Genomic DNA, 72,089 nt, shown 5'->3' with positions numbered 1-72,089 from the left:
AGCATGAGGAAACCTGTGATTCGCAGTTGGTACAAATGGGTGCAATAACATTCATTTCTGCTGTGAACTCACAAAAAAACCCAGCTGTCCAGAAAACATGAAGGTGATCTCATTGTCTCTCTTTAATCCAGAGAGAATGATTGGTAGACTGGATCCTACATCCAGCTGTCTTCAGCTACAATGTCTCCAGCAATACATTGGGCATCTGTTTGCCCACCATACCGGAAGAGTTCAGTGAATGAAGCAAGCAGCCTGCCTTGATGCTTTGCTTTGTTTCATACTGGAACACCTATGCCAGTGATGACTAACCTTTTTACCAGCGCGTGCCAAAAGTGGGGGGAGTGTGGGGGGACATGTGCGTGCGTGCCCACACCCATAATTCTATGCGCCCCGCCCCCTGCACATGCACGTGCAACCCCCCATGACCCCCCCCCACTTTTGGCCCCGCGATGGCACTGTGGGCCTGGAAGGCCTGTTTTTTGCTCTCCCCAGGCTCCAGAGCCTCTCTAGGAGCCTGGAGAGGGTGAAAATGGTCTTCCTCAACCCTCCGGAGGCTGGAAACGGCCCATTTGCAGATTTTGGAAGTTGGCAAATGGGCCATTTCCGGACTCTGGAGGGCCTCAGGGGGGGTGAGGAAGGCGGTTTTTACCCTCCCCAGGCTCCTAAAAAGACTCTGGAGCCTGGGGAGAGTGAAAAACAGGCTTTCCCCACACACACCCAGGCCCTCTGGAGGCAGGAAACAGCCTGTTTCCCTATTTCCGGTGGGCCGAGAAGGCCTGAAAATCAGCTGGTGGAGCTGAGCTCATGTGCCCACCAATATGTCACCTGTGATATGTGTGCTATAGATTCGCCATCATGGACCTATGCCCAGTGATGGGATTCCGCCAGTTCACACCACTTCAGGAGAACCGGTTGTTAACTTTCTGAGCAGTTTGGCAAACTGGTTGTTGGAAGAAATTATTAGGGCAGAGAACCGGTTGTTAAATTATTTGAATCCCACCACTGCCTATGCCATTACAATCAAATTTAACTGGCTTATAGCAAAGTGTATATTTAATATTGCATGTATTAACAGCAGCGAGGATTGTATTTGCACAGCATTGGAAAAATGAAGAAATACCACTAGATGAAGAGATAATTAAGAAGATATTGGACTTTGCAGAAATGGACAGACTTACATTGAAGATTAAACAGAAAGAAGATACAGAATGCTACCAAACTTGGAATTTATTTGTCAATGGCTGGAAAAAAGGGGTAAAGATTAGGAATATAATTTGTTTTTTAAGCAAACAAAACAACCTAGAAAATGATGTTTATTAAGCACTAATTAAATGTAATAGTAGAAAATTAATAAAACTTTATAAAAAAAAGTAAGTGGCTTATAAAGCATAAACATATAGACCTCGAATCCTTAAATCAAAACCATTTGTCTGAAATGGTATAGGGTTTCCTGCTTGAGCAGGGGGTTGGACTAGAAGACCTCCAAAGTCCCTTCCAATTCTGTTTTTCTGTTAAAACAAATAACCAAGGCAGCTCTTAATTTTTGCAAGAATTCATCTAATTCAAAAATTTAAGGCACTGCAAATTGCTTTTCGGTTGTCAGGATTCCGCTCTGAATGGGATCATTGCCTTGAATCCGATTCAAAAAGTCCATTCAAGACCCTGCACTGCAGGGTCATTTCCTTTAGCCCTAGTCATATAGTCTAGTTAGAACGCCTTACTTTCTTGCAAATGTGAAGTCTTTTTTTTTCTATATTTGGGGGAGAGGGATGGATGGGAAAGAGCAAGATAGCTCTTTTTATCTCCTCATTTGTTAGGGCATTTAAAAGTCCATTCACATTCTCCAAGTTGGAACTCTTCTAGTTTAATTTCAATCAGAGTTTTTTGCTTCAATATTATACTGCAATTGAATCCTCTTTCCAAATTAACATTTTATATTTCAGTAGTGAAAGAGGTATTGGGCAAATAAGACCAGGTTGAGTACCAGTATAATTTATTGTGTGCCATGTACTCTTAGTATTTAGGATTCTGATTGCTTGAGCTATCAGCTGTCAGGTAGAAAGGAAAGTCTGCAAAATTTAAATTATGAAATGTCAAAATATAGCATACAAGATAGGAACAAAAAAGTATTCCGTGAATGCATTAAGTACTTCCTTTAATTATATTATCTCCATTAGTCTGAGGAACTGTGCATGAAATAGAGTTGTTAGATTTTAAAATGCTGCGCTCAAACTGGGTAATTGTAATTTCTAACATTTAGATTTAATAGTTTCGTAGCACAAGACTTCACTGAAGTAACGGGGAAAATGGGAGTGATGTGAAGATAGTAAAAAAAGAAAGCCACATTCCATATTAATAATGTGGAATAATCTAAATGATAGTAATGAGAAATGGAAAGAATTCCAAACATGAGCAAATAAGCCTGAAGTTTGCACAGAATTAATATGTAATCTTCATTTATCTGAAGATATTCTACATATATGTATAAAACTGTGAGGACTGCAATAGAATTAAGAAATCAGTTAAAACGACTTTGTGGAACCTGACAGGAGTTGTTGTGAAGAAGTAGAAAGTTAGCATTGGTAGTAAGGAACTGGTTGCACAGATAATGGTAACTGAAAGGAAATAGAAGCAGCAGAAATAGGATCCTCAGAGATGCTAACATAAAGGAAGCTACGACAAGAAGCTTCTTGTTAACTTGTAGACAACGAAAGAACTTAGAATTAGGAGACCTCTGGCAAGATTTCTCAAAAAGCAGACAAGCAGGAAACAGATCAGGAAAGATGTAGAAAAGGGAATAAGAGGTAAAGTCTCAAAGCAAGGCACAGACAGATCATTCATGAGTATGGGAAAGTAACAAGAGAAAAATTATGAAGTTTTGTCCAGCTGAGATTCCACTACCTCCCAAAGGGAGAAAGGGCATTTGGGGATAGGGGAGAAGGACTCATGGGTATTGTTAGGCAGTTCAGCCAAAAGAGGGGGAGAGTGAGTCACACACAGAGAGAGAGAGAGAGAGAGAGAGAGAGAGATCTCAACAGGAGAGAAATTACCCAATAATCACAGCCTGTAAAGCTGAGAGGAGCATTGGACTAGATCCAGATTGTCCAGGATAAAGGAGATCTTTTCCCAAAGGAAGGTGAAGAGAAACTGTTACATGAGGCCTTTGCACATGAACCTATTGCTGGGGGTATTTCACCAGGGAGAGGAATATAGGTGCTTTTGGTACTGAACCTTAGAAAAGTCACTGCAGGTTTATCAATGCAGCTCATTTGATATCAGTAAGCAAGCTTCTCTTTGTGATGCAGGGAAATTTCTCCTATTGGATTCCACAACTTACTTCTATTTATGTTTAATACTGTCTATATCTCTCTACTTTTGAATATTTCTAATTTTCTTGGATGCATATCTAGGTTCTCTATTAAGTTTCCAAGGTGACAGCAGCAATCCAAATGCCAGGTCCGTTTGATTGTTGACAGGTTAAACATGAATATGTTCCCCCATGTGAGAGGTTTATGTAAGATTTTGGAATCATTCCTCCATCTATTGGCATGAATTATGTGTCATTATCTTCTAATTAACAATACCTGCTTTTGTTCTTCTTGCCTTAGGTCTCAAAATTTAAATAAAAACACCGCAAAGAATGTTCAGCTTCATCCTATGTTAAGTTAGATAGGGCCAACCTCCTTACAAGTCAATGTCTTCAATTTTAGGTAAGTGAAGATTTGCCTATTGCATACTCCTGATGAATAATTCGAATAATACCTACGGTCTCATAAAAGTGGTATCAGCATTGCAAGTAACACATCCATAAAAAGCAGAACTCTGAGGCAGGTAAATTCCTCAAAAAACATGTTTATTGGCTATATCATACCAGCACCAGGGTTTCAGTGGTTCTGACCAGTTCTGGAGAACCGGTAGCGGAAATTTTGAGTAGTTCGGAGAACCGGTAGTACAAATTCTGACTGGCCCCGCCTCCATCTATTATCTGCCTCCTGAGTCCCAGATGATTGGGAGGAAATGGGGATTTTGCAGTAACCTTCCCCTGGATTGGGGAGGGAATGGAGATTTTACAGTACCCTTCCCTTGCCACGCCCACCAAGCCACGCTCACAGAACCGGTAGTAAAAAAAATTGAAACCCACCATTGACCAGCACGGCTAGTGAAAACCAATTCTAAAAATTCCCGCAGTTTTCCCCTAATTAAAAGAGCAAATAATTCCTTCCCCATATGTCTCCAGTCACATTGTCCAATGGAAATAGCTGGCAAGCTGCTAGGTCACTCTTCTCCTCCTTCAACTGCTAGTTGTTGGGATGATCTTGGTTCCCACAAGAAAACTTTTTTGTTTTGACTGTTAGCTGGTCTATCTACTTCCTCCTCCCTTCCCCCTCTCACAGTTTGAGGCAACTATGAGGCACCAAAATATGGCTTCAGCCAGGCTTGCTCCAAAGTTGACAGGTGGAGCTACTGAGCTACTAAATTTAAATAGCATGAGGTTCAAAATTCTTTATTTCAAGGAAGACAGGTGGGAAAGACAGAAGGACCAGCATCTGTTAGGAGTTGTCACCTAAGACAGATTTAGAGATGGAGTAAAAGTGCAAAAGGATCAAGAATTCTTCCTGGGTCAGAAGATAATTTCCCACTGAGTGGAAAAAGCAAGAAGACTAATTACTCCAGAACAGGTTCTATCTTTAGGTGAATAGATTAGATTATATACTTGGTTAAGTGCCTATAATTCATTTTGTAAGTTATACTGGTGATTATTAGCATTCTTCAGGCATTCATCTATCTTTTTCTTGCATTTCAGACCAAACTATTCATTCACGTTAAATCTGTTAGATACTATAAAGCAGCAAAGCCCAACCAATTAGAATTTATCACTGGAGCTCCAAAGCTGCAAATATATAAAGGAATTTTCTATTATGGTCAAAGAGGCAGGGGTTCTGTTACTAAAATAGCTGAAGGATAATATACAATACTGCGGCACAGGAGGGCACCCATGAGTGTTTTATGGGTTTTGGTTTTTTTTAAATTGAGGGTTGTTGTTATTTTTGTTTTGAGCCCTCATAGTTTTGTTTTGATGGCGGCCATACAACTATTTTAAATAAATAAGGAAAGGAAATAAATATTCTTGGTTGGTACTTTGATTAGAAAAGGACTACAAGTGCCAAGAAACCAAGAAATGAGGTGTGACCTGGGAAAGACAAGCTTCAGTGTGCCTTTAAAACATTCCACTGAAGGGAGATTACTTAATGCTCCATTTCACATATGAAGCTAAGCCAAAACTTTTAACCATATTTGAATCAGCTGCAATGGTTTAGTTTATATATAGTGTTGAGTCATAATGAGTAGGCTGAACTACTGTCTCAAGCAACATTTTGGTGGGGGAGGATGGTGTTGAATCATTTTTTTTTTATTCTGCACAAACCCTTCAGGTTTTTAGCAAGGTTTTTTTTCCCCCAGAAGTGCCATTGCTTCCTTCCTACAGCAGAAAGTGACAGAGAGAGAGAGAGAAAGAGAAAGCAAAATCATTCAGATGACTTTATGCATCAGGCAGGCTTATGGTCTCCTGGTTTACTAGTATAACACCTTAACCACTACACCAAACTGGCCATAACTTGATAAATTAGGCAAACTAGTATATAGGCTGTTATGTATCTTTAAATATTTTGGCGGGAAACAAGCACGTTGCTGATTGGTTGAAGCCGCCGGTTAAACAGTATATAAGGAGATGTTTTTCCCCAGCCAGGTTGCTGGGTTCACCCTATATTAAAGAGCTGTTGTCACTACCCTGGTCTCCAGCCTCGTTACTTCCCGAACTTAACATTGGCGACGAAGGTGGGATTTCGAGGCTAAGGAGCACCAGAACCGAGCTGAAGCACGGAAGAACCGAACCCAGCAAACCCAGGGCAGAAACGCGGAGATGGCCAGCTACACTCCGCCCGCGCCGTTTGACCCAGCCAGAGAGAAATGGGGAACGTACATGACCCGCTTCAAAGCTTCCTAGAAGCAAACGAACTGCAAGGAGTTCCAGACAACCGCAAAAGGGCATTTCTTGAGCCACTGCGGTCCCGAGGTCATCGACATCGCGGAAGCCCTGGCAGAGCCAACGCCGGTACAATCGGTATCGTGGCAAACTCTGCAAACCCTGCTAAAAACCATTTCGCCAACGCCGTCCAAATACGCGGGCGCTTTGAATTTGGAGAGCGAGGCAGCTAGAGGGCGAATCCATCAGCGACTACATGGCCGCCCTGAGGAAAGCCTCCAAGGACTGTGGGTACCGAGACCTGGACGAGGCGCTGCTGAGCAACTCATCCGTGGGGTCAGAGACATCCGTTTGCGGCGGCTGCTATCAAAGAGCAACCTAACGCTGGCAAACGCCTGGACGAAGCCAGAGCCCATGAGATGTCCACCCAAGCGGCGGAGACCCTGCAAAAGCCACTCACACCGGGCGAGCACGAAACCAACCCCAGTACACACGTCGTGAGGAGGCCCAGACCGATTCAGATGGTGAGGATGAGGAAGGGTTTGTCACCGAGAGAAGGGCAAAGAAGACCGGGAGGAATGCGGAAGTTGCGGAGGGCAACACCAGCGCCAACATTGCAAGTTCAAGGACGCTACATGTCGGCGGTGCGAGAAGAAGGGCACCTGGCTCAAGTCTGTCGAGCACCCCAACCTTCCCGCCGAAATTCAAACCGACCAATCAGAGCGGGATCGGCAAGGCGACCCGTGATTGGCTCAAACAAAAAGGCGCGAATTTGAATCAACGACTGTGATAATAGGCCGCGCAAAACCAAGGTGGAGAAGAAAATCTTCACCAAACCCAAAATAGAAGGAGTGCCGTGCCGACTAGAAGTGGACACAGGGTCAGCGATCACAATCATGTCCTGGGACACTGGGAATCGCCAAACGCAAACCTGCAAACACAACGGCTACGAGTCCACGACTACCAAGGGAATCGCATCCCTGTTCGAGGACCACCTCCGTCCGAGTCGAGTCACGGACCACACAAGAAGACCCTGCCCATCACGATCGTCAAGGGGACCCTGCCAAGTTTGTTGGGACTAGACTGGTTCCGTGCATTGGGCATGGGAGTGACTGGCATCTACAGAAGTGACGTTAACCTTAAAGATGCACTCATGAACGAGTTCAAGATGTTCAAGGACTGCCTGGGCAAGTACAAGGGGACCCCTATTTCCTTCAATCTAGACCCCAGGTAGCCCCTATTAGGTTAAAAGCAAGGAGGGTCCCTTTGCCCTTAAACCCAAGATTGATAGGAGATAGACAAGCTCATAATAAGGCAGGGATATTGGTGCCAGTCGATCACGCAAAGTGGGAGACGCCTATCGTCACCCCAGTGAAACCAGATGGGTCAGTGAGAATCTGCGCTGATTACAAGGCAACGTTAAACAAAGCCTTGCAAAAGAGCGCTTACCCAGTTCCCGTGGTGCAACATTTGCTGCACTCGTTGGGACAAGGGCAAATTTTTGCTAAATTAGATTTAGCACAAGCATACCAACAATTACCCGTTGACGCAGCCACCACCGAAGCTCAAACGATAGTGACCCATAGGGGGGCATTCAAGTGTACCCGGTTGCAGTTTGGAGTGAGTGTGGCACCAGGTCTGTTCCAGAATTTAATGGAACGACTCCTGCAAGGGCTCCCCGGGGTAGTTCCCTATTTTGATGACGTGTTAGTGTCAGCAGAAAATCTAGAGGAACTGGGGGAGCGGTTAAGAAAAGTTCTGAGCATTTTCCGGTCAGCCGGTCTAAAGCTTAAAGTAAACAAATGCCAAATAGGGGTAGAATCCGTAGAATTCTTGGGCTACAGAATTGACAAAGAGGGAATTCACCCCACCGAGAGCAAGGTTAAGGCAATAAGAAAGGCTCCAGCGCCCAAAAACAAATCAGAGCTTCAGGCTTTCCTGGGGTTGGTTAACTTTTACGCGGTTTTTTTTAAAAATAAGGCAACGATTGCCGAACCGCTACACAAGTTGCTAGGGAAGAATACTGTTTGGTCTTGGGGGAAGGCGGAAGCCAAGGCTTTCAAGCAGTAAAAACCTACTCTCGAGCGATAGCTTGCTAATTCAGTACCACAGCAAATTGCCACTGGTTCTGGTTTGCGATGCCTCCCTTACGGAGTGGGGGCTGTGCTCAGCCACAGGCTCCCAAATGGCACAGAAGCCCCAATAGCATTCTATTCCAGAACGATGTCCTCAACCGAGAGGAACTATAGCCAGTTGGATAAGGAAGCTCTGGCTATAGTGACAGGGGTAAAGAATTTCATGAATATGTTTTTGGCCGGGACTTTGAAATTGTTACGGACCACAGACCACTATTGGGGTTATTGGCTGGCGACCGCCCAACGCCTGTGGCACTTTCGCCCGATTGACCAGATGGACTATCTTTAGCTGCTTACTCCTACAAGCTGCAGCATCGACCAGGAAAAGAAGGGCACCTGGCTCAAGTCTGTCGAGCACCCCAACCTTCCCGCCGAAAATTCAAACCGACCAATCAGAGCGCTGGATCGCAAGGCGACCCGTGATTGGCTCAAACAAAAAGGCGCGAATTTGAATCAAACGACTGTGATAATAGGTCCAGAAACCAAGGTGGAGAAGAAAATCTTCACCAAACCCAAAATAGAAGGAGTGCTGTGCCGACTAGAAGTAGACACCGGTCAGCGATCACAATCATGTCCTGGGACACTTTGAAAGCTTTGCCAACAGTCGCAGCGCCACCTGCAAACACAACGGCTACGAGTCCACGACTACCAAGGGAATCGCATCCCTGTTCGAGGGACCACCTCCGTCCGAGTCGAGTACGGACCACATAAGAAGACCCTGCCCATCACAATCGTCGAAGGAACCCTGCCCAGTTTGTTGGGACTAGACTGGTTCGTGCATTGGGCATGGGAGTGACTGGCATCTACAGAAGTGACGTTAACCTAAAGACACACTCATGAGTGAATAAGATGTGTTCAAGGACTGCCTGGGCAAGTACAAGGGGACCCCTATTTCCTTTAATCTAGACCCCAGGTAGCCCCCATTAGGTTAAAAGCAAGGAGGGTCCCTTTGCCCTTAAACCCAAGATTGATCAGGAGTTAGACAAATTAATAAGGCAGGGGATATGGTTCCAGTAGACCACGCTAAATGGGAGACGCCAATCGTCACCCCTGTAAAACAAGACGGGTCAATTAGAATCTGCGCTGATTACAAGGCAACGTTAAACAAAGCCTTGCAAAAAAGCGCATACCCAGTTCCTGTGGTGCAACACTTGCTACACTCGTTGGGACAAGGGCAGGTTTTCGCTAAATTAGATTTAGCACAAGCCTATCAGCAGCTACCCGTAGACGCAGCCACAGCAGAAGCTCAAACGATTGTGACGCATAGAGGGGCTTTCAAGTGCACCCGTTTACAGTTTGGGGTGAGTGTGGCACCAGGTCTGTTCCAAAACTTAATGGAGCGACTCCTGCAAGGGCTCCCCGGGGTAGTTCCCTATTTTGATGATGTGTTGGTGTCAGCAGAAAATTTAGAGGAACTTGGGGAGCGGTTGAAAAAAGTTCTGAGCATTTTCCGGTCAGCCGGTCTAAAGCTTAAAGTAAACAAATGCCAAATAGGGGTAGAATCCGTAGAATTCTTGGGCTACAGAATTGACAAAGAGGGAATTCACCCCACCGAGAGCAAGGTCAAGGCAATAAGAAAGGCTCCAGCGCCCAAAAACAAATCAGAGCTTCAGGCTTTCCTGGGTCTAGTAAACTTTACGTCTTTTTAAAAAATAAGGCAACTGCTTGAGCCGCTACATAAGTTGCTGGGAAAGAAGGCTGCTTGGTCTTGGGGAAGACAGAAGCCAGGGCTTCAAGCAGTAAAAACCTACTCGGGCGATAGCTTGCTAATTCAGTACCACAGCAAATTGCCACTGGTTCTGGTTTGCGATGCCTCCCTTACGGAGTGGGGCTGTGCTCAGCCACAGGCTCCCAAATGGCACAGAAGCCCCAATAGCATTCTATTCCAGAACGATGTCCTCAACCGAGAGAAACTATAGTCAGTTAGATAAGGAAGCTCTAGCTATAGTGTCAGGGTAAAAATTTCATGAATATGTTTTTGGTAGAGACTTTGAAATTGTCACAGACCATAGACCACTGTTAGGATTATTGGCGGGCGACCGCCCAACGCCGGTGGCACTTTCACCCCGACTGACCAGGTGGACTATCTTTCTGGCTGCCTACTCCTACAAGCTGCAGCATCGTCCAGGAAAAGACTTGGGGCATGCGGACGCATTAAGCAGATGCCCACTACCAGGGGCAATCGAGGACCCCACGCCGGGGGCACCCGTACTATTAATTGACTCTCTGGACTCTGGCCCGGTCACGTCTAAGGAGGTGGCTAGGGCATCTTACCGGGACGTTACCCTAAGAACTGTACTTGGTTGGGTACAAAGGGGGTGGCCCGCTGCGCCGGGCGAGCGTTTTAAGGAATTTGTGAAGAAGCGGGGGGAACTCTCGGCTCAAGGGGGGTGCCTGCTATGGGGCGATCGAGTGGTGATTCCGGAGAAATTGAGGGAAAAGGTATTGGACCTTCTCCACGAGGGTCACCCAGGGATCGTAAGGATGAAGGAGCTAGCGAGAAGCTATGTGTGGTGGCCATTAATGGACGCAGAAATTGCTGAGAGGGTAGGGAAATGCCTGGCCTGCCAGGAATCCAGACCACTACCCCCAACGGCCCCAGTCAGGGAATGGGAAAAACCCCAAGGGCCCTGGTCAAGAATCCACATCGACTTTGCCGGCCCCTTCCACGGCCAAACATTCCTAGTGGTAGTCGACGCTTTCTCTAAATGGTTGGAAATCATTCTCATGAGATCCATGACAGCCGAGGCAGTAATCGCAGCCCTGCGGCACCTGTTTGCAACCCACGGGTTGCCCGACACACTAGTATCCGATAACGGCCGCAATTTCACGCCAACACAGTTTGAGGAATACTTGGCAGATGAGGGCATCCGGCATGCCCTCTCTGCGCCCTTCCACCCTGCGTCGAATGGCCTTGCAGAGCGTTCCGTACGGAGCGCTAAAGAGGCATTGTCACGACTCAAGCCAGGTGACTGGCAAACAAAGATAGACTTCTTTCTGGCCGTCCAGCATAGAACCCCCAGTACCGCAACAGGCAGAAGCCCGGCCGAGTTATTGATGGGACGGAAACTCCGGTGCCCACTCGACCGTCTAAACCCCCACTACACACCAGAGAGTTACCAGGGGGAACTTGGAAAAACGAGAGAAATGGGCATAGGCGACCGAGTGTGGGCCCGCAACTATGGGGACGGCCCCAGTTGGATAGAAGGGCAAATCATAAAAGCAACCGGGCCCAAGTCATACTTGGTTGAGTTAAAGGACAACCGAGTATGGAGGCGCCACATAGACCAAGTCAGGAGGAGAATAGCCGACAAATCAGAGCTAAATGAAATAGACCCTGACCACACATTATTTGAACCCACAGCTGATCTCAACACGGGAGAGACGCAAGACCTACCGGAGTCCCCGGAGGTCCAGCGACGCCATCAGGTTACCTCAGAGTACAGCAGGGACAACTCTGCAAGTAATCCAAGGCCGGATGGCCAAGAAAAAAAGTCTGCCAGTAATCCAGGGCCGGAGGGCCTAGAGGAAGAGCTGGGAGGAGCAAACAGCCCCTCCGACCAGCTCAACCCACTCCCAAGAACTGAACCGCGCAGGTCAGAAAGAATCAGGAGACGCCCAGGTTATTTGCGTGACTACGTCGAAAAATAACATGTAAATAATATGTAAATAGAGATAAAGTGTTTTCTGGGAGGGGAGGAGTGTTATGTATCTTTAAATATTTTGGCGGGAAACAAGCACGTTGCTGATTGGTTGAAGCCGCCGGTTAAACAGTATATAAGGAGATGTTTTTCCCCAGCCAGGTTGCTGGGTTCACCCTATATTAAAGAGCTGTTGTCACTACCCTGGTCTCCAGCCTCGTTACTTCCCGAACTTAACATAGGCCATTGATAGCATTTTCTTCAGGCTGATGTATGCACTTCCCTTTGAGTAACTTGCTGAAGTGTACATTCAAATGTAGGTGAACCAGGAGAAAAATTAAATTTGATTTGTTTACAATTTTAATTGCTTACAAAAAGATATATTCATACAAAAGAATGAATTGGGAATTGCTGGAATTGGGACGTCTAGTTTAATGAAAAGAAGGACTAGGGGTGACATGATAGCAGTGTTCCAATATCTGAGGGGTTTCTGCAAAAAAGAGGGAATGAAGCTATTCTCCAAAGCACCTGAAGGTGGGACAAGGAGCAATGGATGGAAACAAATCAAAGAGAAAAGCAACCTAGAACTAAGGAGAAATTTCCTGACAGTTAGAACAATTAATCAGTGGAACAATTTGCCTCCAGAAGTTGTGAATGCTCCAACAATGGAAGTTTTTAAGAAGAGATTGGACAACCATTTGTCTGAAATGGTATAGGGTTTCCTGCTGGAGCAGAGAGTTGGACTAGAAGACCTCCAAGGTCTTTTCTGTTATTCTGTTAAACCCAGTACACTGTTCTCTTTTCAAATATGCACTGTTAGTCAATAAAAGAGTTAGAAGCAGTAAGCAGAAGAAATTAAGGGAAGAATAGGAGAAAGAGTTTTAAAAAAGAAAAATTTAACTAAATCTAATTTACACCAGTGTCATTCATTGTACTTTGCCATACCTTTCTATCCTTGAAAATTGTTTTTGCTTCCAGAGGTCCATTCACCATTCATTGTTTCTTGTTCTTAAGCTTTTCACTTTTTGCTTTTGTGGATATGAACAACTCCACGGTCTTACCTTTCTTTTTCAGTTCCTCACTCCCTCTTCCCTTCCTTCCTTCCTTCCTTCCTTCCTTCCTTCCTTCCTTCCTTCCTTCCTTCCTTCCTTCCTTCCTCAGTTTGGATCTCATTCATTCTAGCTATACAACTAAGCCATCTTAATGGACTTCTTTCATAGGGGTGGATAACTTCTGCCTTTTAGAATCAACCATCAACAGTAAAGGATCAAGCAGTGAAGAACAACACTGCCAACAGCCATAAAGACACTGGAAAAAATTTGATTGCCATGATGTCTCTAGACCAACAAAATCATGCAAGCCATGATATTCCTGGTAACTTTCTATGAAAGTGAAAGTTGGACTTTGAAAAAGCAGGAGAGGAAGAGCATTGATATCTTTGAATTTTGTTGTTTCAGAAGTCTCTTGAGTATATTTGTTCTCTCTTGAGAACAAATTCAAGAGAACAAACCAAGGGTTGAACAAATCAAGCCAGAGTTCTCACTCAAGGCAGAAATAAACATCAAATTATCCTATTATGAATACCCTAAAAAGGATTAAGAAAAGAGAAGAAGATGATGACCAGCAGCAAAGCGGATGGACTCAATTACAGTGGTGGTGTGTATACCATTAGCAGACCTAAAAGACCAGATTAGAGATAGATCATCATGGAGAAAATAGATCTATGTGGTTTCCTGGTGACAGTGACCTGATGGCACGTAATCAATCAATCAATCAATCACTCATTTACTTTTCATTCCCAACCCAACTCTTCCCAACTCTTGATTTACTTCATACACTTCTGAAAAAAACTATTCCCACTGCATTCAATTTCTGCTTACTCAACTTGCATTTCCATATAAAAATAGTCACAATCACACTTTTGTACAAAATCATTTGAGCTTATTCTTGATGAATGTATCTTTTCTTTTTATGTACACTGAGAACATATGCACCAAGACAAATTCCTTGTGTGTCTAATCACACTTGGACAATAAAAAAATCTATTCTTTCTATTCTATTTTAACAGCCTTTCACTCATCATAGCAGGATAAATGTAATGATTTTCCCTTCTCACAATAAAACTACAATTTATCTGCAAAATTTAAGGGCTGTAGTTGATGCTCTGCAGGGCTCATGTTGTATACTCCCTATGGTAAGGATTTCTTCCAGTGGAGAAGCAGTTTGTTGGTTTATCTACTGAAATTTAATTCTCTATTTTGATGAATCTCTACCTATTATTTCAGTTGTTCACTAAAATAATACAAGAACATTCAATAGTACCATGTTCAATTTTCAAATACAGAATATTGTAGCAAGTTGATTAGAAAACTATTTTGCTCATGAAATGTTCTGTTGGGAAAGTCCATTTTAAAAAAACTTTCTTTATTGAAGCAATCATATATGGTTACAGTACTATATAAAAGTGCTGAATGTCTTTTACACACAAAAAATATCCCTACATTCCCTACATTTTCTAATGAAGCTTTAGTGACTAATAGAATCATCTTTTCTGATTAACAGTGTATTAAAAAAAACCAGCAATGTCTTAACTGTAGGCATCTTTTATTAATATTCTATCTATATAATTCTGGCTTCAAAATCACTATGAACTGCACTGGGATACAAATTGAATTACTAAATTAATTATTGTACAGATGTATTTTACCCAGCTCAGCTAATCAGAAATTTGTCATAGAACAGACTTGTATGAATTTCTCACTGGACACAATTTCTCAAAGTACGCTACAGTATTCCAAAAGTGGATTCAGATGAAGGGGGAAAAAAATAAAGCAAACATGGCAATATGTGAAACTTTAAAAGATATTCTAAAGCTGTAAGTTAGCCAGCTACCATTCTAAAATGCAGATCCAGCATTAAACTCAACAAGGCATCCAAGATACGAACAGAACAGAATAACAGAGTTGGAAGAGACCTTGTAGGTCATCTAGTAAATGTTTTTTGTTTAATGTACTATTTATGTATTTTTATTCTCAGGATAAAGAATATCTACTTGAACATTTTTTTCTGCCTCAGCTGAAAGAATAAGCTGGCTTGCCAGGAATAATAAGCATTTCTTTGATATCATACCATAGCTACTGACATTTGCTAATCCATTTCAACATGTTTTCAAGTAGAATCTGAATAGAGGTAAGGGTGGAAAAAATCTCTTCTTGTTTATTTAGTTTATCCCCCCTTTTTTTTGCTCAGAGGCTCAAAGTGGTGTCTGAACTATTGCTATGCCCATTTTTCCCCACAACATTAAGATAGATTAGGCTGAAAGTGATTAGTTTAAAGTCATTCTATGAGCTTCTCTGGCTAAAAGAAACTGGAACGTGGAACTCCCTATTCATACGCCATTGCTCTTTGACAAGATTCTGCACTCCAATTCTTTGGACTGCAAATTCCATCAGTCCCAATCAGTATATCCAATGGTAAGGAAATAAGACAATTTGTGAGTTACATCATATTCCCTGTCTTCAGACTGGATGGACACATAGTTTTTTCCTTATAAACTACTTCTAACCTTCCCACTTACAAGTTGAAGCTCATATCATATCTGTACGCTGATGATACTCAGCTGTACATTTCCACTCCAAACCACCCCAACGAAGCTGTCGAGGTGATGGCCTGGTGTCTTGAGGCCGTGCAGGTCTGGATGGGGAGGAACAGGCTCCAGCTCAACCCCACCAAGACAGAGTGGCTGTGGGTTCCGGCGTCCCGGTACAGCCAGCTTTCGCCTTCACTGACTGTTGGGGGTGAAGTATTGGCCCCCAGGGGAAGGGTGCGCAACTTGGGCGTTCTTCTGGACGATCGGCTATCTTTAGAAGAACACCTGATGGCCGTCGCCAGGGGAGCATTTTATCAGGTTCACCTGATTCGCCAGTTGCGCCCCTTCCTTGACCGGGACTCCTTGCGCACGGTCACTCACGCCCTCGTTACTTCTCGCCTGGACTATTGCAATGCTCTCTACATGGGGCTCCCCTTGAAAAACACCAGGAGGCTCCAGCTAGTCCAGAATGCGGCTGCACAGGTAATAGAGGGAGCACCATGTTGCTCCCATATAACACCTATCCTGCGTGGCCTGCACTGGCTGCCGGTAGCCTTCCGGATGCAATTCAAGGTGCTAGTGACCACCTTCAAAGCGGTCCATGGCTTAGGACCAGGTTATCGACGAGACCGCCTTCTACCACTGATAGCCTACCAATGACCTGTACGCTCCCAAAGAGTGGGCCTGCTCAGGGTGCCGTCGACCAAACAATGTCGGTTGGTGGCCCCCAGAGGGAGAGCCTTCTCTCTGGCAGCACCGGCCCTTTGGAACGAGTTACCTCCGGGGTTACGCCAACTCCCTGACCTCCGAACCTTCAAGCAGGAATTGAAAAACTTTATTATTTAATCGTGCGGGACTAGCCTAAATGCATTTTAATTATAGTTTTTAAATTTTAAAGGGTTTTATGTCGGTCTTGACCGTTTTAGTAAATTGGCCAATTAAATATTCGTTTTAAATGTGTTTTAAATTTGTTATTTATATTATGTGTACTCTTGTGTTTTTAATACGGCTGTAAACCGCCCTGAGTCCTTCGGGAGAAGGGCGGTATAGAAATTGGATTATAAATAAATAAATAAATAAATAAATAAATAAATAAATATTTTACTTTAATATAGCTTTCCCATTCTGATGCCCCTCTTGTGGCAGATGATACTGGAATTTTGTGAGTTACATCAGGTGATAGTAGTTCTGGAAGTCTGTTCAAGCAAAAAGACTGAGCTTGTTCTTGTGACAATCTTCGGTTTACCATCTGCCAGTCCTGGTTCTCTATCTTATAAGCTTGTTGACATTAAAGAAGTTATTACAGCTATTAGAACCATTCTAAGGATCACCTGCTTGCTTAATGGTCAGAACAGATCAACATATTGTGTTCTGTTAAGCTGGCAATCCTAGTAAAGGCAAAGTAGATAGTGAGCAGAAGATAAACCAGTGAAATTATAATTCCTTATATAGAAATCATATAATTCTTCAAGTGGACCTCATGTTTGTTTGGTAGTTTCCATTCTTTCATCTACTTTCATAGGCATAATCATACCTCCACAATGTGTGCCTCTCCTACAGACTTGATATGTATTGCTTATTTCAGAAAGCAGCAATATTAAAAATTTGAAGCAGTCGGATTTGTAACTACAAGTTATTTATGAAAACGTTTCAGTCCAATTAGAAATGCTACTACAAATTTATCAATGGAGAGACTGCAATGGACCAGCCAATACCTGACAAAGAAGAAACAGTTATGTCTCTATGGTACTTAGATCTTAAGTAGGTCTCATTCAAAGGTGGCAAAATGGCTCAGAGGTTAGAGACACTGAGCTTGTCAGCTGGAAAGCTGACAGCCTATGTTCAAGACCTGAGTGCTATGCGACAGGATGAGATCCTGCCCCAGCTCCTGTCCACCTAGCAATTTTAAAGGATGCAAATACAAGTAGATAAATAGGTACCACCTCAGTGAGTAGGTAGCAGTGTTCTGTTCACCTCAAAGTATACTCATGCTGGCCACATGACCATGGAAGTGTCTTTGGACAGCACTGGCTCCCTTTGCTGAGAAACGGACACGAGCATCGCTCCCTAGAGTGAGACACAAACCTTTACTTCTGCATAGATCTCACTCATGGTAGTATTATTATTTGGAGATGCATAAGAAAATTAAGAAATGTCCAATACGGTCTTCTTATGAAGATAATATTCAACTCCTGTTGATTGCATGGGTATGTGCAGTTTGCTTTTGGGCAACATAGAAGTCCATAGATTTGGGTTTTCTGTTGATCTCCCACCCAAATAATAATTAGGACCAGCTTTGCATAGCTTGCTGTTTCTTTTGATCACCTGCTAGGATCAAATGGGATGCTTTTTTTTTTTCCCTTATGTTCAGTTGTGTCAGATTCTCAGAGACTGCCTGGATCAGTCCTTGCAATATTTTGTCATGGTTTTTTTTTCCAGAAGTGGTTTCCTCTTCAAGGGCTGAGAAAGAGTGACTGGCCCAAGTTCATCCAACTGGCTTTGTGCCTAAGGCAGGACTAGAATTCACAGCCTCCCTGTTTCTAGCCTGGTGGCTTAAACCACTACACTAAACTTGCTTTTGGGTTTCCTATACATAGGATCAAATTTGTCTTTTATCTAAAGGTAAAGGTTCCCCTTGCACATATGTGTTAGTTGTTCCCGACTCTAGGGGGAGGTGCTCATCTCCGTTTCAAAGCCGAAGAGCCAGTGCTGTCCGAAGACATCTCTGTGGTCTTGTGGCCAACATGACTAGATGCCAAAGGCACACAGAATGCTGTTACCTTCCCACCAAAGGTGGTCCCTATTTTCCTACTTGCATTTTTATGTGCTTTTGAACTGCTAGATTGTCAGAAGCTGGGACAAGTAACAAGAGCTCACCCCATTTTGCAGCCCTAGGGATTCGAACCGCTGAATTGCTGACCTTTCGATCGACAAGCTCAGTGTCTTAGCCACTGAGCCACCATATCCCTTCTATAGGAATATATAAATTCTCATTTTTGATTAATTACTCAGTGTTAGAAGAGGGTGGAAATATCACTGCATTGAGTGGGAGTTAAATACTTTCAGCAAAAACACTTTTGGGGAGAATAAATTGCATATGTACCGTACATTTAGCAGCTTCAACCTGTTACAGTAGATTGATGAAAATTGCCAAATATGTTTCTAGATGAATGAATCATAACATTATTTGAGGAAAAATCAGTTGCATCAGACATATTGCTTTTAGAAGCCTTCATATAATAATTAAGGGGACCTTTTATTCAACTAATGAAGATTTAATAAAGACTTACAGAGTCATTATTAAGAAAATAGGTGAATAGGAGACTATGAGGAACTTCATGAATCTAATTCCAAAATGATTATAATTTATAATTATAAATTTATAAATTTATAATTTATTACTAGATTCTAATCTAATAGAAATCCCAACTTCATGATATCCAATAGAAAAATTTGCTGTAAGAATACATCTGCATTCAGATGTAATAGGCAGGTTCGTGTCTAGCAAATATAGAGAATTTATTTTTTTAAAATTAACACCATTAGGTGACTTTGTCAAAATCGGTCAAGCCATTGTTGTGTATACAATTTCAATATAAGCAAGAGCTAATATTTTCCTTTGCTTGATCAATACCATTCAAAGCTGATATTTGCTGACATCCAAAAGTAAATCCAGGCTACCAGAGGACACCTTGAAGAGCTCTGAACTGCCATGAAAAATCACGCACATCAATGCTGGTGCCTTCTCTAAATTATACACAGTGATTATAGGAGATTAGAAATAATTAAGTGGCAAGATCAGAAGAGAAAAAGTATATTCCATGGAGGAAATGTGGCAGGCTTTGAAGTTATCATATACAAGTATCTTTTTGGTCACCTATCTCCAACTTACCACATATAAATTCAATCTTTGATACAAATCTACAGTCAGCACAGGCTTTGGAAGTGTCACCTGGTATGACTTTATCTCACCTCCTGCATCCTCAGCAAAGGAGACCAGAACGAGATAGAAGGGGGAAAATTCAGAAACAGTAACGCTCATTTTTTTTTAAAAAAAAATTGGAAGTAAGAAAAAACAGATTTAATTTTTGGCATGAAATTGAGGGACAGGATGAGGTACTCCATTACTGCCTTGTAGTTTAGCAGATTGGGCAGATTTTCACATTTCTCTAACCACCATGCAAACTTGCCCTCCTAATCATTTGTAAATGACATACCTTCATAAGATTGCTCTTATCTCATTCCTCATCCCAAAGCTTACATTCACATTTAATCCAGTTGTGAAATAGTGCTTTCCTACGTCTTCCAACACAGTATTTGTCAGAGATGGGATCTAGGGTGTTTTATTGAAGGTGTTATTTATTTCAGTAATAGAGCCTGCAATGTGTCTCCCATTGCCACTTCAAGTTGCTTTGGTCATTATCCTCCCCTCCAGTCAGTAGCCATGGCGCTCAATGGGCATTTTAGTTTGGGTTGTAGGAGACTAAACCCCCAGCTTCTGCTAAGGTAGATGTCCACATAAAGCCTTATCAATGCTTTCTAAAAGCTTGTTAGACCTTACATATGTGCCTGATACAGATAGTCATTGACTTAGCACAATTGAGCCCAAAATTTCTGTTTCTAAGTGAGAAATTTGTTAAGTGAGCTTTGTCCCATTTTATGACCTTCCTTGTCACAGTTAGAATAGAATAGAATAGAATAGAATAGAATTTTTATTGACCAAGTGTGATTGGACACACAAGGAATTTGTCTTGGTGCATATGCTCTCAGTGTACATAAAAGAAAAGATACATTCATCAAGGTACAACATTTACAACACAATTGATGGTCAATGTATCAATATAAATCATAAGGATTGCCAGCAACAAGTTATAGTCATACAGTCATAAGTGGAAAGAGATTGGTGATGGGAACTATGAGAAGATTAATAGTAGTGCAGATTCAGTAAATAGTTTGACAGTGTTGATGGAATTATTTGTTTAGCAGAGTGATGGCCTTCGGGAAAAAACTGTTCTTGTGTCTAGTTGTTCTGTTGTGCAGTGCTCTATAGCGTCGTTTTGAGGGGTAGGAGTTGAAACAGTTTATGTCCAGGATGCGAGGAGTCTGTAAATATTTTCACGGCCCTCTTCTTGATTCGTGCAGTATACAGGTCCTCAATGGAAGGCAGGTTGGTAGCTAAGTGATGGTAGTTAAGTGAATCATTGCAGTTGTGAAATTAGTAACATGATTTGTTAAGTGAATTTGGCTTCCTCGTTGACTTTGTTTGTCTGAAAGTTACAAAAGGTGGTCACATGATCCCGGGATGCTGCAACTATCATAAATGCAAGTCAGATGCCAAGTGTCTGAATTTTGATGCTTTTGATCACATGAATTGAATTTTTTGAATTTTGATCACCTGATGGGGATCATGTGATGGGGGATCAGATTTTGAATTTTGATCACATGGTAGGAATACTGCAATGGTCGTAAAAATGTGAAAAACAGTCATAAGTCACTTTATTTCAGTGGCATTGCAACTTCAAACGGTCACTAAACGAACTGCTGTAAGTGAAGGACTACCTCTATGCACAAATGGGCACTCTCCTCAAAGACCTGAAAAAGTGTACAGGCTCTGTATATAGCAAAAAATAGAACCTAGCTTTTTCATAAGTGACATGAGAGATTAGGAACAGAAATAGAATAAGAGGCAGAATGAGAGAGAGCTAAAGATAGTGAAAGAGTAGGCAAGAAGCAAATTTAAGAGAGAAGAAAATGTGCTATGTGAGCTCCCTCCCTCCCTTCATTCTATGCTCCTCCTCCTCTGTGTGACATCCTGTCACTTGGCAACTTGAAAAGCCTCTGAGCCTTCCTTTACACAGGCACCCACATATACATCCAATTTGCCCTCCCATATTGTTATTCCTCCTGGTACCTCATCGAAAGGAAACAAAACCAGGAGAATCTGCATTAACTTGTTTTAACTTGTCAGATGTAAGGACAACATCACCCTGGGCTTGGCTGTCAGGGCAATGCAATTGGGGACAACATACTTTGTGACAGCTAGATAGCACATTCTGTGAGAAAAGCCCATTGACTGAGACAGCTCACTTACGAACCACCAAAAGCACATTCTGCCTGACTTCCAATTTTCTGCAAACACTCCAGATTCAGAATACAGAAAGTCTACAATGTCCTAATATAATAACAATTGTGATCAACTTAACCCCTCTTGCATTTTAAAAGTGAAATTAGAAGACTTGGAAAGGCTGGCTATCCAAAAGTGACCTCTATTTCCAAATGTAGAGTAATTTTTAATCATCTTGTGTATTAAAACCAACCTCTGGAACAAAAATGTGTTGTCATGCTATGACACCTAACTCTCTTTTAAAAATGTTAATCTTTCTTGAAGTCTAAAGTATGCTATAAATTAGCATGGCACTTAGATTCAGCACTTTTTCCCGGTGGAAAATAGAATTTTTTTAATTTCCATTTTTGTTCAATTATAGGCCTAGGGAAAAAATGCAATCTGATCAAAAATCTGCAGTTAGGATTACTGCTAAACTTCCTTGAAGGCTCTTCTTTTTTTTATTATAGAACGTTTTTTATTTTTTAAAAAACATACAAACATAAAAGCATCTTCCATTCAAATTTCAAATGTGCCGGTGTGTGTTTTACATTTTTGTGCATACAATTACCCATCACTAATTTGTTTAAACATTCATTTTATCATCCAATTATAATCAAATATTTTGGTTAATCAATCTCTAATGTTCCTTCTGGAACAATATTTTATCTTATTACCCTATTTTGTCCATCATTTTGAGACAATTATATCGTTCAATAATTTTTAACCTATTAAAAACTGTGCCTTTCTTTATCATAATTTCCCTTCTAACCATTGGTAAAATAAGTCCCATACTTTATAAAATTGCTTGTCTTCCTGTTCTCTAACTTCATATGTCAATTTACTCATTTCTGCACAGTCCATAATTTTCTTTATAATTTCATCCTGCAATGGCAGTTTCTCATTTTTCCAATTCCTTGTAAATACAATTCTAGCTGCTGTTATTACATTCAAAATCAAATACCTCAGTTCTCTACTATAGGTTTCAGGTATAATTCCCAATAAAAAGACTTCTGGTTTAAAATCTATATGTTTCTTTATCATTTTCTCCAACCATGTATGTATTTTAGTCCAATATCTTTTAGGTCCTTGAAGCCTCTTCTAAAGACAAGTGTGATGGCTAAATTCAGTGTGGTTTTCATTTTTATGGAACTCTTACACTTTTGGCTTTGTTCAGTTTTATTCCTGGGGAGAAAATATGGGGGAAATTCACTCACATTTTATTTTTGGTTGAGAAATCATGTCTGGTCATATAATCGGTATCAAGTAGGGGATTTAAAGCTGTTTTTTTGTTTTGTTTTGTTTTTTGTTATTGTTGTTTTGCAGCCATCCTTTGGTGTTAGAACATTACAGTTCCTTTTCACTCTTTATTTAAAGGGGGATTTCTATGGTTGGATATAAAATTATCAGTGGGAACATTTCAACACTTTGGAACTGTTGAAAGTAAAAAAAAGGAGTAAACAATTGAAAGTTTTAAAAAAGGAGTAAACAGAATGTTCTGCAGAGGAGGAAGACAGAGGGGCTCTAAAGGTAAGAAGGAGAATGGGAGTAAATAGTTTCCATTTGCGCCTTTAAAAAGTACTGAGTAAATCTTTTCACAATTCTGTCATCGCTCCTCTTCCTTCTGGTGTAGTTAAACAGAGGAATCTGGTCTGCAGTAAATTCTTGAAGACTGACCTCCTGGTTAAAGCTGTCTTTAGACCAGAGGAGTGAATTAATAAATGAAATGAAATAAAGGAAAAATTAAGTTTTGAAAAATACTATTAAAATTTCATGAAAATAATCTGCTAAATAAAATTAAAATGGTGTCTAACTCTGGAATGGAGATAAGCTTATAAGGGCGTTAAACGATTCAGTCAGTCACAAAGCCCTGCAACAAGAGGAAAGTTGATCTTTGTGCTTCTTAAACAGCAGAAAATTCACACCTATCCTAATATGATAGGGTGATTACCATATGAAAAATGGTAGCATCCCTCCAAATTTTCCTCAGCCTCTTACTTTCACAGATAAGAATATCAAGTGTTTTTGCTTGTTATTGGTGGCTCAGCAAAGCATGCATCATGTTTGCACTGGGCGACTGGACTTGTTTTGCTGGAAAGCACAAACTGAGCAAGGATGGTGGGCTTGTTGATTGTCTAGGGCAGGGGTCAGCAGCCTTAAACCCTCAAAGAGCCACAAAGGTCCTAATCAGAAGCTTCCATTCAATTCTGGAGCCGACCAGAAGTCTGATTCCCCCACCATAGAGTCTCCTTCTAGTGCAGTGTCCTTTTTCCTTTACTTGTCCTAACCAAAAGCCCTATCAATTGTGGAGCCAACCAGAAAACCCACCCCTTGCCATAGAGTCTCCTCCTGGGACACCATGCTTTCCTCCCCTTAACCAGAAGCTCCTCTCCAATTGTGGTGCCGACCAGCAACAGGGAGCCTCAACAGAGGGATGAAAGAGTCACATGCGGCTCCAGATCCGTGGGTTGCTGACCCCTGGTCTAGGGATAGGACTGCCTGTAATGCTCTGAGACCTTCAGTCTCCTTCTCTACTTGTTCTATCTTTTGCTCTCTCTCTTTTTCAGGATCTCATCAATCCTCCTAACCACAATTTTCCCCGTTTTCTTTCTCACACTATGCAGGTTCATATTTCTTTCTCCTGTGGGTTTCTTATTGCACAACAATCTTTCCCCCCATCTTCACTGCATTCAGCTTTTGTATTTCTCATGTCATACTCCATTTTTTTTACTCCCACATACGAAGATGGATAGATAAACAATCTTATAGGAAGTCATTTCCCATTTTTCAGGCCACAGACTTCCCACTACTTTATACTAGCATATGTATGTCTCAAAGTTTTTCCACCTATTTTCCTATAATATCTTTAGTAAACATTTTATTCTAAGTTTTTGCTAGTCATGCACAACTTTCACTCCGTATTCCCTGTCAGTTCCTTGATCTCTAATATATTGATTTTAGATCCAAGATGCTCATCCATTCATACAATCTCACGTTTGCTACAAACCTTTCAGATTCTCAGTTGACAAAACAGCATCATCAGCATTCAGAAACATATAACATGTATGTCCTGATTAATACAACTCTAAAAGTTTCAGAAGAGACAGTGAGATAAATCATTCTCTTAATTTTAGAATTAAAATTAATTCCTTTTTCCTTACCTATGCTTAAACAGCATAAGACCTTTTTCTAAGCAGATAGTTGCAGTCACTATTTTTAGTCCTTTCTGGGTCTTCAACTGGCTCCCTTAATTTTGTAAAACTTTTTCATCTCCTTCCTTCCCTTTCATTCATGTCATTAGGCAGAAACAATTTCCCCTGGATCATGTGGCTTGAGAGTGTTGCACATTTTTCCAAGAACATGCCTCTAAGTCTTTTGTTATCATTTATTGGAGTATAATATGCAATTATTATTAAGGTATGGAGTCCTGTACACCTATTACAACCTAAATAACATCAAGTCTTATTTTCTGACATACATTTTAACTTGTCCTTTCATAATTATACTATACCTTAACTTCCCCGCAGGTATAAATCAACTCACTCTAATAGGTTTTTTTTTTTCTTAATTTCACAGTGACAAGTTCTATTTTTCCTTTCATTCATTCCAGGTGTCAATTTATTCTTTTTACCACTTAGTATCCTAACCTTTCAAGTCACAATCTTCCATATGTTGTGGCCTTTGACAGATTGGCTAATAGGCAATTTAGACCAACAGACACTATTCATCACATCGTCTTTTACTTCTTTGTGCTTCATATCAGGGACATATGCTTGAGATTCTGACATTCAAGAAGGATGGTGAAATGAAAACTGAATTCAGTTTTTAGGACTTCCATGATGTAAGGTTTTTTTTTTTTCCCTTTCTGTTTCTCGAGTGTGTGACTCAAAAACTTTGGTGCCTGAATGCACAGACTAAAGACAAATTTCACTGAAGCCAAGTTTGAAAAATATGTTAATCATAACAAACGTAGAAAGGCAAAGAATGACTTCAGGACTAGAAACATCTGTCTCATCAGATTATTTTGACATCATCAAAATAATGTCATCCCGCATGTTCTGCTGTGAAAAAAAACAACTTTTTGAATACAATTTTCAAAAATGTATATTACTGCTTCAGCTGCTTGGTTCAGACTGTGTAGATAGACAAATGGTAAAAAGTAAAATTCAAAAGACAACTGTGGCCTTGACTTAAAGCATTCATCCTCCTCTGCTTTAGAGTTACTGGCTATGTGTTCCTGAAATGGCATTTTAGTTGTTAGGTGTAATTGAAGTATATTAGATTTTGGGGTACTACTGCTATAGAAGGCAAACAATAGTAACACCATTATTTAATACTTGTGCTTATAAAAATCCAGAAGCACTGACCAAACTGTAACTGGAAACAAGATATTAAACTGGTAGGTTTAACCTGATTTAGCAACGTGCCAGCTATAATTTCAGGACTAAGAAATCTGTCATCTAGTATTATAAATAGCAAGGAATGACACTTGAATGACTCTTGAAGGAAAGATACCTCATTTCTTCAGGTGCTTTAGTGTGTGCCAGTCGATAGAGTTCCCGTAAGCCTTATTAACCTTTGTGAAAACCATTATCCTCCAACAGGGGCTCTTAAAAATATTGTGTGCAATATTTTTGAAGCACATACCATTGATCGAAGAAGAATGCCAAGATATCTGTTACCTTGGAACATGGGTAAAAAGATTATTGCCCTCAAAAGATTTTAGATTATTATCTAAGATTTGCTTTGAGAACCAAGGCACAGTCCTGAAAACTTTCTGAAATGTTCATTCCACTTTTCTGGAAATGGAAGAATAGGCACAAATGGTGAAAAAGCCACCAACCGTGGTGGCTCAGACTGTAAGATAGCCTGTTATTAAAACACAGCAGCCTGCAATTACTGCAGGCTCGAATCCCACCAGGTCCAAGGTTGACTCAGCCTTCCATCCTTTATAAGGTAGGTAAAATGAGGACCCAGATTGTTGGGGCGGGGGGGCAATAAGTTGACTTTGTAAATATACAAATAGAATGAGACTATTGCCTTACACACTATAAGCCGCCCTGAGTCTTCGGAGAAGGGCGGGATATAAATGTAAATAAAAAAAAAAAATAATAAAAATTTAATAAAAAGTACTTACTAAACCCTTTGGACAATATGCTAAATTTTAAAGCTAGATTTACAAAGCACAACTTTCATATGGCAGGCTGCATCCTCAAAACTGAAACATATTATGAGTTATCTTCACCTTGTGTGACGCAAAAACTGGAACTGACCACAGCTCTTGGGGATGGGTGCAGAAGTCAATATCTATGGGCCCAATTGGTGATGACTCTGACAGTCGGTAATACAAGAGGAGCAAATAAATAAAATAACACATTAACACATGAATGACACATTAACACATGAAATGACACATTAACACATGAAATGAAAGAAAACAAAATAGATATGTTATGTACCTGTGAAGTGAACAGATAACAAAAGGTGGTTCAGTCTTGTGTAATGGACTATTTATGCAGGATCCAATCTGGGTCAGTCACAGGACCAGAAGTTTAGTCTTCCAAACTTGCAGGCTCATGATGGAGTCCATCCTCAGGGAACCTCTTTGTCACCACAACGTTCTCTTTCAAATGTTCCTTGAGGATCAGTTCTAGTACAAGTCTAAAAGCTCAGAAGACCAGGGGTGGAATGCTCCCGGTTTGCACCAGCTCGCCCAATTAGGTAGCGATGGCAGTTGCTGGTTCGGAGGACCGGTAGCAAAATCCATGGCCCCGCCTGCCCTGCCTCTGCTGAGCTACACCATCAGCAGAGGTTTTTTTTTTACTTTTAAAAGTTTTTCTTCAGTTGAAACATGCCTTTAAAAGTAAAAAAAACAAAAAAACAAACAAAAAACCTCTGATGATTGCAGGGCTGAGCAGAGATCATCAAAACCCTTTCAAAGTTTTTTTTTAAAAAAACCCTCTTCAGCCGAAAGGGAAAAAAACAAGAAAAAAACCAAGGTTTTAAAAGCCTCCTCTGGTGATCCCAGAGGAGTTTCCTGATCCTCACAGGCTTTTAAACTCACTTTTTTAACAGCCCCCATTTACAAGAGCCCCCAGCCATGCCTAGCCAATTCCCCCTCCTCACTTACCTATAATTACTGCTCTTTCGGGCTGGTAACGCCATGCTTTCTTCAGCTACTGAAGAAAAAAAAAGCTTGCTTTGACTTCCTGCTTTGCTGGCTGAGGAACTCTGGGATTTGAAGTCCACAATAAAATAAAATAAAATAAAATAAAATAAAATAAAATAAAATAAAATAAAATAAAATAAAATAAAATAAAATAAAATAAAATAAAATAAAATAAAATAAAATAAAATATTTGTGCAGCTTTCTGAGATTTGGTGTGCTTCTGTAGTATTTCACTCTAACTACACAAACACACAAAATCTCATAAAGCTGTATGTGGCATTTTGTGTGTGTGTGTGTGTGTGTGTGTTGTGTGTATGTAAAGTGTGAAAGTTAGTTTTTGAGCTTTTTGTGGCTGTGTGAAGTGTGAAGTGCAGCTGCTTTTACATTGTGTGTGAGTCAGTTGTGTTGTGTTGTGTGTGTGTAAAGTGTGAAAGTTGGTTCTTAATACCTCATATTGTTTTTTATACTTTGTTTATTATTTTTATTATTTATTGTTATTGGCCACGCCCACCCAGTCATCTGACCACCAAGCCATGCCCATCAATTAAGCCACGCCCACAGAACCGGTAGGGAAAATTTTTAGATTTCATCCCTGCAGAAGACTAAACCTCTGGTCCTACCAGATAGGATCCTGAATAAATACTCAGTGGTGGGATTAAAATAATTTAACAACCAGTTGTCTGCCCTAATGACCAGGTGGGGTAGGCGTGGCTTGGTGGTCATGTGACCGTGTGGGCATGGCCAGCTCAACCTCACTCACGTCAATGGGTGCTTCGCCTTAGCTTTTACAATGTAATAAGGATTAACCAGAGAGGCAGTTTCTGTAAGCAGGGCAATAAAGATTAGGCTAGAAACAACACCAGAATGTTTCCTTCCTGCCTTCCTTACAGGATTAGCCCTGAAAAGTGGATAAAGATAAAATAAGATTTCTTCCAACAACAGGTTCTCGGACCTGCTTAGAAAGTTAACAACTGGTTCTCCCAAATAGGTGCAAACTGGCTGAATCTCACCACTGTAAATACTCATTTACACAAGACTGGACCACCTGCTTTCAGATCTGTTATGAGCTTCTTCATTTCACAGATGCACAACTTGTCTACTTCGTTTTCTTTAATTTCATTTGTTAATGTATTATTTTATTTATTTGCTCCTCTTGTATTCCAAGCCACAGACCATAATATGTCAGAGTCATCATCAGTTGGGCCCACAGATAATGACTGCTGCGCCCTTCCCCACATTATCCTGGGACACGTATATTTGCCTTCATTCATAATGGAGTATTTATGAACAAACATATAAGAAATACTTATGGTGGCATGAAAGCTATGTTAATTGGGAACTTTAATGTATTTCTGTGTGCAAACTAATCTGTGTAGCTGGTTGGGAAGTCAAAAGATGTGCTGTAAATGTTATATACTGAACATTTCCACTGAACAAGTTTCTGTGTTGCAAGGAGCAATACGGATTTGAAGAAAGGCCAAAGACTGCCAAAGGAAATAAACTGAATCACTGCAAAATAAAATGATGGAAAACATAAATGATAAAGCACTTGATTTAATAGATACATATCTTAATGGAAGTGACTATTTGCTATGACAGTACATCATAACACAATGTAACATTTAATACAACAACATGATAGAAACATTGCCAGAAGATATTATCTAATATTTATAATTGGTACTATCAGATAATTATTTCCAGTTCATTTAATCTGAAGTGATACTACAGAAATTAGTTTTACAACATTACAGAGACAAATGTGACAATAACTGTTGGAATTATTTATTTAGAAAAAATAGACAAAATCTAGATAATGTCATGTAAAACAAGACACAGTAATAAAATTGCTTCAGTTCTCAACTAATCACTCTTTTTCTATATAAAAATGAAAAATATCTGGAGGCACAGACAAAACTTTTCTAAAAAAAAGACAATTTAAAGTCATATATCTCTCGAAGGAGGTAATTCTATACAAAATCTTATCCATAGAGAGATCTTGCCTTCTGTTCATTTTAAACAATTCCATTTCAAATAAAAACATTATTGATTAATAATTATAGCATTTATTTCTGGCTTGTAATTATAACTAAAGTATCCTGATAACATAAATGTGCAAAATACCATTAAGTCATAAAACTGAACTATTTTGAAACCAGAATAACAGTAAAAACAGTTTTATCGAAATGGTTCTACATATCAAAGCCAGTCAACTACGTGGCTTCTCATCTATTCATTGTATCTTGATGGAAAATATTAGATAACTTCACAACTGGTTTTTTTTCCACTAACAAAGCTAGGAAACAAAAAAAAAAGTATTAACCCTAATTCCAAAACCTTTGCAGTGGAAATATCAGTTAATTCATAATTCATGGTTTTGATGATTAAAGAAAACCTTGAATAATAGAAAAGGTTTTTGTTGTAATCAGAGAATGAGATAATGTTGTAATTATACCTGTAGTTCCATAAAGAAAATTGAAAACTTGTTTGTTTCTTTTTATTCTTTCTTTCCATGATTTTTTATCTTTCTTTGTCCTTTCTTTCCTTCTTCTCCTCTCTATAATATTTTAGTTCTTTGTAAAAATCTTAAAGTGTGGTGGTGGTGGTGGTAGTGGTGGTGTGTGTGTGTGTGTGTGTGTGTGTGTGGTGTGTGTGTGTGTGTGTTTCATCCAGTGGCGGGTTTCAACTTTTTTCACTACCGGTTCTGTGGGCATGGCTTGGTGGGCATGGCAGGGGAAGAATACTGTAAAATCTCCATTCTTTCTCCATTCCAGGGCAAGGTTATGGCAAAATCCCCGTTTCTTCCCGATCAGCTGGGACTCAGGAGGCAGAGAATAGATGGGGGTGGGGCCAGTCAGAATTTTTACTACCGGTTCTCTGAAATATTCAAATTTCTGCTACCAGTTCTCCAGAACTGGTCAGAACCTGCTGCAACCCACCTCTGGTTTCATCTAAACTAAATTGATCAAAAGTAATGATTCCAAAATATCTGATTTATCAAGAACATGATCAACAAAAACAGATTCAGTAGCTATTTAAAACTAACATTATCCCAAATGTAATCTTTTCATGGTGAAAAGAATCCAAATTATCTTTGTCACCCAGTATTTTCCATATATAACTTATGGCATTAAATTTTTGAACCTGATAACTAAATGAGTAAAGCTTCTAATATTTGTCAGGATTCTCAGCTAATCTTAAAGAGGGGTTAATATCTAAAGTTTCTTATTCCAACTAATAGCCAAGTACAATGAGCACTCAGTGATAAGACAGAAAATTTGACTGTAAATCCAACCTTCTTTAAAGGTCATTGTTATTTATATAGAGAAAATATTAAGGTGCCCCTGCCTGAGCAAATTATTTCATATACCATAAAATATAGAAAATAAGAAAGATGACCTTGATGGAGACATGCAGGAGATTATTATTATAACAAATTTAATTTAAATGCCATCTGAATCCCAGCCTAAGCAAAGGGGGATAAAGCTTTCCTTAAATCTAAAACATGCAGATAGCATTTGTATGCTGCTCAGACATCTCCCCAAAAGCATGGATTTTGTAGTATTTATCAGAAGTTTAAACTACTAAGTTTGCATCCAAATATTCAGAGAAATGCAAAACCTTCGAGGCAACTTTTTTTATCACTAGACAACAAAATTTTGTGTCATTATTAGGTGCTGGTAAGGTGCTGATCCTCACACTCCCCAAGAAATCAGCCATGAATCCAATAAAAATGAACAATTTCCATCCTGACTCCAATTTACCCTTTTCGGGGAACTTGGTGGAGAAAGTGGTGAGGTTATAATAAGAGAAGTCTCGGGGGGGGGGTGCTATATCATCTTCAATTCTCAATGAGGTTGTGCATCCCTAGACAGAGCAGCTTCCAATTTGAAAATACTTTTGGTTCATGACTTAAATTAGAGGAATAGGTAGAGGCCATGGCTGGAGGGCGGGCCATTACAGTAGCTTTTCCAGCTGTACCAGTTATGGCCTTAACTGGAACAGTGCAACAGCATGTATTGAGGTCAATCCAGAGGTGGGTTTCAGCAGGTTTTGACCAGTGCTGGAGAACCAGTAGCGGAAATTTTGAGTAGTTCAGAGAACCGGTAGTAAAAATTCTGACTGACCCTGCCCCCATCTATTCTCTGCCTCCCAAATCCTAGCTGATCAGGAGGAAATGGGGATTTTGCAATAACCTTCCCTTGGATTGGGAAGGGAATGGTGATTTTGCAGTATCCTTCCCCTGGAGTGGGGTTGGAATGGAAATTTTACAGTATCATTCCCCTGCCACACCCACCAAGCTATGCCATGCCCACCAAGCCACACCCACAGAACCGGTAATAAAAAAAATTTGTAACCCACCATTGGGTCAGTCAACCTAGAAACTTCAACTAGGCCATAAGACAGCATGTTTACTGACCAATTTCAATATTGCCATACAGTATTACACAGTTGCTGCAGTAACTGCCCTGGTTATCAGTAGGTTTATAAGTGCAGGCCATAGGATTGGTTTCTATCTTTAAAGCTCTTAATTGCTCCAGGCTGTTTCCTCATAAAATCTGCCTACCTAACTTGAATAGTCTGAGAAAACCTAGGAAGAGCATGACAGGAAAGGACTGGTAAAAGAAATTAGTTCCCCTCAGAGACAACAGCTTATGTCTGGAATAAATATACCTCCTCCCCATTGTGTATCCTTACACAAAATAATAAAGATCTGACTTTTATGGATTGATTCTGGTGCCATAAATATAATTTAATTATATTTATGCGCTCTCTCTCTCTCTCTCTCTGTGTGTGTGTGTGTGTGTGTGTGTGTGTGTGTACATTATTATTATTGTATGATATACCCTGTTTCCCCGAAAATAAGACATCCCCTGATAATAAGCCCAATCGGGCTTTTAAGCGCATGCGCTAAAATAAGCCTCCCCCTGAAAATAAGCCCTCCCTGAAATATTTAAACACAGAGCTGGAAATCAGGGAAGACAGCAAGAGGAGTCCCATCTTGCTCCACATGCCCCAAAATAATAAGATCTCCTCGAAAATAAGGCCAAGAGCTTATTTCAGGGTTCAAAAAAATATAAAACAGGGTCTTATTTTTGGGAAAACATGGTATACTATAAACTACCTAATGCTTCTCTTCTGCGCATGTGCGTAATGGCGGTGATATTTTGAGCTCATGAAGACGGCGGCCGGTGCTTCCCGGCCGAGATGCTGTTCGGCCGCTCGCCGGGCTGCACGGACTTCGGCCCCAGAGGGGTCAGCATGCCGGCAGCCGGGAGTGAGGTCTTTGGACCTCAGTGGTCTCCCGGTTGCTGAGTTCTGGGCTGGAGTCTCGGGAGAGCAGCGGATGGCGGCGGCCATTTTGGGGCAGGGCCTACCGCCCCAGACCGGCTTTGGGATCTTCGGCTGTGAGCCGGGCTGCGTGGATTTTGCAGACGTCGGCTTTTGAGATCTTTGGCCGTGAGCCGGGCCGCACAGGTAGCACAGACTGCAGGGCCACGGACTGGTTTGGAGATCGGTGGCCGCTCGCCGGGCTGCGTGGACTTCGGCCCCAGGTGGGTCATCGTATTGGCAGCCGAGAGTGAGGTCCTTGGGCCTCAGCGGTCTCTCGGCTGCTGAATTTGGGGCCGGAGCCTTGGGAAAGCAGCGGATAGCGGCGGCCATTTTAGGGTTGGGGGTTACCGTCCCGGACTGGCCTTTAAGATCCCCGGCCGTGAGCTAATGCTGGCGGCAGTGTGGTGGACCGTTCGGGCCGGAGTTTTGGAGGGCTTGAATATCGGCTGTCCTCCCCCCTCCCAGCTGACTTTTCGGGGTATGCTTAGCCTCGGCCGCGACTTCCATCAGCGGCAGGACTTTGGAACCGCACTCTTACCAACTGAGGGACAGCGGATGGCGGCGATTATCTCGGGGTGGGGTAGTCATCCCGGGCGGGCCTTAGTTCGATCCCCTGGCCGCTTACAAAGTTGGCGGCAGGGTGGTGGGCCGCTCGGGCTGGACTTTTGGAGGGCCCGAAGATCGGCTGTTCTCCCCCCCCCCAGTGGTTTTTTTTCTATCAGGCCTGGCCTTCGCTGAAATGCTCCTCAGCGGCATGATTTTGTGCCGCATTTTTCATCAGCGGCACATCGGCGGGGCGTCCTCGACTTCTATCTGCGGCGTGCTGGGACATGTCTTTAACATGGATCCGGCACTATTAATGGCGGCCTCTGGAACGGCGGTGATTCTGGCGGCAATTGCGGTACTGGTGGCACTAGAACGTGCGGCATTCCATCAGACTACGGAGCGGCAGGAGTCCCTCCCCCAGGATGGAGAAATGCCGAGTTTCCGAGGGCCACTATTCCACCTTAGTGGCCGGCAACCGAGGAAGATATTATGGTACCAGCTGCCGGGGGGGAGACCATTAGATTTGGTCAGACCCCTGGACCCCTTGGTTGTTTCCTGGATCATCTGGACTTGGCCGGTTTTGGGTTCATTTGGACTTGAGCGGAACAGTCAACTCGGTTGGACTAGAAGCCGGTTAACATCTATGCCGGCTTGGGTTTTACATTTTCGCTGTCGTAAACTATTATTCTTTCATGAGATACTCATCCACCGAACTATTACGGCTGCGAGGTTCCCCCGCCTCGCAGGAATGGCCCTCTAGGTTATCAAGAGCTTACCTCAACGAAGGGTCTTGGGACCCAGAGAGGTGGCATGCAGCTAAGAAGAGTTTCTGGGGATTTTTAAATAGGTTTTTTAAAAGGGGTCTTTTAAGGGGAGGGAGGGATACGACGGGTGGGGGGAATAACCCGTCGGGGAGGGATTTAGCCCCTGTGCTTGTTCGCGGCATTGTACCATCTGGTCCGAAGGCAGAGGGGGATGGGTTCGTTCCAGGAGTGGAGAATCGTTCCATCTGTACGGTAAGTGGGAGAGGCAGATATGGCGGAAGCGGGGGGCCATATCAAGTGTTGGGAGCACGTGCTCGGTGTCTCAAAACGATCACGTGCTCCGGTCCCTCAGTCTTCACCCGTTCCCCGGGGGGCCATGGTCCTCAGAGCCTTGGTCTCCGGTTGATGTTATGTAATGCCCGGTCCGTGGTCAATAAGGCCCCCCTGATTGGTGATCTTATTCAGGGGGAAGCCGCGGACCTTATGGGCATTACGGAGACCTGGTTGGGCCCGGAGGGGGGGGTTCCCCTTGTGGAGCTATGCCCACCAGGTTTCCGAGCATTTCATCAGCCGAGAGCCCAAGGTAGGGGTGGGGGGGTAGCGGTTGTCATTAGAGAAAGTCTAGAGCCGAGGGAGGCCACTGTTCCTCAGATTGCCGGTTGTGAATCCCTCTTTGTGAAGTGGGGCCATCGCGATCAGATGGGCTTGTTGATCACGTACCTGGCTCCTTGCTGCGTGACCACAGCCCTACCCGAGCTGTTGGAGGTACTCGCCGGGGTGGCGGTGGAGACCCCCAGACTGATAGTCATGGGGGACTTTAACCTGCCATCGACGGGCTTGTCATCGACAGCGGCTCGGGAGTTCCAGGCTTCCATGACGGCCTTGGACCTGATCCAGGTAATTGATGGCCCCACGCACACAGGGGGTGGCACACTGGACCTGATTTATATCTCTGGTCAGTGGCGAAATGATCTGGTATTAGACAACTTAGAAACAGAACCGGTGTCATGGTCAGATCATTTTCTCCTTCGCCTAGACTTTCGGACCGCTATCCACCACTGCAGGGAGACGGAGCCAATGCGTTGGTTCCGTCCCAGGCGCCTGATGGACCCGGAGAGGTTCCTGACGGAGCTTGGGCCGTTTCCTGAGGACCTGGCCCACGGCACGGCTGAAGAGCTAGTTGCGGCCTGGGAACGGGCCGCGGCTGGAGCTTTGGACCGTGTCGTGCCCTTGCGGCCTCTGACCCGGCCCCTTGGTTCTCCGAGGGGCTGAGAGAGATGAAACGCCGGAGAAGACGCCTAGAGAGTGTCTGGAGGTCCAGCCGCTCAGAAGCTGACCGAACACTAGTTAGATCCTATTCTAGGACCTACCTAGTGGCAATGAGGGAGGCGAGGCGTTCCTATGCTTCCACCCTCATTGCGTCGGCAGATAACCGCCCGGCCGCCCTGTTTCGGGTGACCCGCTCCCTCCTTCATCAGGAGGTGCGGGATGACCCGTTGCAGGGCCGTGCCGAGGAGTTTAGTGGTTATCTATACGACAAAATCGTTCAGCTCCGGGACGGCTTGGACCGAAATTGGGATGATCCAGGTGGGAGGGCGGAGTCGCGTCTTGTGGAGGTTATTTGGGATGAGTTTGACCCTGTGACTCTCGAGGACGTGGACAGGTTGCTGGGGAGGCTGCATACTACGACATGTTTACTGGACCCGTGCCCTTCCTGGCTGGTGCTGGCCTCCCGGGAAGTGACACGAGGCTGGCTGCAGGGATTACCAACGCTTCTTTGTTGGAGGGAGTTTTCCCTGCTGCCTTGAAGGAGGCAGTGGTGAGACCCCTCCTCAAGAAGCCTTCCCTGGACCCAGCTATTTTAGGTAATTACCGTCCGGTCTCCAACCTTCGCTTCACTGCGAAGGTTGTAGAGAGTGCTGTGGCACGGCAGCTACCCCAGTACCTGGATGAAGCCGTCTATCTAGACCCGTTCCAGTCCGGTTTCCGACCCGGATACAGCACGGAGACAGCTTTGGTCGCGTTGGTGGATGATCTCTGGAGGGCCAGAGACAGGGGTTATTCCTCTGCTCTGGTCCTATTAGACCTCTCAGCGGCTTTCGATACCATCGACCATGGTATCCTGCTGCACCGGTTGGAGGGATTGGGAGTGGGAGGCACCGTTTATCGGTGGTTCTCCTCCTATCTCTCCGACCGGTCGCAGACGGTGTTGACGGGGGCAGAGGTCGACCGCGAGACACCTCACTTGTGGGGTGCCGCGGGGTCGATTCTCTCACCCTCCTGTTCAACATCTATATGAAGCCGCTGGGTGAGATCATCAGTGGCTTTGGGGTGAGATATCAACTGTACGCTGATGATACTCAGCTGTACTTTTCCACCCCGGGCCACCCCAACGAAGCTGTCGAAGTGCTGTCCCGGTGTTTGGAGGCCAGACGGGTCTGGATGGGGAGGAACAGGCTCCAGCTCAATCCTCCAAGACGGAGTGGCTGTGGATGCCGGCACCCCGATACAGTCAGCTGCAGCCGCAGCTGACTGTTGGGGGCGAGTTATTGGCCCCAAAGGAGGGAGTGCGCAGCTTGGGTGTTCTCCTGGATGCACGGCTGTCGTTTGAAGATCATTTGGCGGCCGTCTCCAGGAGAGCCTTTCACCAGGTTCGCCTGGTGCGCCAGTTGCGCCCCTTCCTTGATCGGGATGCCCTATGCACAGTCACTCACGCTCTGGTTACCTCCCGCCTGGATTATTGCAATGCTCTCTACATGGGGCTCCCCTTGAGATGCACTCGGAGGCTTCAGTTGGTCCAGAATGCAGCTGCGCGGGTGATAGAGGGAGTCACGCGTAGCTCACATGTGACACCTCTCCTGCGCAGACTGCACTGGCTTCCTGTTGCCTTTCGGGTGCATTTCAAGGTCTTGGTAACCACCTTTAAAGCGCTCCATGGCTTGGGACCTGGGTACTTACGGGACCGCCTTCTGTTACCTCATGCCTCCCACCGACCCGTACGCTCCCACAGAGAGGGCCTTCTCAGGGTGCCGTCCGCCAGACAATGTCGGCTGGCGGCCCCCAGAGGAAGATCCTTCTCTGTGGGGGCCCCCACTCTTTGGAACGAACTCCCCCCTGGTTTACGTCAAATTTCTGACCTTCGGACTTTTCGCCGCGAACTGAAAACATATTTGTTTGTTCGTGCGGGGCTTTCTTAAATTGTTGAATTTTAAATTTTAAATTTTCTCTCTAGTTTTAATTGGGGTTTTTAGATTCATAATTCTTAATTATTTCGGCCATACTGTATAATAAGTTTTTTAATTGTATTTTAACTGTATATTGTTCTTTTTTATCCTGGCTGTACACCGCCCTGAGTCCTTCGGGAGAAGGGCGGTTTATAAATTCAATAAATAAAAAAAATAAATAAAAATACCTATAGTCCAATTATATTGAGATGGTGCACACATTTCAGAAATAAAGAGAAATAAAGAGAAACTGATAAATGAAACAACTTAACTATGAAATAGGGATTTGATTTGATTTCGGTGGTAAACCCCATAGTATGACCAGTTTTGATGTGATAACCTGTCTATTGCTGATGTTGTGTTAAAACAATGAGCATACATGTAAGACATAAATCAAATATATTAATTAATCAGCATCAGAAAATCTCAGAGAAACACCATAGTTTATGGTATTGAAAAAAGCCAGAACAACAGCTCACCACTTCTATATGTTGTTAAAACATTGACATGTTGATGTTATCCCCAAGAATTCAGCTGAACCTGAGAGATATGCTATTTTTTATGAGAAATGTAACCTAATATTAATATATAGATAAATGGAAACCTGGAAATTAATACCATCTGAAAGTTTTTTCCCCTTAGGAAAATTAATTTTTATTCCCAAATCAAATCCTACTCAGTATTTTCCTTTTATTTATTACTGAATTTAATTTTAAGATGTTGGTTAAAATCACTATGCTGCTTAAAAAACAAAAAGCTTTATGTTTTAAAACATATGAGTTTAGGAAAATGTTTACAAACTTGTATCTGCAGTTTTGAATATCTGTATTTCCTTTGCAGAGATAAGGTAATTAAAAGAATTTTGTAGGAAACTAGACTAGATTTAAAAAAAAAACCACATTGGCTTTTGTATAGATGTGGAAAAATACAAATCAATAGAAGAACCTGTTCTCAGAGAAATGAAACAAATACATCTTTATAATTGCAACACATAACACAGAAAACAGCTGCATGCCTATTTTGAATAATTTGAGTCTGAATATAAATATGTATGCTGCAGGAAAAATTAGAACAAATCGGAACACAGAGGAACATAACTTTTTAATAGTGTTTGGGTTTTTTTTTCAGAGAAACTGGAACTAAGCAGCTCATACATATTCTAAAAATCTGTCTGCTTACCTTTAAAATAAGTTAGTCACATCCTTTTGCTTCCTGATACAGGAACTTCCATGCAATCAATAACTCTTATAGAGACTGCCCAATTAATTATAACTGTGGAAATTACTCCAACACATATTCTGTGTATAACAGGCTTTATTCCAACAATCAGTTTTGGGAAGAAATAAGTAAATCATTTTGTATTTAAACCACATGAAATTTTGGCTCATTATCATTCTATTATTTTCTCTGGAAGCCCAGACTTCCCTTCCTCTCTTCCCACATGTACTTTTTTGTTCCCTCAACTTCAGTTACTTTTCAGGTAAGATAGAAAGAGCTAATGATTCAGGTAAGATAGCAGGAGCTCATGATCCATAAGTAGAGCCACTGGCTCTACTTGTGGATCATATGGCCCCAGTGATGACCTGGGGACATATGATCCACATGATCAATAGGTTATCAGCCAAGAATATGAAGAACACCAGAACTTCTCATCCACTACCCCTAACCTAAGTGAAGACTTTTCTCCTCCAAGCTTCATAGTCCCGAGAGTCAAACAAGAATCTACCTCTACATGCTGAGAGAAAACAAGCCAACTAACTGTGAAAGAAGAGATGGTATCTCTTTCTCCATTGCCAAATTAATCATATCATTGTGGCAGTCCCTTGATTCCAAAATAGTCAGAAAAATATCTAAAACAGTATTGTCTTATTTCAGAGCCAGATTATCAGTTTTCTCCTATACAATGAGTATGGAGCATCTCCTTGCATAAAAACAATATAGTTTTGTACATTTGTATTTAATATTTAAATAAATATTAAATATTGTAAAAAAAATTAAAAACTTTTAAAAACACAAACTAAAAACATAAAGAATGAAAAGAAATATCTATTTTATATTTATCAATAGTCATTGGCCTACCAATGAATTCACTCTTCTAATGTAAATATAAATATTATTGCAAAATATATCTGCAATATCTGCCATAATATTCATATTGCTGCATCCCTTGATTTGTGGAACAGATTGCCTTTTCCAAAACAGACAGATCACATGTTTTCAACTATCATCCCCTGAATTTGGAATAATATCCGTTTTCCAAGAATCTTTATGAGTTGTGGTATATACATGTGTCTGTATACCTGTATACTATTTAAGAAATGGTTAAGAAATAAGAAATAAATAACTAGTTAAGAAATGGTTATTATACAAGAAAGGTGGATCCATCCACTTCGGACTCTAACACTTTCTTTAATTTGATCCTTTGTAAGTTTGGGGAGACAATTCATCTGTAGAAGAGCAAGCGGAGCAGTGGGGTGGAGTTAAGTGAGTCATGAGCCTAGAATATTGCGTTCCCATCAATGGTCTAAGTCCAACTCCTTTTGAATTCCATTGACCCTTATCCTTTGCCAATTTAGTGTGGAAGGTTAGCTGACTAGATTCTTATGTATAGAACTGCAACTTAATATATGATCCTGACACACCCGCCAAAAATGTCTGGCACAAGTATTGTCAGAAACATACCTTTATAAGAAAATCTAAATCTGAATGGATTGTCCATATAATTGAAACCCTTAAGGAAATTTATTCTAGGGTATTACCTCTTGCTATGGCAGCGCCTCATAACATTACTACAACATGATGAAAAAATTGCCAGAAGATATTATCGAATATTTATAATTGGTACTATCTTATAATTATTTCCAACTAATTTAATTTGAAGTGATCCTATAGAAATTAGTTTTATAACATAACAGAGACAAATGTGACAATAACAGTTGGAATTATTTATTTAGAAAAAAATAGACAGAATCTGAATAATGTCATATAAAGTAGGACACGATAATAAAATTGCTTCAGTTCTCAGCTAATCATTCTTTTTCTATATAAAAATGGGAAATATCTGGAGGCCCAGACAACAATTTTCTAAAAACAGGCAATTTAGAGCCAACATGTCATTTGAAGGAGAAATTCCATAATGAAACATTATCCAAGAGAGATCTTGCTTTCTGTTCATTCTAAATAATTCAGTTTCAAATAAAAACATTGATTAATAATTACAGCACTTATTTCTGTAAATTATAATTTGGTAATTAAAGATATTGTAAGAATATTCCAGTATAAGATACCATTACATCAAAAAATAGCACCATTTTAAAACCAAGGTAACAGTGAGTGCAGTTTCACCCAAATGGTTTCATGTTTCATCATGATAATTGATGACTGTGGACTCATGTGGAAAACATATAAAATCCCCCAGCTCATATATGAAGCCCTGCTTCCTAGCAGCAATTCATTGTTATTTGGTTTTTTTGGTACCCAACAAAGTCAGGATACTGGTACTGGATACCTGAGTCTCTGCTTACAGAATACTCAAGTTAGAAATTATAAGTCTTCATGAAAATGAGTCCATGAAATTAGTTGCACTGGAATGCATTGAGTTTTGCAATCGTGGAATATGGGCATCACGTGGAAATGAATATTATGTCAAATAGTTTATCCTCTTGTAATGTCAGACTGATTTAAATTTTCTGAAGGTAAAGAGCCAATGGTAGTCAGATGTTAATATTTCAGTTCACAAATGTTTGTTTCCAGAACTGAAAATCTGACACCTCATTTGTCTACAGGGCAAACCTGAAATGTGTGTTTTACTAAGAAAAGAACTGCAAGGTGGAGGGAGTGAAATAAATGTTGGAAAATTTCTTCTGTGTTTACAAACTGAGAAATAAATATTTTCCTATTTTGTTTTTTCCACCAAGTGTTATTTGTGCATCATTTAAATAATTTAATACATCATTGCTTTACTATAATTAAAAAAATTGTCACATTGAGATGATTCACCTTCCCACTGCTAAAACCATCTGATTTTACAGTGAAGATGTACCCAGGATTTTATCAGAATCTTCTAATACTACTAGAAGTAAATATTTACATCTCTGTGATACTACAGCCTTCACCAAGAATGATAGCAGATCAGAGTTTTAAGGTCCAATCCAGAAAGGATTGCCTGTTGCGCTCTTTTCTTCTTGGTGACCACACAAATTTCTTCTCCTTTTTTTTTTAAAAAAAAGCAATGTTAAAAGCTGGAGGAAGTCACTAATATCTGTATCATTTTTATTTGGCCTCTTTTACCCATTTTTCTCTTCCTGCTGTTAGGCAAGCCTTAATATCAGGGACTAAAGTTACAAAAAATAATAATAAAATCAAGGGTTCCATTAGTGACTTATAAGATTACTTCATAAAACACTATATTGTATAATATTGAAACTTCTACATTGACTCTTGTTGCCTGAATAGAAAAATTCCTTGTTTGCAATGTATATTGTGACTATCCACCCAGGAATGGAGCCATAATAATACTTTCTAAGGGTAGGCAAACAGGTACTCTTGATATGTTTCAGACTTCAGCCCCCATCATTGGCAATGGATTATGGGAAGTGTTGCCCTAAACAATAATGCCTTTCTTAGCCCAGTAAGAACGTGCTCAATCTCAGATTTTCTCCTTTTCTTCATCCAAATTCCAATTATAAGGGTGGCTGAAGCCTTGATATCAGTATTTGACTTGTCTTAGGCCAAGCAAGAAAGTGATCCCTATTGCTAATCAATAAATAAATAAATGCTAGCTACATTATTTTTTTCCATTTCTGTTTATCCCATTTTAAGGAAGAGGCCAATGAAGGTTGAAAAGGCCTGCAGCTAGATGTTCCCCCAGCTCAGAGGTGGTATTCAGCAGGTTCTGACTAGTTCTGGAGAACCGGTAGCAGAAATTTTGAGTAGCTCAGAGAACCAGTAAATACCATTTCTGACTGGCCCCGCCCCCATCTATTCTCTGCCTCCCGAGTCCCAGCTGATTGGGAGGAAATGGGGATTTTGCAGTAACTTTCCCCTGGATTGGGGAGGGAATGGTGATTTTACAGTTTCCTTCCCCTGTCATGCCCACCAAGCTATGCTATGCTATGCCCACCAGGCCACCAAAAACCGATAGTAAAAAATGTTACTATCCCACCACTGCCCTAGCTGCTATTGAGACTTGGAACACAGTGACAATGAATGCTGAGGCAACTTTAAGCCTGAATCTTGGCTTGTATTCTATTAGCTTTCAAATCTCCTTGGGGCTGCAAACATTTTGTTTTCACTTTTATTATGTGGCATGTTTTTGTTTTAAAAATTGCTACAGGACCCAGGGACCTGCTTTGAGAGAAACAATGTCTGAAATCATCTTATGTTGCATGTAAATAAACTGATGTCAGAACTACATCATTTCATTTTAGTGGGAGAAAGCACTCACCTATTTATACCAAAAATTGAAATAACAGTTTAAAACATACATAAAGAAAACTGATATATGAGGACAACCAAGGTTAATTTCCCTTTCCTTGGGGTGCTCACTTTCTTCGTGAAGTAAATTTCAACAATGTGACCCTCCCCATTATACTCTAAATTGAGGAAATCATAAATATCTTCAATACTCAACTGAAAGGTAAACTCTCATTTATAGATCTGCAATTTCTGAGCATAATTTGGTTAGAAAGAGTGGTTAAGGGTTACAGGGCCAATTGAAATAGCTAAATACATCTCTTATAATATGTTTAGCAAATTGCTATGAAACCTTGCAATGTCATTGAATAGTGACTCTTTCTGCACAGCTATATTCAAATTAGACCATATTCTGTCATTTAAAAATATCATCCGCCTCCTGTCTCACATGGTGTTACCCTAACAGTCAGCACTGGAAGGTGTTAAATGTTGCCATATGTCCATCCTTCACACCTTTAAGGGTGTAGGTTTGTTTCCTCCCTCCAAATGTACAAAATCTCAGCAGGGGCAATTCTAGCTAAATAAACTCAGCTTGGCTAGCATTACAAGTCGATCCAATTAAAAACAGTGTGTTTCATTAGTGCAACTGAGAAGATTAGCTATATATAAAAGGAAAATAAGAACAAGAGTGGGTTTGACTTTCCAGCAAAAACAAACACCCAGAGCTACTTAGTTTTCAAAAGACCAACTCAGGAAAGATTTTTTGATAACTATTCTAAGGTATTTTTCCCTCCTTTTTTGTTGTTGTTTTTGTTGTTCCCTCAGTCCCTATTCCAGAATATGAGACATCTTTTTTGGGGGGAGGGTTAGCTTCTGGATATTTGCCACCATATTTTGCAATCTCTACCATTTTCTCCCACTGACACACAGCACCTCCAGATCACATTACACATTCTGATACCTATAATTTTCAACACCACCTCGTCTCTCTGAAAAAAGGCAGACATAAAGAGGGCAGAAAGAAATGGAACTCTTGCCAATTGTGACTAACAAATCCCACAAAATGAATAAGCAGCATGACATTTACAGCAGGGTCTCCAACCTTGGCAACTTTAAGACATGTGGACTTCAACTCCCTTCAACTCTGGGAGGTTGAAGTTGAAGTCCACAAGTCTTAAAGTTGCCATGGTTGGAGACCCCTGATTTAGAGGACCAACCAGGACAGATTAGGGGCCCATGTCAAAGGTATGACCTGAACATTTTTTTTCAGATCATTGATCTGTTACAAAGATATGCCACCAGACTTCAAATCTTGGGTTTAGAAAATTTAGAACTACGCCGCCTTCGACATGACCTGAGTTTAACTCATAGAATCATCTATTACAATGTCCTTCCTGTTGAAGATTACTTCAGCTTCAATTGCAACAATACACGAGCACACAATAGATTTAAGCTTAATGTGAACCGCTCCAATCTTGATTGCAGAAAATATGACTTCAGTAACAGAGTTGTTAATGCTTGGAATAAACTACCTGACTCTGTGGTCTCTTCCCAAAATCCCCAAAGCTTCAACCAAAAACTGTCTACTATTGACCTCACCACATTTCTAAGAGGTCGGTAAGGGTCGTGCATAAGAGCACAAGCTTGCCTACCGTTCCTGTCCTAGTGTTTCCTTACGTTATATCCAATTAATATAGTTATTACATACTCATACTTACATATATGCTTATATATTGTATAGTTATTACATGCTTATGCTTAAATACACTGTGTGACAAAAATAAATAAATAAAAAATAAAATATGGAGCTCATGCCAATTAGATCTGGGAAACTGTACTGTAATCCCTCTCTCTCGCTTCTCTCTATGTATGCATATTTTAAACAATAGCTATCATCAAAATGTAATGACTAAGGTTATTACTAAAGTTTAATCAATTAATTAATTAGTTTTATGTTGGCACAACGGAAATTCCATCAGAGGCTCACTGATGTAGCTGACATGAGCATGATTGCAGCTCATCACCTGTACACTCCTAAGCTATTTTGAACTAACCTTCAGATCCAATTAGTTTCCAGCTAATAGAACATTCTATGTTCAAAGGATTCCCTAACATCACTCAAAATTCCCAAAGGGCAACCTCAGCTAACTATTTGCAACAGGACTTTGAAAAATGGAAAGAAAGAAAAAAAGGGTGGAAGGAATAATAGAGTGCAACAGGAAAGACTACAATTAAAAGAACCATTGGAATGTTTTTGTTGTTTATGCTGTCCACTTATTTGTCCTGTGGAGTGATTTGGATCAATCACATCCCTAGAATAGCAAACTAGTCTCAATCTTAGTTCTGTGGCCTGATAGCTTCCCCATTTCTTTTGAGGTTGTATTATAAACTGACAGTAAGGAACATTTCAGGCAGAATTAATCAAACAAAGAATTTTAATAACTGCTTTTGATGATAGTATTGCATTGCTATTTCATATGTAATAAGTATGGATGAATATCTAAATTGTGCAGACCAAGAATAGCCATCTGAGCTTTAGTGAAGACATAATAAAAGCTACCATTCTAACATATAGAACAGTACAAACAGCTAACCTTGGTTTAGTAGTTAGAAGGGCCAAGGAACTCAAATCTACCATCAGCTAGGAAAATTTGGGGGAAGTTCTTGAGCCATTCACAGTGTCTCTCACTCAACTTACCTTACAAAATAATCATTGCATTGCAGACCTATGAAAAGACTACCATATATGCCAGATATTGTATGTAGCAAAGTCAGAGGCATAGCGAAATCAATTTTGACCCAAAAGGATTGAAAATAATACAGGTGTTTGTTTTATGAGGAAGGTAGCTCAGTTTAGCCTTAGCCATTTTCAGAAGACCTGGAAATGGGTGGGATGATCATTTATCATTATGGAAGAAATTGAAGCTTCCCATTCAAGTCTTTTATCACCCCATTAGCTATTTTTTCCTCTTTTTTTCAGCTGCCCACAGGTAAGAACCATTTCTCAGGGTTTACAGCTTTGAAAGCTCTACCTTTTTTCATATTTCCTGAAGCAAAGATACGGCTTCAGAAATACACATGCCCTGAAAACATGCACAAATTGATATAAACCTTTAATATTTCACCATGTGTATTCATTCTTTTCTTTCCTTGTGCCCAGAGCTAAACATCTTATTACTCTCACAGTGCCATTATAGGCTCATCAGAATTTATAGTATTTATCCTTCAGGTCCTGTTAATAGAATACGCATTTTAAAGAATAGTTGCTTTTTGACCTAGAGAATGGTATTGATTAATGCTTTCTGCTACTCTCCATGGTAGTAATGCAATTTTTAGAACAGAGCATATTTCTACCAAAGGAACTTGGACATTTAAAAAAAAAAAGGTGTCACATCTATTTCTCTAAAGCCTTACCCATCATAAATCCCACATGCACTTAAAAATGGAAATAATTCAATTTATGCCCCCACCCTCTTTCCCATCTATTAGCCATGTATCAAACAGCTTGCACGTAAGGCAAAGAAAGCAACATGATTTGCCTCGGCAATATATTTTGCATGGCTTCAGTAGCTTGACTGGCATTTTCGGCAGCCAAAAGAAGCTTCTGACACACGTACAGAAGTCTCTTCCAAAAGCTTCCAAGCACTGGAAGCCTTTTCCAGCTCTTGAAGTTGGAACTGAAGCAGCCAAAACAAGCAATGCAGAACATGACTTGGATTTCACTCAACTTGTAAAATTGAGGTAGGCTCTGCTGCTTCAAGAAGCAGCTTCAAGGGGTGCTCCTCTTGAGCATTTGTTGGCACAAAAGACTACCCAAATACGTGGTGTACGACAGTATGCTGTTTATTAATTAAGGGATTTCCTTTGTTGTTGTTTTTTGCATTCTTGCATAGTGTTATATATAAAGGATATTAATTACACTGAATTCAATCATGTGCTAAGAAGGCTATCAAATGGACTGGCTTCCTGATCTTCAATCACAGGAAAATGTTTCACTGAAGCCTAATAAAATCTCCAGACAACAACATTTAGTTCCTTTAATGCTCAGCAGCAATCAAGGGAGGAACTAATCTCTTCTAAAAGTTGTAACTTATTAGTCAAACTGAAACATTTAGCCTTCGTTTGAGTTGAATGCAGTGTGCAGTGTGAGATGAATGCCTAGGTAGAAGAGACACAAAAGCTTAGAGGTGAGCTAATGTCATTTCCTTTTAATCTAGAGATGGAGGACTCTAGAATCAAATTCTCACTCAACCAGAACAGCAATTAGCCTGACCTACCTCATAGGGTTGCAGTGAAACTAAATGGAAAAAGAGAGATTCATGAGCGCTACCATAAAAGAAAAATAAGATAAAATGTACGAGAATAAAATGCAAATAATGTGCAAATATTTATCTATCACTTTTATCTGTAACTATCTCTATCTTTGTATCTATCTATAGCTCTATCATCTCTATGTCCGTCTCTGTGTCTCTATCTCTGTCCTCTCTGTCTCTGTCTATCTCTGTCTATCTCTGTCTCTCTGTGTCTCTCTGTGTCTCTGTCTCTGTCTCTCTCTTTCTCTCTCTCTCCCTCCCTCTGTCATCTCTTTCTAATACCGTGGTGGTATTCTGCCGGTTCTAACCGGTTCGAGTGAACTGGAAGCAGCAGCGGTGGGAGGCTCCGCCCACCCACCCACCCAGACATCATCATGTCCCATTTTGAATGTTCTGTGCATGCACAGAAGGTCTTGCACATGCACGGAGGTGGTGTGTGCAAGTGAAGTGAGAGTGCACACGCACTCACATTTGCAAACCAGTAACAAAGGGAAGTGGTGGCTCAGTGGCTAAGATGTTGAGCTTGTCGATGGAAAGGTCGGCAGTTCAGCAGTTCCAATCCCTAATGCCGCATAACAGGGTGAGCTCCCGTTACTTGTCCCAGCTTCTGCCAACTAGCAGTTCAAAAGTATATAAAAAAATTCAAGAAAATTTTTCTTGAAAAAATTCAAGAAAAATAGGGACCACCTTTGGTGGGAAGGTAACAGCGTTCTGTGCACCTTTGGTGTTGAGTCATGCCAGCCAAATGACCATGGAGACGTCTTCGGAAAGCACTAGCTCTTCGGTTTTGAAACGGAGATGAGCACTGCCCCCTAGAGTCAGGAATGACTAGCACATATGTGTGAGGGGAACGTTTACCTTTACCTTTAACAAAAGTAAGTGAATACCACCACAGCTCTAATATGATTTGCAGTCAGCCTAAAACAATAGTCCATGCTCCATATTGAGAGTAGTTCTGAAAAACCCATTGCTTCAAAAGTACTTTTCCTACCAATATAGAGAGCATACATGGTGAAGTCCAAGAATAATTTAATGTAACTTGCTAAGTAGCTCCCAAAAGTAGGAAACAAGCAAATGAATCAAAAGTTATATTTTGTGCGCCATGGGCAACCTCCAGTTTTCTATGGAGCCTTTCTAAGCAACCTTGTGTTGATACTGAAAAACATTTCTGAACTATATGTTGGTGTTTCTATCAATTCCACCTAAATTATACTCACCTTCCTCAGGATTGCCCAGAGATTCTGCATAATTGAAAGATAGGTTTATAATGGGAGCTATGAACTAATAATAACTTCTCTCTATCAATGTCCCCATTCACCTGAATCAGACAAACTATAATGGAAATAGCAGCAAGAATAGAATAGCCCAAGTAGATTTCTAGTTGGCACCAAGGAACATGTGCAGAAAGGCTCAAACCTTAACTATTAATACCGGTATCTCTTGAAATAAGTCTTGTTAAAATAAATATATTTAGTTGCCAGCTATGTTTATTTCTAAATATGTTTAAGAACATGTATTCAGGCCCAGAAGACCATGTGTGAAGGAGTTCATGTGTGTGCATCTAGGCACAGATGTACATACAGCTGTATCACACAGAGGTCAGAAGTGCCTACACTGGAAAATAAACCCACCAGTGCCTACATTGGAAAAGTTCTATTGTACTATCTTTTTCTTCCTCTTCCTCTTCCTCTTCCTCTTCCTCTTCTCTTTCTTCTTCCTAGATATTCATTTTTCTAGGCATCATAAAATTGCCTTTTAAAGGAAGACAAAAACTCTCTGAGATACATCTATGGAAAAACTCAAGAGAATTTAGAGATATCCCACTTTTTAGTGTAAATTTCTTTAGGCATTTGTCTTTTAAACTTAGTACAGCTGAAATCTAAGCTTTTAATTTCTTTGGAAACAGCACCCTCTTCCCTTGGAAAATGAATACTGCAGAAGAGGATATTTCAGGGACTTTGGAAGAGAGTCCAAACTATACCCTGAAGAATTTGAAGTTCTTTCCTGTGAAGAGGATTTATGAAGCTTTCCAGAAAGACATCTCGCCACTCAAATTGTAAAATCAAGCACCAAATTCACCTTCAGTTTATGAAAAGCTCAGGGGCCCTGCTGTTTCATGATGAACCAAGAAGTGGAAACACAATATTCAGAGTATCTTTTACAAGTTGCAGAGGTGCTCAGCAATCAATGAGTTGGGGAAAGATCATGGAGGAAAGCTGTTTCAAAACTATTGGCTTTAAGCAGCAGTAGACAACAATTCACATTTGTGCAATTTACATTCTCCAACTCTCGATCATCCAGCAGGCGTTGTTTTTTCTAAATGAACAAAAAAAAAAGCAGATTGCCCTTTAAAATATTTTCATCAATAATCTTCCTAATTTGCAAAATCACCACACCGTTCTCATAAACATCTGCTATTTGTTCAAAGTTGTGATGGAACCTTGTCTCCAGGAAAGCTGCTGATTTTCTGATCCCTGTTACTGATAAATAATTATCCCAGCTTGCCTTTAGAGTGTCTTTCTGAGCCTTCTCTTTTCCGCAGAAGGTAACTTTGGCAAGGAGACAGATGCAACCGAACTGCAATACAGATGGTGGACAAACTCATGAAAGGCATTTATCTGCACTGCTGTGCTGAGTAAAGGTAACTAACTAGACAGAAAAGAGAGTTGATTTTCTTCATTCCCCTTCAGTTCACTAATATGCCATGAAGGACAGTATAAGGGCTGCTGGGCCATTAAAAAAGAGAGGAGGATAACTTATAGATGCCTTCATCTCAAGGTTGATAAAGGTACACAGAACAAAAGGCTTCAAGTGCAGGTGCTATATGGCCTGATTCATCAAACGTGGCAGATGGTAAAGTTCATATTGTTCTCTTTAAGAGGCTATAAGAAAATCATTTGTCTTGCTTTCAGCATACCTTGCCTCAAAAACCATATTTAATGGTACTGTTGGGAAATTGCAGTTGCATCCAGAATAAGTGTTTTACATAAAATATTAAGTGTCATCTACCTCTGCACAATCAAAGCTTCACCTCTTTTACGTGTGTGTTGCATCTGATCTATCTAAAATTGGGGTGGGGCTTTATTTGCATATTCATAAAAGCCATCTTGACATTCCCTTCTCTTTTGCCTCTTAATTCTTCCTACCTCATGCATGCAAATGAAAGAAAGATTGGTTCAATCAATTCTCTTCTTCAAGATTCTCTCAATTGGTTGGGGGAAGAGGGTGGTAAGATTTAGCAAACCAACATGGCCTTCCTTCCACTTTCCACTTGCTTACAGAATATAAAATTTGGAGGATTCAGATTTGTAGGAAGTTAGCACCCACTCCCCTCCTAGAAGAATGAAATATTTTAGGTAATATTAAAAAGGCAGAATATTATATTTCCCTGGATGAGAAAAGGAGAAACGTGTTTTAAAGACAAAGCAGCTCCCTGCAGCTCCCTGCCCCCCACTTCAGTTCCAGGGTGATGGGATTAAAACATGGCCCTCAGGACATGATAGGATTAGCCCTCTACCAATCTAGCAACAGAACTCACCAAATACACCCATGTGGTCTTGTCCACAATTAAACCATCTTTCCAAGTAGTCACCATGTTTCCAGGATCTTTCTTCCCACTTGGAACTGAGCCCAGATCAGAGGAGGGTTTCAACAGGTTCTGACCAGTTCTGGAGAACCGGTAGCAGAAATTTTGAGTAGTTCGGAGAACTTGTAAACACCACCTCTGACTGGCCCCATCCCCATCTATTCTCTGCCTCCCAAGTCCCAGCTGATCAGGGGGGAAATGGAGATTTTACAGTATGCTTCCCTGCCATGCCCACAAAGCCACACCCACAGAACCAGTAGTAAAAATTTTTGAAACCCACCACTGGCCCAGATGGATATTTCTTCCAACAGATTATGACATTCAGTGTGCATAGCAGGAGATGCCATTTTTATTTGTGATTTTCAAGGATGATCCCAACGTATGAGCATGGATGGGAAATTCTATTTTCAGTAGTTGATTGAAAGAACTGGACAAAAAGTGAGTTTTTTTCCTCAGAACCTCCTCTCTCAACAGTGCATGTTCAGAGCAGACCTCAGACCTATAACATGCTAAGCAATTCAGCTATTTCACTCTTGGTAATGAGTTGGCTGAGTTGCAAATGAAAAACTTTGAGGGATGATTTGCTCATCTGAGAAAACTACTTCCTCAAAAATCTGTACAGCCTATTATTTTCGTAAAAAAAAAGTATAAGAACTAGAAATGGGGAGAGCTTTCAGTGGTATTCAATAGGAACTCAAGTGGTTTTTATAAACAAGGTAGGGAAGAATGGCTACCATTCCCAAATGTGGAAATTATTGCATGTGTTAAAACCCTTAGGTATTCGTTATATTTTGGAATATTGCTAGAAAATGGTCCTGTCATGGAAGAACAGGAAAACTTGTCCTCTTCTAATGGTTTTCTAGATGTTTGCAACCCAAATACACTACCCCTAATCAGACCTACACAAAAATATTTTCTTTTTGTCCAAAAAAATTTCTGTGCGCAAGGACACATCGCAAATATAGAAAACAATTCAGCCTGTGTCCCCTTCCAATAATTCAAATAGGAACAATCTTGAAGAATCGTCCATCTTAAAAGCTGTCTGTCTAGGATAAGTCTATTTTCTAGCTTAGTATTTCTGGATGAAAGCTAAATGGAGCATGAACTAGAATTATACGTGTTTTGGAGAAAATAAAAATAAACTCTCTTCTCTCATTCTCCCCAAAACCTAGATCCAATCGAAGGAGCAAAAGGATGAATATGATGGGCAAAAGGATGGGCAAAAGAAAGTATTTTCAGTTTGTCATTCTTTGTCACCAGGTGTTTATGGTTCATCTACTTGAATGGCTTTAAGAGAAGATTGCATGGATTTAGAGACGATAAATCTGTTCTAACAACTACTTATCTTGATGGGTCTATATTATTTCAGCAATGGAAATATTATGAGTGAAAGGTCTTAGTACTTGCCTCATGTCCTACTAAAGTGGAAGGAATGTAGTTAAGACTGATGGGGTGGAACTACCAACAGGCAACATAGCAGACCTACGGGTTAGTTACATATACATTTTTGGGTTTTTTTAGCATATGGCACATGTTAGCCAGGGATCACCGAGGTGGCTGGCTGCCTCTGTTAAAGGAATTTTTTTGGGTGGTGTTATCTTTTACCTGCGGATGCCAGAATACAGGTAGGCAATCAGGGGAGGCTCCTTTCTTGTCCCTACACAGTTTATTTGCTCACGGGAATCGACTTGCCAACCTCAGCGGTGCACAGGCCCAGCGTCTTATCATGTGAGCCACAATGGCCCCACATATACTGTATTCCACAGTCACATTGGTACCACAATGAAGAGGCAAGGAAGAGAGCAATATTCAAGTAGCACCAAAGGATAACACAGGTCCTGAAGAATCATCTCAATGGGAAGAAGATCTACACCATTAACATGTATGCCTTCCCAGTCATTAGATATCTTGCTAATATAGTGAGCTGGCCAAAGCAGACAGATAGGATCTGATGAGTGTCAAAGGCACTGTCCTGGATGAAATTCAGTTCATCCAGTAGTACATCAGTAAGATGCCATTCTAAGATAAACTACTAAGAGAATGCCTGAGAATGACTCAGGGATGAAATCTACTAACCTTCCCTAGCAGTTCAGAAGTGCACACGCCATACGTACACGCTTGCTCCATTCACGTGCGTGTGTCATATGCACGCTTGGACCCCCTGTGCATGCACAAACCCTTCTGCGCATGCACAAAGGGTAGCTGCTGCTGCTACCAGTTCTCCGAACCCCTCACTGCCGTTGCTACCGGTTCAGTCGAACCAGTCCGAACCAGTAGCATTTCACTCCTGGAATGAGTCCCATGCAGGCATGGGAAGAAGATCAAGTAGAAGTAGAAGATCAAGAGGAAGTGAAATTGCAATGCAAGACACTGCATTGGAATGTACTACTGACAGATATCTGAGGTGACATACGGTGGAATAACCTATCAATAATTGGAAAGGACTAGACTAAAGGACAGCACTGAGGCACTGATCATAGCAGCAAAAGATCAGGCACTAAATACCAGATCTATAGAAGCAGAGGTCTACCAGACTAGACAGGATCTAAAGTGAAGAGTGTGCAGAGAGGCCTCAGAGACAGTCCAGCACAATGTAACATGGTGCAGATTCAGGCAGGAATAGCATATACTGAAAAGCACAATGAAGCAGATGGCATTGCATATAGGAATGTTTGCATAATGTATGGTCTAGATCAGGGGTGTCAAACTCAAGGCCAGGGGCCAGATCCGGCCTACAGGATGCTTAGATCTGTCTCATGGGACTGCCATGGAAACAGTGAGGGATCAGCCCATGGTGACTCTGCCAGCAAAAATGGAGCTTGGGAGGGCTGTGGGTGGCCCTCTGGAGCTCTGTTTTTGCTGGCAGAAGGTTGCAGGAGGCCATTGCAATCAAAAACGGAGCTCAGGAGCCCATGTTTGCTGGCAGAACAGTCGAGCTACCACAGGCACAAGCGATTTCGAGCTGGCCACACCCACTCCAACCCCCTGAGGTCAAACACAACTTTGATACAGCCCTTAATGAAATTGAGTTTGACACACCTGGTCTAGATGTACTCAAATCCAAATGGGAGATTCAACTGAAGTTCATTGAGAATAAGAGCGCTAAGATCTTCTAAGACTTCCAAATTCAGAAAGACAGGTAAGGGCCAATCAATCAGAAATTCTGAATTGACTAGGACTACGAGACAGTAGTAATGTTAACTACAGTGGTACCAAGTGATAGCAACATCTAAATTGAAGATCCTTGATCCTTGAATTTCCAAGAAATTCACTGAGTGACTTTAGGCTTAGCTCCTAACTCTACTCAATCAGTTACTCATCAGTGGTGAGTTTCAATTTTTTTTACTACTGGTTCTGTGGGTGTGGCTTGGTGGGCATGGCATGGCTTGGTGGGCATGGCATGGGAAGGGTATTATAAATCGCCATTTCCACCCCACTCCAGGGGAAAGTTACTGCAAAATCCCCATTTCCTCCTGATCAGCTGGGACTCAGGAGGATGGGGGTGGGGCCAGTCAGTGGTGGTATTTACCAGTTCTCTGAAATACTCAAAATTTCTCTAGAACTGGTCAGAACCTGCTGAAACCCACCTCTGCTATGAATATAACAATGGAAATGGCAAAAATACAATGTACGTTATGAAGGAAGCTACAATATTCTGCAAGTATAATGCGTACAGATATACATGCAGATATACATAACAATAATGAAGTCGCCGTGAGAGAGTAGGTGGCTATATAAATTTTCCAAAATAAATAAATAAATGAAATCATGTTAGCTTTGAGAAATAACTAATCTATACCAATCACATATTTGGTCTTCAAAAATTGTCCTTCCTGTTATTTTCTTATGCTTAGCCAATCAATATATTCCACAAAACATATTGTTATCTGAAACAGATTTTATGTCTGCTTATAAAGGAAGCTGTTTGACAAGAGAAAAGGTCATTTTTAAAGTTAAATGGTAATGCACCCTCTCTTTTTTCTCTTCCGTTCCTAGGCATGTTAGGTTGTCAGGTCTATTGTCAGAAATATGTGGCAATATTAGTTATTTGTAAATGGAATACATTTATGGATTCATTTGTCACTGAGCGGGAAAAACATCCAGTGGCAGGCTGTAAGGTTAAGCATTATTAGTTAGAACGCTGATTTAAGCATCCAGGAAGGGACATCACTCCTGTCAGTAACGTAACATTCTGCCTTACCAGGTAATCAGTGTACGGGAGAAATATCACATCAGCACACTTATCATTTTCATATTGTGCTACCATCATTGCTGTAAATAAGGGACGTGAATACTTAGAAGCTTTTGTATTTATGTATAGTGTCTCCTATACATAGGCATTGTTAATGGATTGCTGAGCCATTTGGAAATAATGAAAGCTCCAAATCTTTTATGCTTCTACCTTTATATACAATGAGGATAGCAAAGCAAGCAGGTCTTATTTATCAAGCTCCTTTGATATGGGGCATCCTGCTCTTCCCTTCACTTGGACTACATTATGTAAATTTAATTTGCTGGTTGGATGGTGCATAAGACTTTTAACCTATTAATAAAAGAAATACACCACTTAAGACGAAGTCTCCAGGTCCATCTATCATCACTGGTTTGCAGCAGTGGATAGGATAGAATGATGAAGTTAGTTCAAATACATTATATTATGTGATACATTATTCAGCTACTGTCAATAGGTCTGACTTGGCTGCCACAGGCAAAATCAAAGGGAGGAATCCCATAGGTTACATGCCAAATCAGGCAATGAATTTCTATGCATTCTACAACCCATTTCCATTGATTCGTAGAAATTTACCATCCTTTGATGTCTAGATAAAAGTGCCCTATCCTGTAGAACAGGATTGTATAATGACGTACTATGAATAATGCAAAATTATAAAGAGATTTGAGAAAATCTCATCAGTGTGATGCAGATGGCTTCTGGGAATGCTTTTCATGATTGATTGGGGATATCCTCAAAAAATTTAGTCCCTGAGGGGAAAAAACCTCCAAAATGTCTCTTATTCCAAGTATAAAGTGGGTAGGAAGCTTCGCTACCCCCAGCTCCAGCCCTGGCACTACCAATTGTATAGTCCAGTGATGGCTAACCTTTTCTAGACTGAGTAGCCAAAGTGTGAGTGCATGTGTGTGCATGCGCATGAATGCGCGCATGTGTCTGAACCCCAAAACTGCAATGCACACATGACCCCAGAGCATGCGCCCTAGCCCTGCACATGCACACATGGCCCCCTGCATGTGCCCTGCCCCACACACATGCTTACATTCTGGGCCCCCACATGCGCCCCTGTGCACGTGCTTGTGGGCCCCCCACATGCGCCCCATGCATGTGCACTACAGACCTGAAGACCAGCTGGCTGGCGGGAGGTGCACACATACACGGCAGAGCTGAATTGGGGCAACCACTTGCTTGCCCACATAGAGGGCGCTGTGTGCCACCTCTGGCACACATGCCATAGGTTCACCCTCATGGGTATAGCCTATTTCATGGATAGAAGTGATTGCAAGCAGGCAGACCTTGTTTCAGACCTTGCCCTAGTCTGATCTCTTAGGAAAGTAACACTCTCGACTCCATTTGATTGAAGTGAAAAGGCATTTTTACTAAGAGATGCTGATTACAGTAGAGTCAGCTGGAATTTGAAGTTCCCATGCATCAATACAAAACTAACCCCTTGGCTGCCCCAACCCTCCCCCCATCCGTGTGCAACCAAGATGTTTTGGGAAGCACTGAGGGGTTTAGGCTGGTGAAATTCCATTCTCACGGTATGTAATCTTGAAGATGCTGATATAGACTGGATTTTAAAATGCTCTGTTCTTCCTCAAATGTCAATTCCCCCCTCTCAATTTCCCATCATAAAGGTATATAGCTTGATTGCCCATTTGCTCCTCCCTCCCTTCCCCAGTTGATGGCAGAACACCAGCAAGGTGCTAAGCCAAAGGTGGATCTGACACCTTCTTAAATATAATTTATTTTCAGTCAGCCATCTCCTGGAAACTCCCATCTTCAAGGCTTACGCTATGTGCACAAAAAGCTTCTCATACAAAAGCTAAATGTATAAGCTAAAATGGAAATAACTACATGCCTGCAGCAATCATACTTTTTAAAGTTGAAGTATCAAGTTTTCTGCTATCTGGTATACTCTGCTATGTTGTATCTGGTATACAACATTCTCGTGCTAGAAGCAGCCACTCAAAATTAACAAATCTTTGCTCTGAGTTCCTTATTGTTGTAAATGAACATCACAGGCTAGAACTTAGATGTATCTCAGTAGAAATATATGAAGTTCTTTCAGTTAAATTACCATATTTTTTGGAGTGTAAGATTCCCCAAAGTATAAGACGCACATTAGCTTTTAGGGAGGAAAACAAGAAACAAAAATTCTGCCTCTGCCTACCAGCATCCATTGGTATTCAACTGGCTAGCATCCTTGCAGCAAATAGCAAACAGCCTACTCAGCTTCAGCACATTATCGCAGCCTGATTCAGTATGAGCAGCTGATTGCTGGGTGGATTGGCCTCTCAGAATACCCCCAATCAGCTGTTCCATGCTGCAGGGATTGCCACAGACCATCGCCGCCTCTGTGCCTCACATTTTTGGCCTCTAGATGCCCTGTTTTTGGCCTCTGCACGTCACACTTTTGGGCAGTTCCAGGTGGCGGTTCCAGGCCAATCCCTGCCACCTGGAACTGCCTGAAAATGCAACACGCAGAGGCCAAAAACAGGGCATGGGGGGACCAAAAATGCGATGTGCAGAGGCTGAAAATGCAATGTGTGGAGGCGGCGATTGGCTGTAATGTGTTGGGGTGATCTCCACAGCCTGGAATGGCTCTAAATCAGAGCATTCGGAGGCTGATAACGTGGCACACAGATTGCGGCAATGGTCTGTGGCAATCCCCGTAGCCTGGAACAGCTCTAAAACAGCATGCAGAGGCCGAAAACAGGTGTGCAGAGGCCAAAAACAACCAAGGGGTGGTGGCCGGTGGATGGGTGGGCCAAAAAATACAGTACTGGCTTAAACAAATCTACCAGGACAAGAGTCTAGCCCAACTTGTATTGATACATGTGTAAGAAGTAGATATTATCCTCTCTCTCTCTCTCTCTCTTTCTCTCTCTCTCTCTCTCACACACACACACACACACACTAAAATAAAGAATGAAATCAAAGCGGTTGTTAGAATGAATGTGAAAAGAGGCTGACAAGGATGAAGATGTTAAAGAAAGCAAACTTGATGTCAGGACAAACAGTGAAAGCTGCCAAGAAGAGAAGAAAACCCAAAGAGAAGAAAAACAAAGATATCTGGAAGTTCACCAAGGATTTTTGAGATCCGTTAGAAGGTACAAGAAGCAATATTACAACCCCACTTGTGGAGAATGACACATGGTCAACAGATTGAAAAAAAAATCAGTCTACATAGTAATACCAAAGAAAAAGTCTTAACAGTGTGCAAATTGTTATATAAGAGTCTTTAATATTATGTTAGTAAAATAAAGCTTAAGCTCATCAAATATAGGTTAGATCTATACATAGAAATAAAGATGCCAGATATTCAAGATGGCTTTAGAAAAGGCCAGGAACATGAGACATTATTGCTGATACATGCTGGATAATTAAGAAAGTCAAAGAATACCAAAAGAAGTCTATATGTGCTTCAATGATTATAGAAAAGGCTTTAGCTGTACCAGTTGTGGAATGTGCTTAGAAAAATAGGAATCACAAAACATATTGTCATTGTGTGAAACTTATATTCCTGTCAAAAAGTCTCAGTACAGATCAAACATGGTGAAACAAACTGGCTGCAGGTTGATAAAGGAGAGAGACAAGGATGTCTGCTCTTCCCTGGTTTATTCAACCTATATTTGGAATATGTATTGAGGGAAGGTGAACTGGAAGAAAATGAAAATAGCTTTAAAATTGAAAGATGAAACATTAACAACTTGTCCTGTGTTGATGCCACCACTTTGGTAGCTGAAATGCAAAGACTCTGTAAGCTCTAGTAATAAAAATCAAAGACCACAGGAGGAAAATGAGTCTAAAGTTAAATATGAAGGAGACCAATTAATGACTATAGGTACAACAATTAGCCTTACTACTGACAATGAAGTTCAATCAGAACAGAGCTGGAAGGGATTTTGGAGGTCTTCTAGTCCAACCCTCTGCTCAAGCAGGAGACCCTTATACCATTTCAGACAAGTGACTGTCCAGTCTCTTCTTAAAAACCTCCAGTGATGAAACACCCACAACTTCTGATAGCAAGCTGTGCCTCAGGTTAATTGTTCTCACTGTTAGGAAGTTGCTCCTTAGTTCCAAGTTGCTTCTCTCCTTGATTAGTTTCCATCCATTGTTTCTTATTCCTGCCCTCTGGTGCTTTGAAAAATAAGTTGAACCCCCTCCTCTTTTTGTCAACCTCTCAAATACATGCTATCAAGTTCCTCCTGGCCTTCTTTTCTCTAGACTAGCCAAACCCAAATCCTGCAGCTGTTCTTCATATGTTTCAATCTCCAAGCCTTTAATCATTTTAGTTGCTTTTCTTTGCACTTTTTCCAAAGTCTCAGAATGTTTTTTTGTAATATGGTAACCAAAACTGGATGCAGGCCTTACTAAGTATTCCAAGGGTGACCTTATTATCGATCACTTCTGTCTTTTAAGATCAATTATCAATAGTAAAGAAACCAACTGTCAAAAAAAACTCATTGCAAATCAGCACTTCGTAGACTAGCAATGAAAGCCTTAGACTAGACATCCAGATGCCGAGATGTATTTGTATCTGCAAAGACAGGCAATTATTTTTCCTGGAAGTGGAACTTTGAAGAAGCAGAATAAAAATAATACTGACATTTTTGGATGTTGATGTTGGAGAAGACTCCTAAGAAGATCTCAGCCAAGCAAACAAACAGATCATTGAACAAATCAACCCAGAGTTCTCACCTGAAATGCAAATAACTAGGTTTAAATAGTTTGGATACATTATGTGAAGCTTTTTAATGAAGTCTATAATGCTTGTGAAAGCGGAAGGAAAAAGTCAGAGCTTTTTACCTTTTTCCTGCACTTTTCTTCAATGCTTTTCTTCAATGCAATGATATACTACTGGTACTTCATTTATTTCCACTAAGTCTGTATACATAAATTCATTTTAACTCCGTGTGTCTCTATGTATTTATAGGGGGCTTTCTGCTTTTGATAACAGAAAAGTTGTAACACTGCAGCAGCAGAGGTTTATTAGTTAGGAAGTTGTGGTAGCTTATACAGTTTGGATTGGACAACTTGCAAACCCTTGCCAAAGTGTCTCAGTCCAGAAAGGATTTTCTTCAGCCAGTTTTGAACCAAAAGTGACATGAGCACAAACATCTTAAACAATAAGCCAGCAATGTCCTTGGATTAAGATGGAATAGGGCACTTAAGAGAAAATAATGATGGGAGTGATTTCCTATTCTCCCCTTCTCAGTAAAATCAGCAAATGAGTAGATCATCTGTTGTTATGATCTGCAGCAGACAACCATTAGAAACACATCCAGATATTTCAAAGGCTTAATTTTAACAAGCAGTATGTTGACTCTGCGGCGGAATGCATACAATTCTGTTAATAAATGAGGAGGGCAAACCACACTGTTCATTCTGTAAGCTAGTTGCCAAAATCACTACCAGCTAGAAAATGATTTGCCCCTAGTGAGCGAGGACAATTATCGACTGAGTATGCCACAAGCTAAACATAAATGAGAATATGCATTAAGCCCAATATTGATTTTTTTTCCAGTTTAAGAGTTTGTTACAGCTTTATTCCCAGGGAATATGGTCAATGGGATGAAAATGGGAGTGTCTCATGGGTAAAGTCTCCTCTACATCTTGCCTGAATGTGGAATACCTAATTGAGACTCTCTTAACCCTATAAAGCCCTGAGTCAACCATTCATTTGGCTTATTTCATCATCTATACCAGGGGTCTCCAACCTTGGTCCCTTTAAGACTTGTGGACTTCAACTCCGAGAGTTTTGCTGGCTGAGGGACTCTGGGAATTGAAGTCCACAAGTCTTAAAGGGACCAAGGTTGGAGACCCCTGATCTATACTTCCTTCCAGACCAGTAAGTGAAATTATGGGAGGGACCTCAAAACTGAGTTAAGATCAGTGATTATTTAATGTGTTTATTTGATTGTATTGCTTTTTTCACTGGCAAATATTCCTGCCTTGAACGAAAAGTGTTTTCTCTGTCTTAAAAACAATTATTTTAGAGATTTGTATGGGAGTGATAGTAATGTGTCAGAGAGTAGAATTGAAATGAATGCTATCACCGATTAGGTCCAATTAAAAGAATGAAACAGATGAAAAACTGAGTAATTGTAATTGATACTCTCTAGGAATTCTAAGCCTTAAAAAGAAAACTTGCGCTGAAAGATGGAAACACACTTTCTATAATGTTGCCCCCATTCTTTGAAATATCATCACCACAGATATTTTAATGGCTCCTTCCTTGTTTGTTTATTCAAATTTGTGATAGCCACCTTACTCTAATCAACTCTGTTGACCTTTAAGGGCTCTATAAAGACTTGGCTGTTCAAGGAAACCATGGGTAGTTGAAGGAAATGTTTGTCCATCTACCAACAGTAATTATTTTTATGAGACAAATGGATTACAACCATTCTTGGAGTTTTGTAAATTTATTGTTCGGGTTTTTAATTGTATTTTATTTTGTCTTAATCTAAGTTACAGAGTGAGAAGTCTATACTTCAAGAGTTGGTTATAATTAGAGCAGCCTATCAACCAAATAAATAAATAAAATTTCTATCTGTCTATTAATTAAGGTTGTCGGTTAAGTAACAGATACCATATTTTAAAACAGTCATTCCCTTGTGAAAGGGAATCGGAACTCTAGAAAGAAAAACTCATGGTAAAAGATCTTAGCTAATGGAAATAATTGCTAATTTTTTCCTAACGCTTTTTACGTCTTTCCTCTGATTCTTGCTAGCAGAGATAGGAAAAGAAAAACCCCACATACCCATTTGCTAAATCAGTGGCAATTCAGGAAAAAGGAAAAGTGGTAGTGATGGGACGGGAGAGAGGAGCAATCGATGAAAATACAAGCCCTACCTCTTTTCTGTATGTCTTGTGAGATGGCACATATGTCCAAAGGACCGGAGCTTGCAGTGCAACAGAGAGATGCATGCTTTACTCGTTCTGATGAGGCGAGATGGCACTGCTTGCTTCATATAGCAACTCTTTTCAAATCACCAGTGAATTAGATGTATCAAAAATGAATTTCCATATCTAGCTAAATAGCGGAAGAGGGAAACAAAAACTACTCATTGTGCCTTCCCAAGATATTGCCTCACTGTCCCAAAGCCTGGAAGTGGGATGTAATGGCTCACCATCTAGCCTGCCGATGTCAGGGATTGTTACCAAAACAATCCTTTGACTGTAACTGGATAATAGGAAGATAACAGGAGGAAGACTGGGAAAAGGAAAGTTAACTAGGAAAGCTTCGCATGGAAACTTTTAGTTCTGGCTTTACTGTATTGTAACCATCTGGCTTTTAGTAAAAGTATGCCTTTGACACAAATGGAGTCAAGGGTCTTTCTTTCCTAGGAGACCAAGTTGGGACAGACCTGACAGTTATTTAGAATTGAAAAAAATTAATTATGATGTGGTGATTAACGAAATTGAGAAGAAGATAGATAAATATAAAATTTTAAAGTTGTCTTGGTTTGGCAGAATTGCAATGTGTAAGATGATGTTGCTGCCCAAGTTCAACTTTTTATTCGAGATGCTACCACTAAATTTGACAGAGAAAGATATTGAAGGATATCAGAAAAAACTGGATAAATTTTGTAACGGTGGTAAAAGACCTAGATTAGTGAAGAAAATGTGGTATCAAAGTCAAAAGGAAGGTGGATTAGGAATCCCCAAATTATTTAATTATTACTGTGCGTATGGTATCCGGATAGTGGTAAAAATATTTAAAGGTGAAGATAGCTATTGGAGAGACTTAGAGTTAAGGGATATAGTGAAATTTGGATCAAGGTGGTTTTTAGATAAAGCAAATTTAAAATCTGTAAGTAGAAGTTATTGGTTAAAGGGATTAAGTAAAATGTGGAATAAATTTGTTAAAATTTTAATTCCGGATATAATCTTTTTGGGGGAGACAATTGGAATTTGGCCGATTAAAAATAATATAAAACGTAATGAAGTGATTAAAGAGGAAAATATAGAAATTATTAGAGATTGGATAAAAGTTATGGGAAATGAAAGGAGGAATAAAGAAATTATTGAAAAATTGGGTTTAAGTTGGTTTGAAAAAATACAAATAGAAAAATGGATTAAGCAAATAAGGGAAAATTCTATGATAAATAGAAATAAAACGGAATTTGAATATTTAGTACTTCAAATTATGAAAGATGAAATTGGATTAAAGGGACTGGTTAGTAAGATTTATAAGATAATAAATTTTGATGAAAAAATACAAATGGTAATGAAATTGAATTGGGAAAAAGAACTTAATATTAAAATATCAGATTTAGATTGGAATGTAAATTGGAAGAGTAGGATTATGAAGATGTTATCCATAAGGATTAAAGAACATAATTATAAGGTTATTTGGAAATGGTACCTAACTCCAATAAGATTGTCATTAATAGATAATAAAATTAGTAAGAAATGCTGGAGATGTGATAGAGAATTAGGGACTTATGAACATATGTGGTACAAATGTGGAAAGGTTAAAAATTTTTGGCAACAATTGGAGAAAATGATATTTGAAATGATGGGGAAAGTAATAACATTGAGAGTGGAAACTATATTATTGTTGGTAATTAAGGAAATAGAATTAACAAAATATGAAAAAGAATTGATTAGAATTATGATTATAATAGGTAGAATTATAATAGCTAGATATTGGAAACTAGATGTGATTTTTAGAATAGAAGAGTGGAATTCTAAAATGTGGAAACTAGCTTTAAATGATAAAATGACATGTGATATTAAAATTAAAAGTGGTGTGTATAAAGAAGATATTTTCTGGAAGACTTGGAAACCATTTGTGGACTTTGCGCTTGGAACATTGGACGCTTCAGTACCTGTACCTCGAGAACGTGGATTTTGGCAATCATGAGGATATATCCGAAGACCCAAATCTTCCTTTTATGTATAGCACAAGGGTGTAATAATATATTTTCTTTTTGTTTGTTTGTTGTAAAAAAAGTAATAAAAAAAGTTTAAAAAAAAAAAAGAAATTTAACAGATAACATATTCTCTATTCATATAAGAGAACAACATAATTCTGAGTGTCCTTCCTTTAGATTAGGAAGGAGACAAACTCCCTGCAGCTACCCTTGCAGTAATGGAACTGTACTGGTCTTCTCCAGTCTTGCCAGATGTTCCTCCTGGGAAGCAGATATTGTAACTTTCCAATATTCTTTGCCCCCTTGTTCAGAAGATGCTTCTTACAGGTTTGACCATGTGTACAGTCAACTTTATTCCAGCTGTTCTCTTATTTTCCATTTTAGCTCAGGCAAAAAGTTGGCAGAGACAGTAAGGACAAACATATGGGTGATACAAAGCACCACAGTTCCCATATGTACAGGAAACAGATAAATGCATAGTTCCACAACTTAGGTTGAAGCAAGTTGTGTTGACAGCATTAATATTAACAAACTTCATTTCCCCTTTGGAAGCCTTCCTTCTCCCTTTTTGTTTCATTTTCTGTTGTTTTGCAGTGAAGAAAATGTCACCTATAATTAGAAGGGTCTGCTGGTTCGAGAGGTTAGAGTCCAGGCACAAGTCCAATCTTATTTTTACAAATATTTTATTCTGGAACAGATTGCCTCAGTAGAATTTTTTTAAAAAACAGATAAATGAAAGTTTTCCTAAGATATGGCAGGAATGACTATTCTATCAAATATGTTGTGGAATACAGTTGACAATAAGGTAAGCTCTAAGACCTCATACAAAGAAGCAAAAATGTTATTGCTGATACCCTGGACAATCATTTATGAATTAGAATGTCTGAATTGCATGAATTCCTGAATCAGGGTACTTCATTTATTTGTTTGATTGATTTCTATAGCCGCCCATCTCTGTAAATGACTATTTCTCTCTTTCTAATTTGTTTAGCTTCTGTGTCAACCTTATTTGCTTCAAATCCTACCCAGTCTTGCCCATCTGCTTCCACTACCTCAGTCTTGAATCCTGCAGATATAAAAGTTGATCACACATACCATACTCCCTGATACAGATTTCCTATCCTATTCCTGACCAGACACACCAAAGGAATTATCTTGGAAGGCTCTCCATTGATCTTGGTGATACAAAGAAGAGTGGCCATGGGGACCAAACAGAAAATAATTAATGTAAAATGTCATCTTTGGCACGGCAGACACAAACATGTGAAAGAACAGAGAGCTGATCTGAAACAGCACAGAAATCAGATAGATCATCATTGGAAGTAGAGTTGTAGGAGGCCTTCAAGTTGCTGTTGGCCATCATAATAGAGTAATAGGAGTGATGTTCCGTATTGTCACCCAACATTTTCACAATTGTTTCTCTAAAGCCACTGTTTCTTTATGTTCAGGTGCCATTATTTAAAAAGACTCAAATTGAGACAATTTACAGATGACTTTCTGCCTAATTAAAATTGGGAATTTGCAGACATTCTAGAAATTCATCCTTGTTTATTTGCTATTGCTACACTAATGATACGAGACTGTCAAAAACCTCTAAATATAGCTCTATGTGTTTGCAAGACTGAAATGCTGACATTTTGGGATTTGCAAGTGCAATAATAATAAAACAGAAATAGATGCAGTTAGAGTAAGGTCGCTTCAGGTAAATTTATAACACATTTCTGTTCTTTCTCCTTGTGTCAGCCCAAATGCATAGAAGATTAAAGAGCAATTTACCGTAAAGGTGTTTTGCTGAAATAGACTGGTGGTGAGATGGAGAAAAAAAAACTTAAATATACATATTCACAGACTCGTGCAAGTTTTCTTCTTCACACCTTTTCTCCTTATCTCTAACTGCAGAGCTGACCATAAGACGATATCTGAGCAAAGGTTTTGTCCTCTATTTATTTTTCGTGCTTTCGAAAGTTTCCCCTCTTTGCCTCTCAGGGTATAAAGTTTAACTCTTATCAGATAATTAAAGACTGCATGCCTCCAGAGAAATTTCCAGCTAATATCACAAAAGGGCAGTAACTATAGATTATTATACAAATTTAAAATCAGATTTAGAGATCCTTCTGTACATTACTGTACTGCATAAAATTGTTGGGATGTGGGCAATGCTTTGTAGGCTTGTAATGCAGTTTCTAGACTATAGATCAGTGCTGGGTTTCAATCAGTGTAACAACCAGTTCGCTTCATGCACACGCTTTGCGCTCCATGCTCCACGCAAGCACAATGCATTTCAGAACAGCTGAACCACAGCAATCCACTCTGCCGCACCTATCAGCTAAGCCAAAAATGAACAGATATAGATAGGTATAAGCAGTGATGGGTGGTAGGGCCCAGCTGACAATCAGAACGAAATGGTTCACTCTCAGTTCACCATTACTGCTATTGGATCGCGCAAACCAGGGCAAACGGTAGAAACTCACTACTGCTATAGATCCATATTTATCTAGAACTGCATAGACATGATTGGGATACAATTAGTTAATCTTGAGAAATTCTGGCCCAGATGTGTCATAACTGATCAGTCCCTACTATTAGCAGAGAATGCTATATGTGCCACAAGAAGGAGAAAAAGAACGCCGGTAACCTAGCTTGCACTTTCCCTAATGTACAATATAACTGTGTGTAGATTGTGATACAATGCAGAGAATAGGCTAATGATTTCCATACAATTGTTCACTTCATTTTCCTGTCAAATGCAGCTGCCTGCTTCTCTTAGGTATATGTGTTTATATGAGTACGCATTGGAAACATCAATAATGTCATAGGCAATCAATCCATCTTGTAGCTGGGACATTAATATTGCACTTATGCAAAGCGATTTTTCATCTTAGGCAATTTTCCATATATCCTGGAACAAGAAAAAGGGTTGCATTATATTTGGTTTAGATTAGATATCAAATTTAAATTATACATACACTGCAAGGGCACTTAAGCTCACAAAGTTACTGAATTTCTGAATACTTTATAGCCATGAATAAGCTGTTGGAAAATGGGTAAGCTGAGCAACTACATCTTGAAAATATTTGAAAGATATAACTTAAAAGCTGGATTCCTGTATGTTACCTGGTAGTCTTTTTTCAAGATAGATGTCCATAGGATTTCATTGTTGCTCATGTCTTAACAAAAAAAAAAAAATGTGTATACTCTGTGCTGTATAAGTTGTGTGCATTTTTCAGGGTAGGATTATGAGACAGCAATATAGATCTTCAATTATTAATTCATTAGGTGCTTTACTATAGATATATACCCATGAATTAGGGTGCAATTGTAGATGTTATTCTTGGAGGAAATTATCATTGAAGGCACCTGGAATTAAGTTATGCGTAGGCATAAATTAGATCTTGCTTAGAGAACATATTCATGGCTTGAGCATCAATGTATTTTCTTATTCTTCTTTTGCAGTCTTGTTTATATTTTTTCTTCACCATTTTTGGACATAGAATGGATCTTTTCAATACATCATCCCCAGAATTCCACAATTTTTCTCATTGTTCATGCTCATGAAATGATTTTTTTAATGTATTTTCTATTTCAATTTCCCATCATGGGAACTGCCCAGACAGGGAAGCTGTTCTTACTTTTAAAGATCTATGGATTTACAGTAGCATGGATGTAATTATATTGGCTCCATTTGTGAGACATGTGATACTGCTCAGGTGGGGACAAGGGAAAAGTATTGTTCACACATGGGAAAATTGTTCACTTTATGTTGGTCTGTATATAAAACAATAAGAAATTGAAAAGAAACAAAAGGGAAGAAATCCAAACACTTATTAGAAACTGATGTATACTTGAATAATAACTGGAAAACAGAAGGTCAAACATTAGTCAAACATCCTTTATGTGCTTTTTTTCTTTCTTTGGTCATGAAGCTTTTGCTCCCAGGTCTCCTGACTTCTATATGTGATCAAGAGAAGTCAAGCAAGAAAGCTATTGTAATTGATGGCTGCATTAAGCGAGAGTATTTCCCAGGAACTTCTGTCTTAACAAGTCCCTCACAAATCAATAGCAGGTGATACTTTCAATAACATCTTTGAATAAAGAGCTTTTCAGGAAGCCAGCTCCTGTCCGCTCCTCGTGTGCCTTAATTCATCATGATAAGAGTCATCATGAGGATTGATTAAAAGCATGCTCTTGTCTGGTTTGATAAAAAGGTAAAAACATTTGCAGAGCTGCCTAAAACTTGTCATCAAGGTTGTATGTGTGTATGCATGTTTGCTTGCTTGTTTTCTAAACATGTTTTGGCAGAAAAGAACCACAGCCAGATTTGAGATAACTCTTACAATTCCTAAGGTGAATTATCCCAAGCATGAGTGATCTATCACATCTTCCTATCTGTGTAATCAGGTAGGCTTCTAACATAGAGATCATTGACCCAACAGATGTGTGGATTTCCCAGGAATCTCTAAAAACTGTTGTTAAACTGGAATTTTTAATTTTATTTTTTGGAGTACAATTATCAGTGTGCTATTCAGAGGTCCGATGCAGCCCTTGTTCCTGAAGTGTTATGAATTCCCGATACAGAGAGACACAAAATCCCAATGATACTGTTGAATTAGCAAACCAAATCTTCTTCTTTTTTTAAGCTCACTCAGGAGCCTAAAAAATGTCTCATTATTTTTAACGAAGAACAGAGAGTTATTATGCTTGTGTGATCTCCCAAGTACTACTTCCCAATCATTTTCAAACCATGCGCAGCACTATTGCTGATATTCTGCTGAATCTTTATGCTAAAGCTGATGCATAGAATCCAAGCATACCCAGAAGGGCATTCTCACAAAATTATATATGCATGTTCATACATTTATGATATAGTTGGTTTAATGATACTTAATGCAAAGACAGGCAAGAATTTGTTCGCAACTTACCATTATTGATTTACTTATTTTTCTACAGAGATGAAAAATGGAAGAATCTTGCATCCTTCATGATCTGTTCATGTTCTCATTTTTCTTGTCTTTCATCTTTGTTGAATTTGTCCATCATGATCCTATCTCAAAGGGCAACATTATTCCATTTAATTCACTTCTTTAATATCGAGCATTTCCTAAACTATTCATTCATTGATAGAAAAGATTTTTCTTTTAGTTGAGCAATGTGATGAATACTTTTTATCCCTGGCTCAGATACCAGGCAAGTGACTGGATCTTTCAAGAACTAATTTCAAAGCAGTTGGGGAGTTTAATTCCTGTGGCATCTTCCCTCTCTCTCTTTTTTTTATCCACCCATAAAATGCAATACCTGCAACCAGATACTAGCAATTAGAATTAAAAAAAAGCCATGACTAAAGGAACAATTAATTAGGAATATAGTTAACAAAACAGCACACACAGAAAACAGGAACAGCAAAAAAATTCTTTTTCCAGTAGTATCATTTCTCTCTAATATTCTGAGGAAGGAAGGAAGGAAGGAAGGAAGGAAGGAAGGAAGGAAGGAAGGAAGGAAGGAGGGAGGGAGGGAGGGAGGGAGGGAGGCAATCCAAAATATACTTATCCATGCACATTCAAAATTATCTTGGCAGGAAAGAGAGAGATTTTCCTTGAACTCTTTATAATTTTTACGGATGGGTTTTCATTTTTTTTTGCCTTGTTTGCATGTATTCATTATACTTTGTCCAAAACTCCTCCAAACACATCTCATCCCATGTCAAGAAAAAAAAAATAGACAGGCTTTGAGGAACATAGGGACTGTGGCAAGAAAACAGTGGGAGAATAATTGCTGATCTTTCTCTTAGTCAAAATTCTCAAATCCAGCCCAATTAGGCTGCAACCGTATCAGAACCTACTGTATCTGAATACAAAACTTCAAAGATGAATTGTAACTGACCAGAGGTGGGTTTCAGCAGGTTCTGACTAGTTCTGGAGAACCGGTAGCAGAAATTTTGAGTAGTTCGGAGAACCGGTAGTAAAAATTCCGACTGGTCCCATCCCCATCAATTCTCTGCCTCCCAAGTCCCAGCTGATTGGGAGAAAATGGGGATTTTGCAGTAACCTTCCCCTGGAATGGGGAGGGAATGAAGATTTTACAGTATCCTTCCCCTGCCACGCCTACCAAGCCATGCCCACCATGCAGAACTGGTAGTAAAAAAATTTGAAACCCACTACTGGAACTGACCTCTGAATAAGATCTGAGTGAAAGTATTTGGGAAATATGCAAAATAAAAATATGTCACTCATTGTTCTTAGGTAGGAGTGGCTCTTCCTTAGAGTGGGGCAGCTGATAGGATAGATAAATCAAAATAGACTAGACTAGACTAGACTAGACTAGACTAGAACAGAACAGAACAGAACAGAACAGAACAGAATTCTTTATTGGCTAAGTGTGATTGGACACATAAGGAGGTGTATATGCTCTCAGTGTACATAACGAGAATAAAATACATTTATCAAGAATAAAAAGATACAACACTTAGTGATAATCAAGGTTACTAATAAGCTATCAATTTTTTTTATTTGAATTTATATCCCGCCCTTCTCCAAAGACTCAGGGCGGCTTACAATGTGTTAAGCAATAGTCTTCATCCATATGTATATTATATATCAAAGTCAACTTAATTGGCCACAACAATCTGGGTTCTCATTTTACCTACCTTATAAAGGATGGAAGGCTGAGTCAACCTTGGGCCTGGTGGGACTTGAACTTGCAGTAATTGCGAGCAGCTGTGTTAATAACAGACAGACTTAGTCTTAATTGTACTAGGAAACAAATAAAAACAATATAATTGAAAGATACAAGCAACATGGTTATAATAATAAGTGGGAAGAGATAGATAGTAGTAAGGAAGAGAAGAATAATAGTAATATAGTCTTAATAAATTATTTCACAGTGTTGTAGGAAGCAGAGTGATGGCATTCAGGGAAAAAACTGTCCTTGTATCTAGTTGTTTTGGTGTGCAATACCCTTTAGCATCTTTTTGAGGGTAGAAGTCAGGGGTGAAATGCTCCTGGTTCGGACTGGCTTGCGCAATCCGGTAGTGATGGCGGCTGCTGGTTCGGAGGACCGGTAGCAAAAATCCCTGGCCCCGCCTTTCCCGCCTCTGCTGAGCCGCACCATCAGCAGAGGGTTTTTTTTAACTTTTAAAAGCCGCTTTTTCTTCAGCCAAAACATGCCTTTAAAAGTAAAAAAAAGCCTTTGAAGATCCCCAGCTGAGATCGGCAGAGACTTTAAACTTAAAAAAAATATATAAAGTCTCCCTCTGGCAATCTCACCTGAGTTTCTCATCAGCAGAACCTTACTTGTACTCTTACTTGTAGAAAACATGTTTTCTACAAGTAAGAGTAGAGATTCTAAGGCACTTACCTGATTACTGATCCAACGCATGGCTTTTTTTACAGCCCGAAAGCCCCAGTTTCACTTTCAGCCAGACAGAATCAATTGCTTAGCTAATCTATTTCCTCAGTGATCAACTAATGCTGACTGGCTTTGCTGGCTGAGAAACTCTGGGATTTGAAGTCCACAACTAAGCAGTCTGTTATTAACACAGCTGCTTGCAATTACTGCAAATTCAAGTCCTAGCAGGCCCAAGGTTGACTCAGCCTTCCATCCTTTATAAGGTAGGTAAAATGAGGACCCAGATTGTTGGGGGCAATAAAAGTTGACTTTGTATATAATATACAAATGGATGAAGACTATTGCTTGACACAATGTAAGCCACCTTGAGTCTTCGGACAAGGGCGGGATATAAATTCAAATAAAATAAATAAAATAAAATAAAATAATAAAATAAAATATTTGTGCAGCTTTCTGAGATTTGGTGTGTTTCTGTAGTGTTTCACTCTAACTACACAAACATACAAAATCTCAGAAAGCTGTATGTGGCATTTTGTGTGTGTGTGTGTGTGTGTGTGTGTGTGTGTGTGTGTCAGTTGAGTGTGTGTAAAGTGTGAAAGTTGGTTTTTGAGCTTTTTGTGGCTGTGTGAAGTGTGAAGTGCAGCTGCTTTTATATTGTGTGTGAGTCAGTTGTGTTGTGTTGTGTTGTGTTGTGTTGTGTTGTGTGTAAAATGTGAAAGTGGTTTTTGGTACCTCTTATTGTTTTTTATACTTTGTTTATTATTTAGTTATTGGCCACGCCCACCCAGTCATCTGACCACCAAGCCACGCCCACAGAACCGGTAGGGGAA

The sequence above is a fragment of the Ahaetulla prasina genome, chromosome 3 (assembly GCF_028640845.1).
Source record: "Ahaetulla prasina isolate Xishuangbanna chromosome 3, ASM2864084v1, whole genome shotgun sequence".
Lineage (NCBI taxonomy): Eukaryota > Metazoa > Chordata > Lepidosauria > Squamata > Colubridae > Ahaetulla > Ahaetulla prasina.
The sequence above is the reverse complement of the archived record's forward strand: the minus strand, read 5'-3'. Positions refer to the sequence as shown.